At 30.0% G+C, this 65,157-nt stretch overlaps 7 protein-coding genes across 8 annotated transcripts in view; 2 read left to right on the top strand and 5 right to left on the bottom strand.

Moving 5' to 3' along the window:
* Window positions 1–744, bottom strand: part of LOC109805709 (MLO-like protein 9) — a 7,466-nt gene extending 6,722 nt beyond the window's left edge. For both annotated transcript variants that reach the window (XM_029272823.2, XM_020367885.3), the window contains exons 1-2: window positions 411–744; window positions 162–219 (exon numbers count right to left, since the gene is read on the bottom strand). In XM_029272823.2, the coding sequence (XP_029128656.1) occupies window positions 162–219; window positions 411–530 (178 nt within the window). In that variant the 5' untranslated portion in view covers window positions 531–744. The remainder of the gene's footprint in view (window positions 1–161; window positions 220–410) is intronic.
* Window positions 745–15,313: 14,569 nt separating this feature from the next.
* LOC109805874 (putative O-methyltransferase 3) lies at window positions 15,314–17,227 on the bottom strand. Its single transcript, XM_020368136.3, has 2 exons — window positions 16,360–17,227; window positions 15,314–15,756 (listed from the first exon to the last, which is right to left on the bottom strand). Exons 1-2 carry the CDS (start codon window positions 17,128–17,130, stop codon window positions 15,469–15,471), a joined length of 1,059 nt encoding a protein of 352 aa, XP_020223725.1. The 5' UTR covers window positions 17,131–17,227; the 3' UTR covers window positions 15,314–15,468.
* An 11,239-nt stretch (window positions 17,228–28,466) lies between these two features.
* Window positions 28,467–30,378, bottom strand: LOC109805860 (putative O-methyltransferase 3). Its single transcript, XM_020368114.3, has 2 exons — window positions 29,513–30,378; window positions 28,467–28,909 (listed from the first exon to the last, which is right to left on the bottom strand). The coding sequence occupies exons 1-2, from the start codon at window positions 30,281–30,283 to the stop codon at window positions 28,622–28,624; spliced, it is 1,059 nt and encodes a 352-aa protein (XP_020223703.1). The 5' UTR covers window positions 30,284–30,378; the 3' UTR covers window positions 28,467–28,621.
* Window positions 30,379–46,513: 16,135 nt separating this feature from the next.
* Window positions 46,514–48,275, bottom strand: LOC109806004 (putative O-methyltransferase 3). The gene is made up of 2 exons (XM_020368331.3): window positions 47,436–48,275; window positions 46,514–46,980 (listed from the first exon to the last, which is right to left on the bottom strand). The coding sequence occupies exons 1-2, from the start codon at window positions 48,204–48,206 to the stop codon at window positions 46,675–46,677; spliced, it is 1,077 nt and encodes a 358-aa protein (XP_020223920.1). The 5' UTR covers window positions 48,207–48,275; the 3' UTR covers window positions 46,514–46,674.
* Window positions 48,276–49,548: 1,273 nt separating this feature from the next.
* Window positions 49,549–55,074, bottom strand: LOC109806006 (MAK16 protein-like protein). The gene is made up of 9 exons (XM_020368332.3): window positions 54,784–55,074; window positions 54,585–54,694; window positions 53,894–54,012; window positions 53,693–53,790; window positions 52,343–52,430; window positions 52,116–52,256; window positions 51,871–51,988; window positions 50,963–51,096; window positions 49,549–49,913 (listed from the first exon to the last, which is right to left on the bottom strand). The coding sequence occupies exons 1-9, from the start codon at window positions 54,846–54,848 to the stop codon at window positions 49,869–49,871; spliced, it is 918 nt and encodes a 305-aa protein (XP_020223921.2). The 5' UTR covers window positions 54,849–55,074; the 3' UTR covers window positions 49,549–49,868.
* An 818-nt stretch (window positions 55,075–55,892) lies between these two features.
* LOC109806085 (uncharacterized) lies at window positions 55,893–60,629 on the top strand. The gene is made up of 4 exons (XM_020368440.3): window positions 55,893–56,174; window positions 56,259–56,393; window positions 59,868–59,954; window positions 60,189–60,629. The coding sequence occupies exons 1-4, from the start codon at window positions 56,043–56,045 to the stop codon at window positions 60,339–60,341; spliced, it is 507 nt and encodes a 168-aa protein (XP_020224029.1). The 5' UTR covers window positions 55,893–56,042; the 3' UTR covers window positions 60,342–60,629.
* A 3,887-nt stretch (window positions 60,630–64,516) lies between these two features.
* LOC109806578 (transcription factor VOZ1) overlaps window positions 64,517–65,157 on the top strand; it is a 4,205-nt gene continuing 3,564 nt past the window's right edge. Inside the window, exons 1-2 of the mRNA XM_020369027.3 lie at window positions 64,517–64,672; window positions 64,979–65,157. The exon at window positions 64,979–65,157 is cut by the window's right edge and continues 55 nt beyond it. Of these exons, the coding sequence (XP_020224616.1) occupies window positions 64,991–65,157 (167 nt within the window). The 5' untranslated portion in view covers window positions 64,517–64,672; window positions 64,979–64,990. The remainder of the gene's footprint in view (window positions 64,673–64,978) is intronic.

The raw sequence follows: 65,157 nt of genomic DNA on the forward strand, positions 1-65,157 counted from the left end.
GCAAATGGCAAATTCATTAAGCTTTTCATCAACACAAGTGTTTGTTTCACAAAAAATCTAAAAGGTAGATCCTCATGATCATTGAAGAAAGGAAAATGCAAGTTGCATATAAAAGATATTCAAATACATCAATTCCAGAGGGTCACAAATTAAAAACAAACCTGTTTTGGTTTTGGTCAAAGCCTTCCCCAAGGATTTTCCTTTCCTCTTCCTTAAAATCTAGAACGTGAATGACCAAAATTATAGGTCAGAATGAAATCTTGTAAGAATTTTAATTATTTACCCTTGATTAAAAACCAAGAAACCAAAATAAATGCTACACGCCACACATCAGTTTTGAATCGGAGAACAAAGATTTGTGATTAATTTCCTTTGTTTCTCACATGTATTGGTCTAAGTATATTTATTACCTCAGTCAATTTGTGAAGACCACCCTCAATGATCAAAGATATTGTAAGAAAGAAGAAGCAAAATACTGAGACAGCCCATGTTGGCGTTTCTTCAAGAGTTCTTTCTTTTCCTATGTCCATATGAACTTGCCTTTGATCTTCGCTAATTTCCCTAGTTTCTGCCAAATATATATGTATATATATTATCTTGAAACAAGGGAAGAGATCACACCTCTTGTTATGATGATAGTGTATATACTATGGTTAAGTAAAGGCAAAGTTAAGGAGAAGAATTTGCTAAAGAAAAAAGCTGTGCCAAGCTCAAGGTGAGGTTGGCTAGGTAACACCAACATGGGTGTTGTGATGTTTTTATAGAGATGATGTGTGGTAGTGATGTAAACGAAGCTAGTGGTTCGCCATTAAACTTTTTTTAATTATTATCAAAATTAAATATAAAATTAATTTCTTTTAAAGATTTGATAGATACTAAACAAGTAAATGTTCTTTTTAGTTTAAATTTTTTGTATTTTTAAAAATAAAGATTTAAATGACAAGAAAATATCTCGTCAGTTGAGAAAACTCAAGTTAAGATTTGGTGATAAATTAATAATAGAAGAAAGAGAATTAATAATAAACTAGTTCCACAAGCAACATATAGTTGTCTGTTTGTTGAATCCTAAAACTCCGTACACCGTACATAATGCTTGATTTGGCTTGTTTCTTGCCGTCAGAAGAACTGTCATTGATGAATTGATGCGTTCACTTGCGCAACGTGTCGGCTGTGGACTCCCATATTAAAGGCCCCAAAAACATTGACTAATCATCTATGATTGCTCACTAATCAATTAAATTTTTAAACAGATAATATTTAATATTTTAAAAACAAAAATAACTAAAATATGCAAATTGTTGAGATATAAATAAATTTTACATAAATGAAATAAGAAAAAAAATAACAACTTATAAAACACACACGTACTCTAATATCAAAAAAGTCTTTTAAGTAAAAATTATATAAAAATAATTTTTATAAAATTTTCCTTCAAACAAATACCATGAAATAATTTCAAAATAAATATATATTTTTATTCATGAATATGCGGATATTATTTGTGGATATAGAATGCAGAAGTTGGTGAGGCTAATTATCGGTTGAGGTTTTTTTGTCTTTTAGCTAGCCTAACTAGTTTTTACTAGTAAATTTGGATAAAAAAATTATTTAAGATTGAATAAAAATATTTACAGTGGATTTATATCTTTATTTTTTAAAAAATTGTTCATTACCAAGAAATATCTCAGTCAAACACGGAAACTAATTTTTATTGAGAGTTTTAGGATTTAATTAAGTAATTTGTATGAAAATTTAGTCAAGAAGAAAGAAAAAGTAAAAGAAACCAGAAGGAAATTAAATACATAATCAGACATATTCATAAAAGTGTACTGATGAACATTTTCATGAAGAAACAAGAGAATTTGTAATTCTTTTATTCATTATAATCAAATTTAATGTTGGAATGTTTATAATAGGCCATGCTATTTAACCAACTAAAATAAAACCTATTAGTACAACAGAATTTACGATAGAATCACAATATGTAAAAAAATGTATAAATTCTAATTAAATTCAAACAAATACTCACTAATTACTACATTTTAATATGCTTGACACATAAAGTTTATATCTGCCCATCCAAGAGTTTGTCATATGTTCCAAGTCTTTTACATACAAATAACTTTTAATAATCATAAGGAAATGTAATCTTAAACAAAAATTCAAGATAGTTTTTTGGGTAAGTCTCGAAATTCTTAGATTGATCGCATGAAATGCTTCCAACAAACCTTCAACAAATAGTTATTTGAAAAGTTAATTTAATCATCAAATTACTTTAAATTCAAATTTGAATATTTTAAAGTCTTACTAATATTGATTTTAACGAGATATATTAATCTAATTATTATAATTTTAATTAATTTTAAATGATCAAATATTTTAAAATTAATTATTTTAATTTTTGCGATTAATTATAAATACAACGAATAGTATATTGAGCATCACACTCTTCACTCAATTTTCTCTCTTTTCCATTTTCTTTTATTAAATTAAGAACTTGTTAATTTTATTGGATTCTAAGATTCTGTTTTATATTAATTAGCCTTGTATGAATTTGCAAATAAATCTTTTAATACAATGTATTACATGTTTCAAAAATTCAAATCAGATCGGGTTATAAACATTTGAAGGCAACAATTACAACACTTTGAAGTTCAAACTATTGAATTAACCATTCTTTAGCAATGATGCTTCTATAGATCGAATTGAAACCAAGCTTCTGCCTCCTTGTGACACCTAATTAACACACACTTCACTAGTGTAAAAATTGAATTTAAAATCGGAGTTTTAAGATCAGTTATAAAGTAACCGATCTTAAAAGTAACGAAGTGACAATTTTGTAAATAATATGAACATTTTTAAGATCGGTTAAAATTTAACCGATCTTAAAAGTACTTTTAAAATCGTTTATTTTATGACCGATCTTAAAAGTGCTACTTTTAAAATTGGTTCTTTAAGAACTGATTTTAAAAGTGCTACTTTTAAAATCGGTTATTTCGGAACCGATTTTGTATGTAGTATACAAAATCGATTCTTAAACAACCGATTTAAAAGTATCGTCAGAAATCTTTTATATTCCCCTCCATTATCATTCTCTTTAATCTTTCCCTCCATTTCTTTCTTTACTATCTGATACTTTCATTTTCTAAAGTCTTCAATAAGATAAATTTCGTTGTCATTTTTGTCTTTTCATGTTCTTCTTGTGTCTCTTTTCATTTTTCTCATGCTCTTCTCGTCTCTATTTTTGTTGTAGATTCAGTTTGGGTAAATTTCGAACTTGGAACGGCCCGTTCTGCAAGGAGAACGGCTCGTTCTCCATGGAGAACGGGCCGTTCTGAATGAAGAACGGGCCGTTATGGAGAACGGGCCTTTCTCTAGGCCCCTACTGAAAGTAAGCTTTTTGGCCTTTTGAACAGCCTGAAACGACCTGTTCTAGTTTTGGAACGGCCCGTTCCAGTTTAATTTTTTTCACCGCCTAGACTTTTAAGATCGGTTATAAAACAACCGATCTTAAAAGTTAACTTTTAAAATTGGTTGTTTAACCGATTTGAAAAGTCTAACTTTTAAAATCGTCTCTTTCAAAATTGGTTACCGAACCAATTTTAAAAGTTAAAAATAATCGATTTTAAAAGTCTTTTTTTCACTGGTGTTTAGAACATGCATGGTGATAATCAAACTACACTTATAAAGAGAAAGGCATTTAAACATCTTTATCCATCAATTAGCAAGTTATAATCGGACAACAGACACATAAGAGATATATATTCCATATATATTTGTCTTCCATGACGTACGTGTTGTTGTCCTTTTTGGTGCATCATTGACCTGCATAAGTTTTTTCTGTTAAGAAAACCCAAAAAATTCTATGATTAATTGATAAAATTTACTTTAGATAAAAAAAAAGTTATTCAAGTATGTCAAATATGAAGATTTTAAAGTCATCAAAATAAAAGATGTCAAAGAATATATTGTCATAACCTTCAAACAAACATGAAAATAAATACTTTTTTTATTTTTATTTCTTATGCATTTATTCTGCATAGAACATATATTAAAAAAAAAATTCATTTACAAACATTTAATACGGTCTAATATGTTTTGTCTATAAGAGACGATATCTACGTACTTTTTCACGGTTTCTAAGTGTACAAGTGTACATACAAATTATGCATAAAAAGTATGTGTTTGTTATAATATATAACTATTACAAATAGATTTAAATTATTTTAATGAATTATTTTTTTATAAAATGTATAATTTAATCATTTATAATTTTTTATATCTTGTTTTTTTTTTTCATTTAGATCTAAAATTATTGTTAATATACATTGTTAAATATTAAGATTTAAATACAAATACAATAGTATATTTAATTTATAGTTTTTTTTAATATATTTTGACAATATTAAGATCTATAAAATGATATTTTATTTTTACTTTTAATTTTATAAAGTTATAAGTTTATATATATATTTTTATTATTATTAGTATTAGTATTACTGTTTCCATTCAATCGTAGTTTAACTATTGAATCTTTAATTAATAAATTAGTTTTAATGACTAGTTTAAATTTTAAAATGTTTAAAAGAAACTCGATCAAACTCATAATAAAATAAAAGCAACGTATGAGAAAAAGAAAATGAGTATGTAGGATTGTGTTTTTCATTTTACACATCCACTATGTTTTTTTAAGTCAAGTAACTAAGTTTTTAATATTCACCTTAACTACCATTATGGTAAATTTGGGACTTATATTTGCAATATGACTTATTCAAATTCAAATTATGATGAAAAAAATCCGATACATAGATACTTGATTCGACCAAACCATAGCTGTAGTGGCATGAACCTAATTTAATTTAATTTCCGTAATCACAGCAGATCATGTTTGGTGTTGGTGCCAAAAGTCAATAGGATGGATGGCTATACCACGTTTGAGTTGCATTTGTGCTTATCATTTTTCGTTGTTGATTATGATATGTACGTAGTTACTACAATTATTTTTTTGTATGCAATGAATCGGCGTACGGATGCATGGTACATGTTCTTTTCAAGTTAATTAAATAGAATTATTAAAAGGTATAATTTTGCTGGAATATTTTGAGAATATTGTTTATATTAAAATGTGCACCTAACTATATACTGTATACGATTCACGTTAACAATATGAAATAAAGTATATTTTGAAATCCAGATATGCAGTAGGTAGATTAATTTCTTTTATTTTTTGATCTGAAGATATTCAAACTTCAGCAAATTTCTCTAATAGATTTCTACAGGTTGCTGATGTGTACAAGGGAAAGTCAAATTATGTGATGCACAAAATTCCACCAACAAAACTAATAATAATTTGCAAGTTGCTATATACAAGTTATGAGAAGCATATTTTTTTACTTTTTAAGGAACAACATTAGTTATTTTACTCTTTTATTTCAATTAAAAATTATAATATATTAAAATATTTTAATTTTTAATTTTTTAGTATTGCTATTTTTTCATGCGATTAACTATCTATAGGTAATATATCACTTACGGACACTCACCAATATCGTTGTTTAACTATGAATTACAAGTTAACAATGAATTAACATTGTACTTAATTAATTTGTAATTAAAGATCAAAAAGACCAATCTTATAATATTTTTTTTTTTTAAATTATACATTCACAAAATTATTATGAAGATTGAAAGTAGATTTAAGTCTAAAATTTAACGGAGAAAAATTTATTTTCATAATAATTGTAACAACTGATTAAATTAAAATATTTGTTTCCAATTCATCTAAACATTCGGCACTCAACTATATTATACCTTCTACACTTAAAATTTCTCAAGGGAGGGTTCAATGATAATTGATATATACTCCATTTGTTCTTGTTAAGCGTCGTAATTTTGGAAAAAAGTTATTTTTATTTATATATCATTTTAAATGCAAGATAATATTAATTATTTTTTTTCTTCAATATAATACCTTTATTTTTATATCTGATTTTTTTGTATTAATTTACACAATTATCATGAAAGTGAAATTGAGAAAAACTAATATGCATTTATTAGAGAGTAAAAATAAAAAAGAATAGAATTGGAAAGTTCATAACCATTTTATTGAGATCAAGAAAATTTATTGGTTTCATGTAAAAATTTTGTGGGTGTGTTTGACACATATTAAGATATATAAAATAAGGAGAATAATTGTAACTTTGTTAATTTTGAGGTATTTGATTTAACTATATGTTGATTATTATATGTTTAGTTGTGAGTTTTTATTAATGTTGTTTTAAAACTTTGGAGTCAAGATACTTTGAGGATTAAATTATTTTTAAAGTAGTTAAGTCAAAAGTTAAATTAGTTCATTAGTTTCAAAATGATATATAAAATTTTTCTTAATACATGAATCTTATATGTTCATAACCTATTTGCTAATCAAACTTGAAACAACTATATTTATTATGTCTAGTACCATATTGGAATTGAGGATGAAAATATATTCAAGACAGCTTTACACCAAGTTATTTAAGTATGAATTTCTATTGTATGAAGTGAATTTTCTAGGTTGTGTAATTTCTAGTGAAGATATAATGTAAATCTATCTGTGGTAGAAGGGATGCTTAAGTGGGAGATACCAAAGTCAATTAGTGTGGAGATGAGTTTTCTTGAATTAACTTATTATTATAGGAGATTTATTGAGAAAATTTTCTAAGATAACATTACCTTTGACTGGATTGACCAGGAATAGATAGTTGCCTTTTTGGAATAGTGTGAGAGTATTTTCCAAACTCTTAAGAAAAAAAATTGACTAGTGTTAACATTACCGGACTCTAGTAAGTCTTATGTGGTATACAGTGATGCTTTGAAGACAGGTTTGGGTGGATTATTCCCATGACCTTGAATTAAAGGTTGTGATAGTTACGCTTGAGATTTTGGAGACATTATACTGGTATGATTCTAAGTTTGAGATATTTAGTGATCATAAGGATCTTATATATCTGTTTGATCCAAAGGAGTTGAATATGAGACAGAAGAAATAGTTGGAAACTGTTAAGGATTAAAATTTTAATCTTAGTTGTTATCTGGGTAAATCTAAAGTAGTGGTCGAAGCTTTGAGTATGAAATATCTATATTTATCTTTCTTTATGGTTAAAGAGATGTATCTTTTGGCTTAAATTAAAAATTTAAGTTTGACTAGTGAGATTACTCCTAGTAGTGTGAAACTAGGTATGACTTGAGTAACAATTGAATTCTTAAAAGAAATTGGAAAATCACAATTAGTTGATTCATTTTTGGTGATAAGATATGAGACTATAGGATAAGGTGATGGATAAGAGTTTGACTTGGGTGTAGATGGAATGGTGAAATTAGAGATCTGGTATGTGTACCTAGTGAACTTATGCTTAAGTGTTTGATCTTTGGAAAGGTTGTGGAAAGGCTCACAAAAGTTAAACCAATATTGTGACAGATGCCTTGATTATGATGATCACTGATATATTATTTTTGATTATTTAAGGATTGGATTTGATTGAAGAATTTCGAGACTTATGCTTGATGTGTAAGATTACCCTTAGGAGCATTGAATTGATTATGATTGAAAGTATATAGTGAATTAGTGATGAGATTAAAGAAGCTCAGGGGTTAGAGCCTTTCCTAGTAAATCAAGTGGAAAAGATTAGTAGGAGTATGAGTAACCTTTTCTAAATAAAAATTGATGTTGTTTTGAGAATAAATTTGGATGCTTAGTAATCTTGAATTAAGAAAGATGATTTTAGAGAAAGGACATAAGAATACTCTTTTATTTAGGAGCTACTAAGAAGTATCAGAGTAGCGCAGCGGAAGTGTAGTGACCTAAGGTGAAGAGAAAAGAAATCATATACTCTGTTTAGTATGCAAGAAGTGTTTAGAAATTTTGTAGCAATTAGACTTCTCATTTTGGAAGTGAGATGGTGAATGGATAGACTTTAATTATAGGACGTTTAAGAAATTGATTCGAATTGTGTTTTAGTAGATAGGCTTGCCAAATTTGCTTGTCTTATCGTTAGAAATCCTTGGATGAAATTGATAGAGTTGTATATCGATAAGATAGTGAAGTTGCATAAGAATTAGAAGTTAAGAAGCGAAGAGTCTTCCATTACAAAAATTTCAGGGACGAAATTTCTAAAAGGAGGGGAGAATTGTAACACCCAATTTTTTTTTATTTGATGGCATTTTCGTAATTATTGATGGCATTTTCGTAATTTTATTAAAGTTATAGGGGTAATTTGGTAACTTGGAACGGACTATTCCAAAAATGGAACGGGTCGTTCCAAGCATTAAAAATGTGTTGTTTTTGTTGTTTCGGAACGACCTTGGAACGGGCCGTTCTGGTATGGAGAACGGGCCGTTCTGGAAGCAATACGGGTCGTTCTACTGAGTCTGGAAGAAGAACGGGCCGTTCTGCTAAGATTGAGAACGGGCCATTCTGGTTTCAAAACGGGCCGTTCTGCTTTTTGGGAACGGGCCGTTCCAGTTGAGAAATTTGCCCACATTTGAAGGCTCCGGAACGGGCCGTTCCGAAATCAGTACGGGCCGTTCCGGGGACCCCAGGATGCCTATAAATAGAGACTGTGGGGGGTGAAAATTTATAACTGAGTGAAAAGTGAAAATTTTAGAGAGAGAGAGGGAGAGAGAGAGAGAGAGAAAGAAAGAAAGAAAGAGAGGGAAAGAAAAAGGGAATCTAGAGGAGGAGGTTCTGCTCAAGTTTTAGTTCCTGCTTATTCAGGTAAGGGGGAGGAGAACCTTATCTCTTTAAAATTTTATCTACTACTATTTTTATTTATTTATGTTATTTTTTATGTATATTTATTTAGTGGGGTGTCCCTAACCTCATTTATTTGCTTAACTTTTGATTATTTTTGTCTATAATAATTATTAAGGTGTTCATATTTTATATTGTTTCATTATTTTATAATGATTGTCATTTTTATTTATATCATTGGTATTCTTAATATATTCTTTTTACATAGATATATTTATTGTAAATATATTTATAATCAACTATGTTATAGTTGTGATATCTTAGACTCGTTTTGTTGTTATTTCTTCACGTATTTATGAAGATAAATATTGTTCTATGGCCATAGAAGATAAAATTTGAATTATTTGTAGTTGGAGGTTTGACCTTGGGGATTTAAATGAGTAAGAAATGAAGGTGAAATATCCTATTGTTGATTAAGGTGAAATATCCTTTTACTGGTTGATGTTATGATGATGCTCATTTATCCTGACTAGTCACTACAAGTATAATTCAAATTTTATTGTATCATGAAAATCTAATATATGATCTGTATATATATATATATATATATATATATATATATATATGTTTAATATTGATTATAAATAATTCTTTATATTCTTTGGAATTATTGTATTTATTGGATATTGTTCTTACTCCTCTCTTTTCTTTGTTTTTAAAATTAAATATATTATAAAATAGATGGATCTACTTGGGATTCCAGAGCATTTTGCAGTGATTATAGCTGTTGTCTTTCTTGGAAGAAATTGGAATGTGGAAGCTATTTGATGAATCTATTATAATTGTTATTGTAAATTTATTTCTATTATCAATGTAAAGTTTGTAATAGAAGTGAAAGAAAGAAATATTGTGTAAAATAATACATTATTATAAATACTTATGTTCTGTATTAAATTCACAAAATATTTTGTTTCTTTATCTTTATCTAAAAAAAAATATTGTTAACGATATATTTGCGAAAATATTATATAAGAAATATATAATTATTATTATATAAATTGGGCGTTAGAATCGGGCGTTACATTAAGTGGTATCAGAGCAGGTCGATTCAATCGGTCGTGAGTTATGAGTTTACTATGCTGGTTTGGTAGACGATGTCTATAATTTTTAGCGATTGAATCTAATGAGGTTTTGAATGTTTTGATGAAAGACTAAAGTGTGCATCTCTGTTATTTTTTTTAATTTTTTTTTACATGATTTAGAAGTTATAAATTATTCCTAACTAGGAGGCTCTGCCACCTTTACTGGAATAAATTTATAATTTTCTTTATTACTTTTAAATTTGTTTTAATATGATTTTTGAGTTTTGATACTTACATGTTAATTATTATTAAGTTACATGAGGATTCTATTTCAACTTTTAAATCATTTGTGTTAAATATGTGAGTTGTATTGGTTTAGAATTGTAGGAAGAAGCTTAAATAATGGTTCTGAAATATTTTAAGGTATTTTTGTGGCCTTAGAATTTGGTGCGCTCTTTTAGTGATTTGTGCAGGGAATGTTTTAGCTGCAATTTTGCTGTGCCAGTACAAGTATTATATTGATAGAGTTGGATTTTATGATCTTCATAAGAGTTGTAGTCTTGGAATTTTATTTTTTAAGGGCACCAAAATCAGGTTCAATGGAGATCTAGAACTTCCGATATGATTATTTTATAAAGGTCTAGCTGTTAGCGCTGATTATATCTATTACAATTTTTGGAATTTTTAGCTAAGTATATGATCATTTTAGAATTTTAAGTCTTCCTAAGAGTGATAGCTTATCTTGATAGCTTTCTTTTGGTAATAGGTTTGAGATCATTTGGTGATAGCCTGTATAATTTTCTATGTATCATTTTCTTTGATAGTTGTTAAAGGGATATATATGTTATCATGATATTTGTGAGTTATTAAGAAATCGATTTTATTATGATATTCAGAGATGTTGTCTTGTGGATCAAAAGTTTCTTTAAGGTTGTATGATGTTATGTGGTAAAGGTTATTCATGTACAGGTTATACGTAGTAAACGGTATTTGATTCATACATGCTTAAGGATGGTATATATGAAGGTTTAAAGTAGGCATTCTAACTGATATGCATGTATGTTGATATGTGGATAGATGACCTTAGGGATCCATTAATGAATATTTGTGTGTTTAGTGAGATTGACCTTAGGATGTGATATCAACATATTGGAATTGTGGATGAAAATATATTCAAGACAGCTTTACACCAAGTTATTTAAGTATGAATTTCTATTGTATGAAGTGAATTTTCTAGGTTGTGTAATTTCTAGTGAAGATATAATGTAAATCTATCTGTGGTAGAAGGGATGCTTAAGTGGGAGATACCAAAGTCAATTAGTGTGGAGATGAGTTTTCTTGAATTAACTTATTATTATAGGAGATTTATTGAGAAAATTTTCTAAGATAACATTACCTTTGACTGGATTGACCAGGAATAGATAGTTTCCTTTTTCGAATTGTGTGAGAGTATTTTCCAAACTCTTAAGAAAAAAAATTGACTAGTGTTAACATTACCGGACTCTAGTAAGTCTTATGTGGTATACAGTGATGCTTTGAAGACAGGTTTGGGTGGATTATTCCCATGACCTTGAATTAGAGGTTGTGATAGTTATGCTTGAGATTTTGGAGACATTACTGGTATGATTCTAAGTTTGAGATATTTAGTGATCATAAGGATCTTATATATCTGTTTGATCCAAAGGAGTTGAATATGAGACAGAAGAAATAGTTGGAAACTGTTAAGGATTAAAATTTTAATCTTAGTTGTTATCTGGGTAAATCTAAAGTAGTGGTCGAAGCTTTGAGTATGAAATATCTATATTTATCTTTCTTTATGGTTAAAGAGATGTATCTTTTGGCTCAAATTAAGAATTTAAGTTTGACTAGTGAGATTACTCCTAGTAGTGTGAAACTAGGTATGACTTGAGTAACAATTGAATTCTTAAAAGAAATTGGAAAATCACAATTAGTTGATTCATTTTTGGTGATAAGATATGAGACTATAGGATAAGGTAATGGATAAGAGTTTGACTTGGGTGTAGATGGAATGGTGAAATTAGAGATCTGGTATGTGTACCTAGTGAACTTATGCTTAAGTGTTTGATCTTTGGAAAGGTTATGGAAAGGCTGACAAAAGTTAAACCAATATTGTGACAGATGCCTTGATTATGATGATCACTGATATATTATTTTTGATTATTTAAGGATTGGATTTGATTGAAGAATTTCGAGACTTATGCTTGATGTGTAAGATTACCCTTAGAAGCATTGAATTGATTATGATTGAAAGTAACTAGTGAATTAGTGATGAGATTAAAGAAGCTCAGGGGTTAGAGCCTTTCCTAGTAAATCAAGTGGAAAAGATTAGTAGGAGTATGAGTAACCTTTTCTAAATAGAAATTGATGTTGTTTTGAGAATAAATTTGGATGCTTAGTAATCTTGAATTAAGAAGGATGATTTTAGAGAAAGGACATAAGAATACTCTTTTATTTAGGAGCTACTAAGACGTATCAGAGTAGCGCAGCGGAAGTGTAGTGACCTAAGGTGAAGAGAAAAGAAATCATATACTCGTGTTTAGTATGCAAGAAGTCTTTAGAAATTTTGTAGGAATTAGACTTCTCATTTTGGAAGTGAGATGGTGAATGGATAGACTTTAATTATAGGTTTGTCTGAGACGTTTAAGAGATTGATTCTAATTGTGTTTTAGTAGATAGGCTTGCCAAATTTGCTTGTCTTATCGTTAGAAATCCTTGGATGAAATTGATAGAGTTGTATATCGATAAGATAGTGAAATTGCATAAGAATTAGAAGGTAAGAAGCGAAGAGTCTTCCATTACAAAAATTTCAGGGACGAAATTTCTAAAAGGAGGGGAGAATTGTAACACCCAGTTTTTTTTTATTTGACGGCATTTTCGTAATTTTATTAAAGTTATAGGGGTAATTTGGTAACTTGGAACGGGCTGTTCCAAAATGGAACAGGCCGTTCCAAGCATTAAAAATGTGTTGTTTTTGCTGTTTCGGAATGACCTTGGAATGGGCCATTCTGGTATGGAGAACGGGCCTTTCTAGAAGCAATACGGGCCGTTTTGCTGAGTCTGGAAGAAGAACGGGCGTTTCGGATGGAGAACGAGCCGTTCTGCTAAGATTGAGAACGGGCCGTTTTGGTTTCAGAACGGGCCGTTCTGCTTTTTGGGAACGGGCCGTTCCGATTTTGGAACGGGCCGTTCCAGTTGAGAAATTTGCCCACGTTTGAAGGCTCCGGAACGGGCCGTTCCGAAATCAGTACGGGCCGTTCCGGGGACCCCAGGATGCCTATAAATAGAGACTGTGGGGGGTGAAAATTTATAACTGAGTGAAAAGTGAAAATTTTAGAGAGAGAGAGGGGGAGAGAGAGAGAGAGAGAGAGAAAGTAAGAAAGAAAGAGAGGGAAAGAAAGAGGGAATCTAGAGGAGGAGGTTCTGCTCAAGTTTTAGTTCCTGCTTATTCAGGTAAGGGGGAGGAGAACCTTATCTCTTTAAAATTTTATCTACTACTATTTTTATTTATTTATGTTATTTTTTATGTATATTTATTTAGTGGGGTGTCCCTAACCTCATTTATTTGCTTAACTTTTGATTATTTTTGTCTATAATAATTATTAAGGTGTTCATATTTTATATTGTTTCATTATTTTATAATGATTGTCATTTTTATTTATATCATTGGTATTCTTAATATATTCTTTTTACATAGATATATTTATTGTAAATATATTTATAATCAACTATGTTATAGTTATGATATCTTGGACTCGTTTTGTTGTTATTTCTTCACGTATTTATGAAGATAAATATTGTTCTATGGTCATAGAAGATAAAGTTTGAATTATTTGTAGCTGGAGGTTTGACCTTGGGGATTTAAATGAGTAAGAAATGAAGGTGAAATATCCTATTGTTGATTAAGGTGAAATATCCTTTTACTGGTTAATTGTTATTGTAAATTTATTTCTATTATCAATGTAAAGTTTGTAATAGAAGTGAAAGAAATAAATATTGTGTAAAATAATACATTATTATAAATATTTATGTTCTGTATTAAATTCACAAAATATTTTGTTTCTTTATCTTTATCTAAAAAGAAAAAATAGTTAACGATATATTTGCGAAAATATTATATAAGAAATATATAATTATTATTATATAAATTGGGTGTTAGAATCGGGCGTTACACGCACACACGCACGCACCCACACACACGCACGCACCCACACATATTAATATTATTCACAATTAATATGTAATTATTAAAATTGTAAAATAAATAACATTTATGTTAGAAAGTTAACACACACACATTAATATTATTCACAATTAATATGTAATTATTAAAATTGTAAAATAAATAACGTTTATGTTAGAAAGTTAATATTTTATTACATGCAATTAAATAAATAACATTTATGTTAGAAAGTTAATATTTTATTACATGCAATTACTTCGATTTGTATTTAATTGTATCCAATAAATAGTTGACGTAATGTTGAAGTTTTGATCCATGACAAATTTCAAATAATTACATATTTTTATAAACTAGATTAAAAAATTAAATTACAATAGTATATATATACATAATACTAATAGTTTATTTATTAATTATCTTATACTAATAGTCTAGTTACACTTCCCCTAAACTACAAATTACACCTTCAAATAAAATTAATACAAGGATAAAATTACCTACATTACTTGACCTAAAATATAAGGTCAAATGAAGTAAAAATCTCTAAGCAACATATCCCAAAATCTTAAGGATATAACTTACGAAGAAAGATAAAAATGTCTTACAAATACTAACGCAAAAATAAGTCTATACAAGTATCTACTATATATAAGATACAAGAACTCAAACTAAAGGCATGTAGAATAAAGACTATGAAACTAAAAAGATGAATCCTACTCAATGCTCATATACAGCATAGGTCTAAGAATCACTTCCCCTGTAAAAGTTTCCTCTAGTTTCCTAACTATGTACCTTGTTAAAGGTCCAATGGCCTTCCGGTGTGTGTTTTCCATGGAACAACTTTCACCCTTCTTGATCTTATCTCTTCCAAAGGAAACTTTAGAAAGTAGGTTTCCATCAATAAGGCTCACTTGACTGCAATCTCAAGTTATAATAGCCATTTTTCCAAGGTATACAACAGCGATAACATAAAGGCAAAGGAGGAAGCCACAGTTGCAGTAAGCATATGCAGCAAAAGGATTAATGAAGCTGACTTTTATGCCTTGGAATGATTGTGTAATACTCATCCTTCCTAAACCTGTCAATTGGTTTTGCTAATGTCAAATTAATTGTGTTGATGAGTATTTTAAATACCATGACCGGTTTGTCGAAAAGTTAGAAACTTGAATGAGTTAGTGCATTGCCTTGTTGTTTACTCACTCTGGAACTTTGGTTAGTCAAGTTGAAAACAGGTTTCATAACATATAAATTAGATATGTTTTCAATAATTTGATCCAATGCAGTCTTCCCTGAGGGTACAAATTAATGGGATAAAGAGAGACATTTTTATTGCAACTATATATAAATTTTATAGATTCCACTCCATGACATGATAAAATACATAATAATTGAAGGATCCTTTATTGATGATAGAGTGCTGGCCCTTTTCATATATGACACATTTCATAAGTTAATGGTTACGGATAAATCTCAATTAGAGACCTTAAACCCAACACTCGAGTTATTTTGTAGTCATTGAAACCAGCAGAGAAAATGAGTTTAGCCCATTCTTTCTCAGTTCTTTCTATTCCAGGATACAACACCATCACAACCATATCAATGAAGAGCTGTGTTTCAATTGATTTATCATCCCCCTTTTCACTGTCCACCACCATGTCTATGACAATCACCTTGCTCTTAATTGCCTTCTTGCAGTTCTTCAGTATTTTTACACACTGCTCATCATTCCAGTCATGCATTATCCACTGCATTTATAGGAACAAGAAATGGCCTTAATCACTGAAAGATTTGCATTTTTTTTCTTCAGGGGATGGTAGAAAAAGGAGTTCAAATATTCATTTGATATTGATGTGTGATGTTAATCTTTGTGAAATTAGCAAACCTGAGTATGTTCTAAAAATGGTTAACAAAAACAAATGAGTGGAACTAGTTTTAAAGGAAGCATGATTAACCTGAGCTGAAGGTTTACATAAAGATATATCTATGTTGTTGAGTAAACCAGATTTTTGACTTGAAAAATTAGTCAATTCTAATTTGGTCTTTATAAAACAATAGTTTCATTTGGTCCCTAATTACATGGAAATCTATGTTTAGTCTTTGTTGTTAGTTTTGCTCTGTTAACTGATGATCACATACAATAATCTGATTCTGTCACATATGATAATTTATTGTTATGTCACCACTTAATGGAAAAACTTGCTAATTACAAGGATTGAAATCATATTTTCATAAAACCATGGAACAATTGGAAGAAAAAAAAAACATTTTTTAAGTAGTAAAACTAGAATTAACTTATTTTCAAGCAAATAGAACACATTTAAACTTATATTAGAGGGGCAGTATTTTACCTTCAAGAGAATGGCATCAGCAGGAGGAATTGACTCGAACATGTCTCCACCAACAAATTTTAAGTTCTCAGTCCCTTGTAAATTGGCAACAACATGTGGCAGATCAAACACAGTGCACTCTAGCTGTGGGAATGTTTGTGCAATTGCCTTTGCCATAGTACCTGTGCCTCCCCCAACATCTACAAGTGACTCCAGTCCTTTGAACACTCCCTTGCATTTCTCAGTCACCACCTTGGCAACCAATTCAGTGTCACTTGCCATAGCATCATTAAAAAGGTGATTAAGTTTTGGCTCACGGCCAGCATAGTCCCAAATTTTCATCCCATGTTCTGTGTGAAATGGTGAAGGGTCATCATTTTTGAACCATGTAGGCAACTGATGCCATGGCTTTGTCAAAGTTGGATCAAGCATGGCATGCAAGAAAGGTGCCATACTTAAGGGGTTGTCTTTAAGTAGTAGAATAGATGCATCAGTCAGAACATAACCCACTTCTAGTTCATTCTCATCGAGCTTTAGTATAGAGAAGAAGCCAGAATGGGTCAAAATTCGCATCAAACGGTAGACGAAGGTAGTTTTTGATGGGTGGATTGGGAGTGAAGCAATGAGTTTTGAGAGTGGCATGGGTTGACCATAGTTGTGTATGATTTCTAGTATGTCCAACTCAATTGCACATTTGAGGGACATGGAATTTATGAAGCTGAATATGTGATTCCAAACATGGGTTTGAGCTCCAAGTAGTTTTGTGCTACGCTCTTCTCTTTGGGCTTCCATATTTTTTCTGCCTTAACTCCTATAGCAGATATCTGTGCTTTCACTTCTATGGAACCTCAAATTTCGTTGGGTCTATTTATAAGGCAAGCTGGTGTGCTATGAACATTTATAAACCCAGGATAGGAACACTAGTTTATCACGTAAAACCTTTGGATTAATATATGTTATTTATATATTTCATATTAACTAAAGATAAAAACATAATAGTGTATATAAGTAGAAAATGTTCATTATCTTAAAATCTAGTTTTATAGAATTGAATTACTTACTCTAATCAACTTTCTTAAAAAACTATCTTAATGATTAAATTAAAATATATTATATATTTCATGTTTTTCATGCGTGTAGTTTAATTAAATGATAAATATGCATATTGAAGTTACTGTGCTCCTCAGTTATTAATTCAATATTACGTAGTGCTCCTCAATTATAAATTAATCCTAATCATGTTTGAGACATGTTACACACTTTCTTCATTGCAAAATCTCCGTCAAAGGTAAAAGATATTTTATTTTATCAACGTTGCCTTTTTGTTTTTTATAATAATGATTCTAATAGATAGTATATTTTTCTTTTAATATAGTCTATTATATATAAAAATTTAATTCAAAATAATTTAATTAAAAGATATAAATTATACTATTTGTGATATCTAATATTATTGTTAGAGAATGTAAGGTTATAGTAAATTTGAATATATATTTTGTAAATTTACGATTTGGCAGGTGAATTGTATTACTAGTATAATCTGTGAAACTTTCTATTTATATAAATTTGTTTAGGAGTGAATGAACTTGTTAAAAAGTTTAGAACTTTAGTAAGATTGACATATGGCCAAACAATACCGATCCGCCATATGTATATTTAGACTTAATTAAGGTGATTCTTACTTACACTAGAGTTTTAATTTGTTATTATATATTATTTAAATTATTAATTTATTTATTTAAAATTAGTGAGTCGAATCATTTTATATTTTTATATTTTATTTAATAAAAATATTTAAAATTTATCAATATTTATTAAATCAATTGATATTATATTTAGTTTTTAAATTTTAAAGTATTAAGTTTGAATATTATATTTATTCTAATATTATTTTTTATTATTTAAAAATTTTAAGATAAAATGATTTAAGAATGTGTAAATTATATAGATTTATCTTGATAAAAATACATTTTTTGTCTCTTATATTATTAATTAATGTTAATTTAGTCTCACTTTAATTAATTGAATCAATTTAGTCTTATATCTTTAAAATGTATCTTAATATTTGATTTTTCGTTTTCTCTATTTAAATACTTAACGGATTTGATATGTATCATATTGACATGATACATGTTATACTGTCATATTACGTGTCATGTTGTCATGTCACGTGTCATGTCACGTGTGCATAATGTCTAGTCATGTGACATGACAGCATAACACGTATCATATCCATTAAGTATTTAAATGGAGGAGATAGAAAATCAAATATTAAAATATATTTTAAAAATGTGAGATTAAATTGATTAATGAGACTAAATTAAATCTAATAAATAATATAAGGAACAATTTTTGTCATTTGTCTTTAAACTTTTTGAGGTATAAAGCTACCTATAAAATTATAATAATACAATTGTTTTTACCTGGAAGTAAGGATTTTCACGTTTTTCATCAGTTATACAATGTTCATAGCCGACGTATTTAATTTAATCTGATATAGATGAGAACGGATCAATCAGTAATTTGAGGCATCCAATTCAAATCTAACACGTTGCAATCATTGTAAAACTTGGGCTATACAATATGAATTTATTTTGATGACATCACAAATAATTTAATTATAAAATTAAAGGTGGTACGTTATTGTTTTTTTTTCCCACTTGAATGGTAATCTCCGGTGAACAATTGAACTAATCTCTTGTTTGAAATATAAAAATTATTGTAACAATATATTTTTTGTTGGCGTAAAAAAAAACTATATTTTTCATATGAATAATAATGAATATTGTTCTAATCTCAAAAGTTCACTATAGCATCGCTTTAACTCTGGATGTCCAATCATCACAATATTTTCCTTATATACTATTTTTAGTGACTGATCTAGAAATCTAAATCAGTGGGGGCAAATTATTTTTAAAAATAATAACTAATAAAAATTATTGTACGTCATGAAAATGAATGAAATAATGTGAGTAAAATGAAAAATCTAACTTTATAAAATACCTAGAAAGCTGAAAATGAAATGAGAGTAAAAAGTTTAGGCGATGAAAGACAAAGTTTGACAGCGGAACAATAAATTGGAGTTAGTGAGTTCAAATATAAATAATAGGTGGAGAATTTTTTTTTAAAAAAAATGTATATTCATATTTATAATTTTCTAAAATTAAAGTAGTATATTTGACACCTCTTACTATAACTTAGGTTTACGAATGTTTCTGGCCTTAATTTTTGACATATCAAAAGAAACTTTATATTATATCGTTTTGAAGTTGAAAGTAAAGATAAGGTATGTTATAATTTATATAATATAAATTTGGGGCTATTAGAGTGGTGGTTGGAACTCTTAGGTAAATTTTGTGTTTGGGGGTGTTTTTCATGGATGAAGTGCTTAAGGGATTTTTCTTTGGATGGAGTGTTAGGCAAATTCATTGATTAGAGATGAGGTTTAGGAAAATATGGGGAGACATTATGCATTTTAATGTTATATCTTATGTGATGGTTAGACTATTGATTTAACACATTGCAAATTTATTAGCATCTAAATCCTTTATTATTGGCAACTTTTGACACTAATGGCGAAATTTGGTCATTGTTTTTCAATATCATAGATCATGCTCTAGATATAAGGTTTTCTCATTATAGCAGGTTGTTTAAAAGAATTGTCTGTTCTTCCATCAAATATGAATACTATGATTTACATTTTGAACAGGCATGAATACAACATTTATAGGATAACATCCATCTTGAAAGTTTTTTATTGTTTTTATACGATACCCACGATTCCTCTCGATTTCTAATCCAATACAAAAATGAATAGGTTTCATTACGTTAGCTATATGTTGTGTATTATCAATGATTTCCACAGAGGGTGGTAAAATGATGTCTTAAGCGGATACATATCCAGGGCCTTTGAAACAAATAGACGCATCCCGAGTTCCATACAAATTACTTCTCAATACAATATCATCAACTTCTGTCAGATTATTAGTCTACCAACTTCTATTGATCCACTACCATATGAGTCGAGCACAAATTAGACGACAAATTTGTGAATCATCCCTTATATAGTATAGATTGGGATTGTTTTGGTATGTCAAAAAGTTTTGCACAGTTTAAAAATTAAGGTTAAGAATAGTTTATAAATATCTTATTCAAACTCAATACATTATTTAAGCACAAAATTATCATGACTTATCAAACACCAAAGCAGACGATACATTATATATATGAGTGAGCAAAATAAACAGAACTGATTTAAACTTATAAAAATTACACTAAATTGGAAAAAAAAATATTTCTCTAAAAATTGAATTGAATTGGACATTAGTTTAAGTGAATTGAATTATTTTTTTATTTCATTGAACTAAATTGAAATGCAAGTTTAAACTGAACTTCAATTTAAATTGTATTGAACTGCTTTAATACTTTAAATTAAATAGTTTTGACTCATTGGTCCAATAAGACAGGTTAAATTCGCCCAATTTTTTTATTTTCTTTTTTTATTTATATTACTAAAGGAAATATTAAAAAAAACATTTGGCCAAATAGGTTTGATAGACTTCAAGCAAAAAAATTAGTGATCTCACATAGTTTGATTGACTTGTTAGCCCCAACTAAACTAATGCAATTTTTTTTTTTCAACCCATCAAGACAAATCATTTTAATACTTTTATTTTTTATCCTTTTATATAAATAGATTAGGCTTTATACTTCAGTTTAGTTTTCAAATAATCTAATTCAGTTCAATTTTCAAATAATTTAATTTAAAAAAAAAGAGTTTAGTTTTTATAATTCAATTTAGTTCAGCATTAGTTTAATTTTTTTTCTCACTTCTAACACTATAAAAATATTGTTGTTTAGATTTGGTCAAAAACCGACTCTAAATCGTAAAAACCGACGTAATATTGTCAATTTTTCGTTGATTTTTGACTGACGTTAAATAAGTCAACACAATTTTTTTTGTGTTGGTTAAGCCGTCGATAACAAATTTATTTATCTTAATTTTTTATTGTCGGTTAAGCCGACACTATGTCGACACAAAAATTTATTTTATTTTTTTCTTTATCTTCTTTTTCCAGTTTATCATTTATTCGTTTGTATTTTTAACATTCCGGGACTCGATTTGTGAACCTTGAGGTCTTAAGTGAACTCGATAACCAAGTGCACCAGAACATATTATGCGTATATAACATTGAAAAAATTATCTTTATCTCTTTCAAAGTACGTATACTATCGAAAAAGCTGACGATATTTTAAGATGTAACGTCAGTTTTTTCAACACTAAATTTAAATTAAGATTAGTAACAGAAAAGTTGACGCAGCTTTTTCGATATTAATTTAATTTAATTTTAAATTAAATTAGTGTTGGAAAAACCGACACTATATCTAAAAAAATAACATCGACTTTTTCGATACTAAACTTAAAATATTTATTTTAAGTTTAGCGTCGGAAAAGCCAACACTATATTTAAAGAATAGCGTCAACTTTTCCGACATTACTCTTAATTTAAATTCAGTATCAAAAAAGTCGACACTACATCTTAAAATAACATCAGTTTTTCCACTAATATTTGCATTAGCTATTAATCAACACTTATTTTTCACATCTATTTTTATCATTTTCTTGTAGTATAATTTGGTAGGATGACCTTAACATATATGCAAACCCAAAGGTCACAACCTTTCTTTCTTGAAAGGGATATAAGCAACCAACAAAGAACACAGTTGTCCAAGGACTACCAAAATGCACCTGGTATAGCACCCTAGCTAGTTCTAGTCAAGCATCTTTTATAGAACTAAAGACATATATAGTGTCCATTGTCCAACCTAAAAAAGAAAGTCTTTTGATGATAACAAAATTTATCAAAATATTGAAATGCTTTTAGAAAATATCTATGGGGCCCCACATTAAATTATTCGGTCCATGTGCCCATTGATTTATTATTTCCATGTCTGCTGCATTAATAATGTCTTGAGACATCATGCCAATTGCTTACATAAATTAGGTTTCATGATCTGTCGCAAAATCTACGGTTTACCCATTACTCAAAGAGCATTGCTACATTAAAAATTATTATTTTTAATAAATTTATTATAAAATAATTATTTTATAATAAATTTATTAAAAAATAATAATTTTTAATTATTCGGAGGAATTTTAAGTTTCTTTTTTCGGAAGATATAATATTTTCCTTACTCAAATGGTCCACTGGAGAACAATGATGTCAAAATTTTTAATTGAAAGGTCTAGATTAATCTATTAATATCTTAATAAAAATATAAAAATTAAACGGTCTGGATTAATTTATTAATATTTTAATAAAAATATAAAAAGTAAATATCATAATAAAAAGTTTCCATTGTTACCATAATCAATGTAACATCTCCATTCAAGTTACGTCACTGAACTGAACCACACGCAGCCCCTGCTGCACTTTTCGTTTTCGTTTTAACACGTTTAATAAGAAAGAGTTTTGTATCAATTAATCTGGACCATAAACGGCATACCTAACTTTAGGTTTCACAATTTTTTTTAACATTTATACTCTATTATTATATATTAATTTTTTACCATTAGATGAAATTAATATATATATATATATATATATACTAACTTAAATATATTTTCAGTGTCTTAAATTTAAATATAAATCTTTTAGTTTTATAATTTTCAAAGATTTTATTTTAATTATTATACTTAAATTTTATTAAAAAATTTATTAAATAATATCACATAAAATTTATCTACAAGTATAAAATACCACATTAAATATAATTGTCTCAAAACAATCAACAAATAGCTTGAAGTAACCAACAGATAACTTAAAACTATCAATAACTCGCTCAAAGCGACCAACAATTCTCTTGAAATGACCAAAATTCATATTAGGTGACCCAAGTTAGCGAATATTTCTGCACGTTATCACTTACTCACTTTGTGTGACTCTCCATGAACACTCTAAGCGATCAAGCTCAGGAAACATGCATGACCTCCAAGAATAATTCATCAACTCATGGAAAACACTCGGCAATTCAAAATCCTCCCATCCAAAACTCAAACTTTGCATACAACTTATCATATACCGTCTACTAACAACCTACAACTCATAATTGAAAAATTTTGCAATATGCAACAAGAGTTTTAAGCAAGATCATCAATTCTTACACCTTCACCAAGATAATCTCAAGAAATGAAGAACACCAAATTCTATTTTCTAATTCTACATGAATGTTTGTCAAAGCATGAATCAATAGATTAAAAACAATTACAACTTAGAAAATCAAATAACAAGTTTTCTTTACCTCGAATCTTCCAGAGAAGAAGAAGAAAGGAAGGAAATTCGAAGAAGAAAGGAATCAAATAACATACATAGTTACACATCATCATCATGCATAGCTCTTCCACAACATAATAAATATCAATTATAATTATAATGCATATGCAATAGACATGAACTACATGTTATCATGCATGTGGCATTAGTAAAAACATCACACTTGTTTATTGTCGCTAGCAACACACTAGAGTAGTCTAGGAATACTTGTCGCGTCACACCCTCTACGCACTCTCATTAGAAAAATATACTACCAAGGTCTGGTCGAGATAGCTAAGTTGCACAAGATACATCCTATGATCACAAGGGTATGATTGAGACTTTCTAATCGAATTATCCCCAAGGTTGTTTCCCAAGCTTTTACACTTGGGACCTTTCCCCGATGGTGTATTCCATATCCTATCCTTACCAAAATATTTTTTATATCCAAATTGGCTCAATATAACATTGGGTGCTACAACAAAGGAGTGATCCACTTATTCTAAGAGTAAGTCTAATTAGACTCACTCCACTCAATAACTCATTCAACATCAAATTTTAAGGATCCAACCGTTATATTAAAAGTTCTTAATGGATAGATAAAGTTTACAATTTTTTTTAAATTGAAAACTATTTAAAATTTCTTTTTATTAATTCAAATTGATGGATAATCATAAAAATTATTTCATACATTAATTTGAGTTAATGAAATAAAATATCAAAAAATTTTAAAAATTTGCAAACTTGATCTATGAATTAAGAATTTTTTATTCAACAATTGGATCGTTAAAATTTGATATAGATAAGTTATTGAGTGAGGTAAATCTAGATAGACTTATTATTGGAGTACGTGGATCCCTTCTCATATATATATATATATATATATATATATATATATATATATATATATATATATATTTACGAACTTTTCTTAATTAATAAAAACAGTCATAATTATTTTTAAAAATCTCAAAATTATTTTATGAAACTCCTTTAATTAATTAAAGTATTCATTTAATAATTTCATGAAAACTTGGGGTGTTAAAGATATACTTTGATGGTATAGCTTGTAGCTATTATTTATATACCTTAGTATGTCAATGTTGTGTTTGTATCATATGTTGAGATAAAATTAGAGTTTTTATTATAAATATGTGTTTGTATTATTGTTTTATGGGATGAGTAATTATGTGTAATACAAGTGATAATAAAGTTGTTTCTCTATTCAATTTTCAATCTCTATTATATATTCTTATATACGAATGTGTGCATTTTTATACGTGTTATTCCCAATGACATACTTAAAAGAATATTATTTTTCGTGATTTATAACACAAGGGAAAACAAATAACATATTTAAAAATGAACCTTTTTATAGGAAAAAGTGTTGGTATACCAAGGTTTCTAATATATGTGATTATGTGAATGCCCGCGTGCCACTATGATTAGAGTTAGTAAAATAAGTTATCTCATCCATTATAGGCTAACTCAATATAGGCTTCAATTAAAAGTTATAATGAGTTAAGTTAAAAAAGTCAAAATTGAAGTTAGTCTTTTAAATTGATTCCAAAGTTTGATCGTATTCGAGTTACAAATTTTTTGAGTTGACCTATTTTTTCTCTTTTAATTAATTTTTTGTTTTTCTCCTAAATTTATTGTTGGCAATTATTTTTCTCCAAAAATGTTATAGCATCTTCATGGTAATTGGTTAAATAAGTCAAACCAAAAACCTCAAATATAAACAAAAGAAAAAAATTAATATAATAATAAACACTAATCTGCCAACAAAAAGAAACAAGTGTAAAATAAAGAAAAATTTAAAAAGCATTACAATAATTTTTTTTTCTTCTAGGTAATTTATAACTGACAATTCAATGCAAAAAAAAAAAAATGTAGTATTCTTATGATATATTTCAAATCATCATTACTTGTCTTCAACAATGGTTTTTAAACTTTCTTTAAGAATTTTTATAATTTCTAAATTAATGGTCTCTCATTCATTTTCATTATCTTTATTCATAATCTAAAAATATAAAAAGAACTATGTTATAAATAAAATTTCATACAAAGTAATTATTGAATTTCAATTCTTAAAATATGATAAAGCTTAAAAACAAATTACCTACAAAATTATGTAACCAACTACATGTGCACAACTTAAATGACATATGCATGTTTCCTTTCTCCAAATGAACATAAATTTTGTGTTTATTTTAACTAGTGACTTACATTTGAATTAACAGAGTTCTTAACTTATTTTTTATTCTTAGAATTCATTTAAACAAATTTTTTTAAAATTTTATTTAATAAATTCTTGTATAATACGAACTTGGGATATAAATATTTAAACTTTAATAAATTATTGTATTTAAATATACATATTAACAACATTTCTACGATTTTTTCTTGGTTTTAGATAACTTTTTTAACGGCCTAAAGCATTTGTTTATAAATAATAACTCTTTAACTATCGATGACCCTATCATTATATGATTCGTGTCACACTTTTAGTTTTCTCACCCATTGTTACTTTATTCAATACAAATAAACATGTTGATCAGCAGTAATTATTTTAACAAGGTTATAAAAACTTTTTCAAATAAATGAGAATTATGCTATACTAATGACTAGTCTCGCATCAGTTCATGCTTGATCGGGCACCTAAAGTCATGTATTTGAAACCCCCAAATTAATCCAACAATTCTAAACTACCGCACATAGTTGAATATTGATAGAAAGAATACACTAAAACAGTGTGATTGGATTGTAAAAGGAGGGAAAGAAAGCACAAGAGTGCTATGGTACTAGAAATCAATAATAGAAAAATACCTGCAAACACACTCTTTTGAACACATCTTTTAATTGGTTAAAATTTATTAAAAATATATATAAATTGGTGAATCTCAAATTTTATTTAATGATCTTGTCTCTTGATTTTATGACTTTCAATAAATTTTAACTAATAAAAGTTATAATTAAGATAAATGTGTTAGAAAAATGTGTTACTACTTGCTAACATTTCCTCATAAGAAATATTAAGAAAAATAACAAGACTAAATCGGAATGCTCTGCAAATTTTCTTGAACTGTATCCTTGCTATCTCTTTGTCATTTCCCCCACACATGTGGTGGCATGTAAACCTAGTTCAAGTCCGCCTATATTTAGGATAAATCTTCACTTTAGAATTTATTTGTTTGTAGAGCCTTTAAGTTCAAGCAAAATACGACTCTAAAGGTGATGGAAAAACTCTTGGAGAATCCGAATGGTTTGGCTTCTCCTCAAGCTCTTTCCTAGATCTTTTGCTTCTTGTCTTTCCTTAGACTTTTCCAAAGTCTCCAATGAAAGTAGAGACCTTTAGTTTCACCATAAAAGGTGAGGAACTATTTTCAAGTAGTATCACTCTTAGAAGGAAGATAAACTACTTCAACTCTCACCACACTCTTTAAGAAGAGGATAAGAGAATTGGAACCAAATCAAAGATATTTCAAGACTTTAGAGAGAGAGAATTCAGAGATACAACTTAACAATTCCCATATATGACATCCAAGAGTGTTTACAAAATGGAAACATTACAATATATAGAGTGTAGTTGGCTTATGGTGCAAGATAGACTAACCATAGTCAAGTGGAACCATGGTTCGCTATCTTGAACTTAAGTTAATCAACTCTAGTTACCTTCCTAGAAGCTTATGGAGAAAGTTAAGCTAATCCTAATTTAGAAATAACTTAGGTTAGCTTAAATTAACTCCATCTAACTAACCTAATGATTACTTTTAACTAGTCTATTGAGATGTCACTTTCAAGGTCATGTGACTTATTTTAATAAAGTTAGATGACTTTCTCACCAAGTTTAGATGTCCAAACCACTTGCTTAGGAAAGTGGACGTCCAACCTTGGTGGATTTAAAATTTGTTTGGGCTATCCAAGTCCAAATAAGTTCATGGTCTAGTCTAGTTACACTTTTCCTAGACTACAAATTACACCCTCAAGTAAAATCAATACAAGGACAAAATTACCTATATTACTTGACCCAAAATATAAGGTCAAATGAAGTAAAAATCTCTAAGCAACATATCCCAAAATCTTAAGGATATGACCTACAAAGAAAGATAAAAATGTCTTACAAATATTAACGCAAAAATAAGTCTATACAAGTATCTACTATATATAAGATACAAGAACTCAAATTAAAGGCATGTACAATAAAAACTATGAAACTAAAAAGATGAATCCTACTCAATGCTCATATAGAGCATAGGTCTAAGAAGCACCTCCTCTGTAGAAGCTTCCTCTAGTCTCCTAATTATGTATTTTGTTAAAGGTCTAATGGCCTTTTAGTGTGAGTTTTCCAAGGATCAACCTTCACCTTTCTTACTCTTATCTCTTCCAAAGGAAACTTTAGAAAGTAGATTTCCATCAATAAGGCTCACTTGACTGCAATCTCAATTTATAATAGCCATTTTTCCAAGGTATACAACAGCGATAACATAAAGGCAAAGGAGGAAGCCAATTGCATGTAAGCATATGCAGCAAAAGGATTAATGAAGCTGACTTTTATGCCTTGGAATGATTGTGTAACACTCATCCTTAATAAACCTGTCAATTGGTCTTGCGTATGTCAAATTGTGTTGATGAGTATTTTAAATACCATAACCAGTTTGTTGAAAACTTAGAAACTTGAATGAGTTAGTGCACTGCCTTGTTGTTTATTCACTTTCGAACTTTGGTTAGTCAAGTTGAAAACAGGTTTCATAACATATAAATTAGATATTTTTCAATAATTGGATCAAATGCAATCTTCCCTGAGGGTACAAATTAATGAAATAAAGAGAGACATTTTTATTACAACTATATATAAATTTAATAGATTCCACTCCATGACATGATAAAATACATAATAATTGAAGGATTCTTTATTGATGATAGAGTGCTGGCCCTTATCATATATAACATATTTCATAAGTTAATGGTTACGGATAAATCTCAATTAGTGACCTTAAACCCAACACTCGAGTTATCTTGTAGTCACTGAAACCAGCAGAGAAAATGAGTTTAGCCCATTCTTTCTCAGTTCTTTCTATTCCAGGATACAACACCATCACAACCATATCAATGAAGAGCTGTGTTTCAATTGATTTATCATCCCCCTTTTCACTGTCCACCACCATGTCTATGACAATCACCTTGCTCTTAATTGCCTTCTTGCAGTTCTTCAGTATTTTTACACACTGCTCATCATTCCAGTCATGCATTATCCACTGCATTTATAGGAACAAGAAATGGCCTTAATCACTGAAAGATTTGCATTTTTTTTCTTCAGGGGATGGTAGAAAAAGGAGTTCAAATATTCATTTGATATTGATGTGTGATGTTAATCTTTGTGAAATTAGCAAACCTGAGTATGTTCTAAAACTGGTTAACAAAATCAAATGAGTGGAACTAGTTTTAAAGGAAGCATGATTAACCTGAGCTGAAGGTTTACATAAAGATATATCTATATTGTTGAGTAAACCAGATTTTTGACTTGAAAAGTTAGTCAATTCTAATTTGGTCTTTATAAAACAATAGTTTCATTTGGTCCCTAATTACATGGAAATCTATGTTTAGTCTTTGTTGTTAGTTTTGTTCTGTTAACTGATGATCACATACAATAATCTGATTCTGTCACATGATAATTTATTGTTATGTCACCACTTAATTCAAAAACTTGCTAATTACAAGGATTGAAATCATATTTTCATAAAATCATGGAACAATTGGAAGGGAAAAAAAAAACATTTTTTAAGTAGTAAAACTAGAATTAACTTATTTTCAAGTAAATAGAACACATTTAAACTTATATTAGAGGGGCAGTATTTTACCTTCAAGAGAATGGCATCAGCAGGAGGAATTGACTCGAACATGTCTCCACCAACAAATTTTAAGTTCTCAGTCCCTTGTAAATTGGCAACAACATGTGGCAGATCAAACACAGTGCACTCTAGCTGTGGGAATGTTTGTGCAATTGCCTTTGCCATAGTACCTGTGCCTCCCCCAACATCTACAAGTGACTCCAGTCCTTTGAACACTCCCTTGCATTTCTCAGTCACCACCTTGGCAACCAATTCAGTGTCACTTGCCATAGCATCATTAAAAAGGTGATTAAGTTTTGGCTCACGGCCAGCATAGTCCCAAATTTTCATCCCATGTTCTGTGTGAAATGGTGAAGGGTCATCATTTTTGAACCATGTAGGCAACTGATGCCATGGCTTTGTCAAAGTTGGATCAAGCATGGCATGCAAGAAAGGTGCCATACTTAAGGGGTTGTCTTTAAGTAGTAGAATAGATGCATCAGTCAGAACATAACCCACTTCTAGTTCATTCTCATCGAGCTTTAGTATAGAGAAGAAGCCAGAATGGGTCAAAATTCGCATCAAACGGTAGACGAAGGTAGTTTTTGATGGGTGGATTGGGAGTGAAGCAATGAGTTTTGAGAGTGGCATGGGTTGACCATAGTTGTGTATGATTTCTAGTATGTCCAACTCAATTGCACATTTGAGGGACATGGAATTTATGAAGCTGAATATGTGATTCCAAACATGGGTTTGAGCTCCAAGTAGTTTTGTGCTACGCTCTTCTCTTTGGGCTTCCATATTTTTTCTGCCTTAACTCCTATAGCAGATATCTGTGCTTTCACTTCTATGGAACCTCAAATTTCGTTGGGTCTATTTATAAGGCAAGCTGGTGTGCTATGAACATTTATAAACCCAGGATAGGAACACTAGTTTATCACGTAAAACCTTTGGATTAATATATGTTATTTATATATTTCATATTAACTAAAGATAAAAACATAATAGTGTATATAAGTAGAAAATGTTCATTATCTTAAAATCTAGTTTTATAGAATTGAATTACTTACTCTAATCAACTTTCTTAAAAAACTATCTTAATGATTAAATTAAAATATATTATATATTTCATGTTTTTCATGCGTGTAGTTTAATTAAATGATAAATATGCATATTGAAGTTACTGTGCTCCTCAGTTATTAATTCAATATTACGTAGTGCTCCTCAATTATAAATTAATCCTAATCATGTTTGAGACATGTTACACACTTTCTTCATTGCAAAATCTCCGTCAAAGGTAAAAGATTTTATTTTATCACCGTTGCCTTTTTGTTTTCTATAATAATGATTCTAATAGATAGTATATTTTTCTTCTAATATAGTCTATTATATATCAAAAATTTATTTGAAAATAATGTAATTAAAAAATATAAATTCTACTATTTGTGATATCTAATATTATTGTTGGAGAATGTAAGGTTATAGTAAATTTGAATAATATTGGGTAAATTTACGATTTGGCAGGTGAATTGTATTAGAGTTTTTTACTGAAATAATATTATTTAAAAATAAATTTACTCAAATAGCAACGGCATAAATTTATTTCTCCAACTAGCACCATTTACTGTTTCTGTTTAGAACGGGGCATTCTAAAATCAGAATGAGTTGTTCCAGATTAAAATAACACATGGAAAATAGATCAAAACGAGCCGTTCCAAAATCAAAATTTGCACATAAAAAGTGGAACCAAAACGGGTCGTTCTGGTCTTAAATAAAAAAAATTTATTTTGATTTTCACTTATTAAATACCAAAACTCAGAGACTACCATCAAGTGATTAAATTTATTGAATATTATTATAAATGTAATTAAATAAATTTATTAAAATTCATTACAACAATAAAGATCAATGGTGACGGAAACTGAATTCATGACCAATATTTGGATATATCTTCCTAGTGTGATTGGGAGTGTGACATTAGGAACAATTTTTTTACACGATTATGTTGATCTCTAATGTCCATCTCTGTTCTAATCCTACTAGACTTTGACTGACCCTTGAAAGTTCTGTTGAGTTCTGAATTTGGTTACAAAGTTGAAAGAAACGCAACATCTGAGAAAAGTTTGACTCGCTAGGAGATTTATAATAAGACTAAATGAAATGTGATATGATTGTGGCATGTTCTAGAAAGGTATCCGAAGGATAGTTTGGAGAACTCCGACATGAAGATTATTGGCCTACTAACACTAGTCTAGCTTTGTGGCCAAATCTAGAACTCAAGCGAACTTTCAAAGGTTGGCCAGCAGGATTAAAACAAAGATGAACATTAGAAAACAACATAATCAGTTTCTACTACCATTGATCTTTATTATTGTATTGAATTTTAATAAATTTATTTAGATATATTTATAATGTTAATATTCAATAAATTTAATTATTTGATGTTAGTTTCTGAGTTTTGGTATTTGATAAGTGAAAATCGAAAAATAAAATTTATTTGTAGGTCAGAACGGTCCGTTCTGCTTGCAAAACAGTCCGTTCTGGTTCCACTTTTTATGTGCTAATTTTGATTTTGGAACGATCCGTTCTGATCTATTTTTCATGTATTATTTTTTAATCCGGAACGGCCCGTTTTAATTTCAGAATGACCCATTCCAAATATAAACAGTAAATAGTGTTAGTTGGGAAATAAATTTGCACAGTTATTATTTGAGTAATTTTTTCAAATAATATTATTTGAGTAAAAACCCCAATTGTATTACTAGTATAATCTGTGAAACTTTCTATTTATATAAATTTGTTTAGGAGTGAATGAACTTGTTAAAAAGTTTAGAACTTTAGTAAGATTGACACATGGCCAAACAATACCGATCCGCGATATGTATATTTAGACTTAATTAAGGTGATTCTTATTTACACTAGAGTTTTAATTTGTTATTATATATTATTTAAACTATTAATTAATTTATATAAAATTAGTGAGGCAAATCATTTTATATTTTTATATTTTATTTAATAAAAATATTTAAAATTTATCAGTATTTATTAGATCAATTGATATTATATTTAGTTTTAAATTTTAAAGTATTAAGTTTGAATATTATATTTATTCTAATATTATTTTTTATTATTTAAAAATTTTAAGAAAATGATTTAAGAATGTGTAAATTATATAGATTTATCTTGATAAAAATACATTTTTTGTCCCTTATATTATTAATTAGTGTTAATTTATAGTCTCACTTTAATTAATTGAATCAATTTTTAGTCTTATATCTTTAAAATGTATCTCAATGTTTGATTTTTCGTTTTCTCTATTTAAATACTTAACGGATTTGATATGTATCATATTGACATGATACATGTTATACTGTCATATTACGTGTCATGTTGTCATGTCACGTGTCATGTCACGTGTGCATAATGTCTAGTCATGTGACATGACAGCATAACACGTATCATATCCATTAAGTATTTAAATGGAGGAGATAGAAAATCAAATATTAAAATATATTTTAAAAATGTGAGATTAAATTGATTAATGAGACTAAATTAAATCTAATAAATAATATAAGGAACAATTTTTGTCATTTGTCTTTAAACTTTTTGAGGTATAAAGCTACCTATAAAATTATAATAATACAATTGTTTTTACCTGGAAGTAAGGTTTTTCACGTTTTTCATCAGTTATACAATGCTCATAGCCGACGTATTTAATTTAATCTGATATAGATGAGAACGGATCAATCAGTAACTTGAGGCATCCAATTCAAATCTAACACGTTGCAATCATTGTAAAACTTGGGCTATACAATATGAATTTATTTTGATGACATCACAAATAATTTAATTATAAAATTAAAGGTGGTACGTTATTGTTTTTTTTCCCACATGAATTAATGGTAATCTCCGGTGAACAATTGAACTAATCTCTGGTTTGAAATATAAAAATTATTATCTATATTTTTTGTTGGCGTAAAAAAAACTATATTTTTCATATGAATAAATGAATATTGTTCTAATCTCAAAAGTTCACTATAGCATCGCTTTAACTCTGGATGTCCAATCATCACAATTTTTTCCTTATATACTATTTTTAGTGGCTGATCTAGAAATCTAGAAATTATTGTTAAAAATAATAACTAATAAAAATTATTGTATGTCATGAAAATGAATGAAATAATGTGAGTAAAATCAAAATTCTAACTTCATAAAATACCTAGAAAGCTGAAAATGAAATGAAAGTAAAAAGTGTTAGGCGATGAAAGACAAAGTTTGACAGCAGAACAACAAATTGGAGTTAGTGAGTTGAAATATAAATAATAGGTGGAGAAATTTTTTTAAAAAAAATGCATATTCATATTTACAATTTTCTAAAATTAAAGTAGTATATCTGACACCTCTTACTATAACTTAGGTTTACGAATGTTTCTGACCTTAATTTTTGACATATTAAAAGAAACTTTATATTATATCGTTTTGAAGTTGAAAGTAAAAGATAAGATATGTTATAATTTATATAATATAAATTTGGAGCTATTAGAGTGGTGGTTGGAACTCTTAGGTAAATTTTGTGTTTGGGGGTGTTTTTCATGGATGAAGTGCTTAAGGGATTTTTCTTTGGATGGAGTGTTAGGCAAATTCATTGATTAGAGATGAGGTTTAGGAAAATATGGAGAGACATTATGCATTTTAATGTTATATCTTATGCGATGGTTAGACTATTGATTTAACACATTGCAAATCTATTAGCATCTAAATCTTTTATTATTGGCAACTTTTGACACTAGTGGTAAAATTTGGTCATTGTTTTTCAATACCATAGATCATGCTCTAGATTGATTATTAGTCTACCAACTTCTGTCGATCCACTACCATATGAGTCGAGCACAAATTAGACGACAAATTTCTGAATCATCCCTTATATAGTATAGATTGGGATTGTTTTGGTATGTCAAAAAGTTTTGCATAATTTAAAAATTAAGGTTAAGAATAGTTTATAAATATCTTATTCAAACTCAATAAGATATTATTTAACCACAAAATTATCATGACTTATCAAACATTAAAGCAGACGATACATTATATACATGAGTGAGTAAAATAAACTGAACTGATTTAAACATAAAAATTACACTAAATTGAAAAAAATATTTCTCTAAATTGAATTGAATTGAACATTAGTTTAAGTGAATTGAATTATTTTTTTTATTTCATTGAACTAAATTGAAATGCAAGTTTAAACTGAACTTCAATTTAAATTGTATTGATTTGCTTTAATACTTTAAATTAAATAGTTTTGACTCATTGGTCCAATAAGACACGTAAAATTTTCCCAATTTTTTTATTTTCTATTTGTATTTATATTACTAAAGGAAATATTAAAAAAAACATTTGGGCAAATAGGTTTGATAGACTTCAAGCAAAAAAATTAGTGGTCTCACATGGCTAAACTAATGCAATTTTTCTTTTGTTCAACCCATCAAGACAAATCATTTTAACACTTCTAATTGTTATCCTTTTATATAAATAGATTAGGCTTTATACTTCAGTTTAGTTTTCAAATAATCCAATTCAGTTCAATTTTCAAATAATTTAATTTAAAAAAAAGTTTATTTTTTATAATTCAATTTAGCTCAGCATCAGTTTAATTTTTTTTTCTCACTTCTAATTTGGTATGATGACCTTAACATATATGCAGACCCAAAGGTCACAACCTTTCTTTCTTGAAAAGGATATAAGGGCATCTCCAATGGAAGCAACTCATTTGAGTTGCTTCATGCATTAAAAAATGAAAAAAGTGGTCCTTAGTGTGTCATGTCAGCATTGAACAACTCAAATAGAAATTTACTCCAATGGTAAGAAACTTTAAGAAATTCAACTTTTAGAATTTTTTTTCTAATCATTTATGAACCAAATTTAATTTTCTTATTAAAAAGGACAATTGCACTACAATAAAAGAAAATAAATTATAAGAAAAAATATATAAGTAGATATTAAAAATAAAATAAAGCAATAGTAAATACATAAACATTATACAAAATTAATTTTCATCATTATTATTTTCGAAACGTTCTCAAATATGTTCAATAAGATCTGCTTGAAGTTGGCGGTGTATTTGTTTGTCATGAACGTCTACTCTGCTTTGAAGGTATGTTATTCTAAAATTGGGATGAACACCTATAGATATTTCATATCTTGACATGTCATCATCTACACCATCATAATCAATATAATTTTGATAGGTGTCTCGCTCGTCCTTGACAATCATGTTATGCAATATGATACATGCATAAATTATATTTTTCATTATTGTGGCATCCCAAAAATGTGTCGAACCTCGTATGATTGCGAATCGAGATTGAAGCACTCCAAATGCACGTTCTACATCCTTTCTTGTTGATTCTTGTCATTTGACAAATAATTTACTTTTTCTCCCTGTGGCAAGGAGATGGCCTTGACAAATGTAGCAAAGTCTGGATATATGCCATCTACTAGATACTAACCCATATTATATTGGGTTTGTATTGCACTGTTGGAGCAGTTCCTGAAAGAACTTCGTTAAATACATTAGATGCATTTAACACAGTAATATCATTATTCAAACCTGCAGTTCCAAAAAGTGCATGCCAAATCCACAAGTCTTGTAATGCAACAACTTCAAGAATGATTGTTGGGTTGGCATGATCACCTCGACAAAATTGACCTTTCCACGCAACTGGACAATTCTTCCATTCCCAATGCAATTGAACCTAGCATTCCAGGAAATCCACGTGCCTCTCCCATTCGTAGTAGTTGTTGAATGTCTTCGCTATTAGGGCGTCTCAAATACTCACCCCTAAATATTTCACAAATTCCTTTCACGAATCTTTGTAAGCATTCCACTGTAGTGGTTTCACCAATTCTAATATACTCGTCCAAAAAGTTAGCAGGTGTCCCATAAGCCAGCATACGAAGAGCATTTGTGCACTTTTGCAATGGTGATAGCTAGGCCCCTTCTATGTGTTGCATCGAGCCTCATTCAAAAGTAATCATCATGATTACTTACAGGATCTACAACTCGGAGAAACACATGTCATCGCATGCGAAACCGTCTTCGAAACTGAGTTTTTATGTATACTGGATTTTCAAAGAAATAGTCATTGAACAATCGTTCATGACCTTCCTCACGATTTCGATGAACTACCCTCCTTGTTTGGTTTGATCTTGTGGTGTTGGAAGTTGTTGTTGATAGCTTTGTATCATCAACCGGATCAATTCTTCGTCGGTGTTGTCGTGTAGTTCCTCACCTATGAATTGATCCAAAAGATCATCTAAATTGATGTTTGGATCATCTAAATTGTTGTTTCGATCCATCACGTATCAATCTAAAAATTGAAGAAGAATAGATGGGGATTTTGTGCGAGAAGATGTGAGAATGAGTAGGATTGGATGACAAAGTCTACATATAAATAGTTTTACAACGGCTAGCTTTACAACAGCTAGTTTTATAACGGCTAGTTTTACAACGGCTAATTTTACAACAACAGAATTCGAATTACAATAATAAAAGAAATTAAAACTCAAATACTTCCCTAAACCCTAAGAGAAATTAAAACCCATATTGTTGCTTAAGATAGTTTCAATACTTCTCATGAGCTTCACGTTGAGTCTCATTCATGTTGGAAGTATCCTTCATTATGGTTTCATATGCCAAACGTCTTTCTTGTGCCTCCTTCAACTCAATTAGTCTTGATGCATAGGCATTTTTCTCCTTTATTGCATTTTCTATGCCAGAAAAATCAACAACATTAGTATTGGAAGTTTCTATTCCTTTGGCCTTCCTTTTGGCTGCCTTCTGTCCTATCGGATAGGATGTTGGCGTTGGTATCTCATATTCATCAAGTTCAATGGGTGTCTCTTTGTTAGAAGATGAAGAGTAACCACCTACAGACGTTACCTTCCCTCTTTTTGAATTGTGTTGCATGAAATTAGATTGTCATTTAGGTTCATCTCTCAAAATGACCCATGCATGCTCCATATCAAATTTTTTACCAGTATCTTGGGTGTAAATCTTATATGCGAATGCCATGACATCTTTCTCCGAACTCCCGCTTTTCTTTTGACTAATTGCTTGTTTGTAGCAACCAATAAATTTTTGAACTGCAGAATGAATTCGATTCCAACGTGCTTTTAGTTGAGTCGATTCCTTCTCTGTGAACTTGCCACGGTCTTCATTGTTGTTGTATGCTTATGTGATTCTCGACCAATATTGTCGTAACGTTTGATCAACTCCTATGATTGGATCCTTCAACGTATTGACCCATGACCTCACGAGAATAATATCTTCTTGAACTGAGAACTTAACACGAATTTTTTTTGTTGACGAATTTTCTGCACTTCCATCTAGTTGAATTCCATCGAGACCAATTGGTGATTCGGGTTCACTATTAGGAGTGTCAATATTGTGTAGAGGAGAAGGCCTATAACATGCATTTGGGTTGGTGAGAGGTGGTGGTTGACTAAAAAATTGTGGTCCTTGAGAATTATCACCACTAGGTGGATGTGCTGGAAACATATAATATTGTGGTGCTGACCAATAAGGTGGTGGATTTTGAGAGTTTTCAGTAAAATAAGATGGTGGATACATAACATATTGCAGAGGAATTTGAGAATTTGCACTCGTCGGTGGTGGTTGGTTTTGGAAAGAATTTTAAAAAAATTATGATTGTATTGGTTAGGATCAATTTTTGAGAGCAAAACAAGTAAGATAAAATCAAGAAAGAGAATAAAAGAAGTAGAAGAGAGTTAAAGAGGTCCAAATTTTTTAATTGAATTGATGAATATTTATAGTGATATTTTTCTTTTTCTTTTTTTTAAAAAAAAATTCCCAACGACTACATTTGAATTGAATTGGGTTGGTAGTTATTTTTATTTATTAATTATTTATTATTATTTTTTTATTTTTTATTTGTTTAACCCCAACGTCTTCTTCTTCCAACGGTGCCTTTTCATTTTTCTTCAAACCGTTCTTTTTCTTCAAGTCCTCCTTCGACGCGCCGCCTCCGTTCCTCCACTTCAATGCCACTTGCCTAAACCCTTCTGCCACCGCTGCCGCCGCCGCGTGCGCCAGGTCCAGGTCGAGGCTCGCAAAGCTTAGGAAGCAATTCGCATCGCAGCAAGCCAACAACGGCAGAACGTCCACCACCGTCAACGACAGCGTTGTCGGCTCCGGCTTTAATCCGTTTCGCTCCGATCAGGTCTCGCGGCAGAACGTCCAACCACGCACCTCCGTCATCCAACCGCGTGCCTCCGCCATCCAACCACCGTCTCACCACCGCGTCTCCTTCTGTTCACAAAGATAAGGAACGGTTGCTTCATTAAGCAACCCTCTCTCTTCTGCAAGAAACTCCTGCTACCACGTCACACCCCTTCAATAATAAAAAAATTGAGGTTGGGATTGCTTGATAGGCCAAACAACTTGTATTGAAGTTGCTCAACTAACAAAGAACACAGTTGTCCAATGACTACCAAAATGCATGTGGTATAGCACCTAGCTAGTGCTAGTCAAACATCTTTTTTATAGAACTAAAGACATGTATAGTGTCCATTGTCCAACCTAGAAAAGAAAGTCTTTCGATGATAACAAAATTTATCAAAATATTGAAATGCTTTTAGAAAATATCTTTGGGATCCACATTAAATTATTCGGTCCATGTGCCCATTGTTTTATTATTTCCATGTCTGCTGCATTAAAATATCTTTGAGACATCATGCCAATTGCTTTCATAAATTAGTTTCCATGATGTGTCGGCAAAATCTACAGTTTACCCATTACTCAAATGGTCCACCGGGGAACAATGATGTCAAAATTTTTAATTGAACGGTCTAGATTAATCTATTAATATCTTAATAAAAATATAAAAATTAAATGGTCTGGATTAATTTATTAATATTTTAATAAAAATATAAAAAGTAAATATTGTAATAAAATGTTTCCATTTTTACCATAATCAATGTAACATCTCCATTCAAGTTACGAACTTAACCACACCAGCCCTTGCTGCACTTTTCGTTTTAACACGTTTAATAAGAAAGAGTTTTGTATCAATTAATCTGGACCATAAACGGCATACCTAACTTTAGGTTTCACAGTTTTTTTTTAACATTTATACTCTATTATTATATATTATTTTTTACCATTAGATGAAATTAATATATATATATATATACTTAAATATATTTTCAGTCTCTCAAATTTAAAATAAATTTATTTTTAATGTCTCAAATTTAAATATAAATTTTTTAGTTTTATAATTTTCAAAGATTTTATTTTAATTCTTATACTTAAATTTTATTAGAAAATTTATCAAATAATATCACATAAAATTTATCTACAAGTATAAAACACCACATTAAATCTAATTGATACTGTATAATTGTCTCAAAACAACTAACAAATAGCTCGAAGTAACAACAGATAACTTGAAGCTATCAACAACTCGCTCAAAGTGACCAACAACTCTTTTGGAACGACCAAAATTCACATTAAGTGACCCAAGTTAGCGAACATTTCTGCACGTTCTCACTTCCTCACTTACTCACTTTGTGTGACCCTCCATGGACACTCTAAACGATCAAGCTCAGAAAACATGCATGACCTCCAAGAATAATTCATCAACTCATGGAAAGCACTCAACAATTCAAAATCCTCCCATCCAAAACTCAAACCTTGCATACATCTCATCATATACCGTCCACTAACAACCTACAACTCATAATTGAAAAAAATTGCAACATGCAAGAGTTTTAAGCAAGATCATCAATTCTTACGCCTTCACCAAGATAATCTCAAGAAATGAAGAACACCAAATTCTATTTTCTAATTCTATATGAATGTTTTTCAAAGCATGAATCAATAGATTAAAAACAATTACAACTTAGAAAATCAAATAACAAATTTTCTTTACCTCGAATCTTCCAGAGAAGAAGAAGAAAGGAAGGAAACTCGAAAAATCTCAAACTCTTGTGCGGTAACTTTTCTCTAAGATTTTGAGCTCTTCAGCTTGAATCTCAACTTCTACCACGTCAACTAGTGATCAAGGGAAGAAAAGGAATCTTTCAGTGGAATTTGATCATCAATCGAACTCTGTTAGCTCTTAGAGAACATCTCTCTAACTTCTCTTTAAAATTCTAGAATTTTGAACTTATGAAGTTCATTATTCAGAATTCATCTTCTATATTGTTGCCCTCATTAAGCCAACTCTCAGGCACTTAAACTATATCTTCTATAATTTAAGTTTAGAGTTATCACAACTCTAACCTCTACCTCAAAGTTACAAACTATAAAACAACACAAAATATATTATTAATTACATTTATCATAATAAACATAATTAAAAATGCATGGTGCTATATTAATGCCTTGTGAATTATTTTCAGTTTAAAATTTTCTAATATTATATGTTTTTCTTGAAGAACTAAAATGTTAGAATATTTTTTTATTATACAGGATATAGAATAATTGTTTGTATTTAAAAGTTTAGATGTAAAAATAATGTGAAATTTTAATTTTATTTATTTTCTTATAATATTTATTTAAAATTATTTTTTTTTCATTTTCAAACAAATATTCCATTTTTATAGTTTCGTTAGAAAGGTAATTACGTTTATACTTTTTGGACAAAATATTTAAGTATTATTCATTTTCTTTTTAAATAATATCTTTAATTTATTATTAATATTGTTATTACTATTATGTGAGAGGTTATAAATGATTTTATTTGTGATAGATGACTTTATTAGTTTTTTCTTTATGTAAGATTTAATTATAATTATTTGGGAATTAACTAAGAATATTTATTATTAATTTGTAAATGGGTTACAAATATTATATAAGGATTAATTGACAATTCAAAATTTGAGACACATCAAATATTGTTTTTCCATTGTTATCTTTGTATATTAAATTTTTCTCTATTTTTTTTATTCACGCTATTATTTGTTAAATTTGAAGCTTTGAGTGAGTGAATCCAAATACATTATTATGTAAATATTTTGGAAAAAAAATTATTTTTCTCTTATATAAACTTATATTCTTCAAAAATGTTTGAAAATATATTTATATTAACATTATATAAAATTAAATTTTGATAAATTTATTAGATTAACTTTAATTTTTATTTGACCTCGTCTCAACTATTTCTGCCTCTATCCTGTGGGATGTAGTTAGTAATGGACAAAATAAAGGATAACGTCTACCAATCACTCTGTTTTATGTTCCAAATTAACCAAAGGACTACATGAATTTAAAATGGTGGGGTTGACGAATTTTATGAACCTTTCCCTCTTAATTCTCCTCTAAATAAATAAAGGAAATAGTAACAATTTTTCCTAAATCTTTCTTTCTTAAATTCCTCCCTCGCACGTCAAACAAAGAAATAGTGTGATTGATAATATCAATGTAAGATTAATCAAAATGGTTGTACTATTTATAAATTTAAAATTGAAATATATATATATATATATATATATATATATTTTATAAATTTAATATGAATCAAACTTGTAAGTTTCTCCATGTTGATGATCATGAACTTTCGGGTTCATGAATGATCTTAAGCTTTTTTTTTAGTTCTCGTGCCTCAATAATCATGAACTTTTGAATTCGTGGGCAATTTTGAGCTTTTGAGCTCTTGCACATTCATAATCACAAACTTTTGAATTCATGAATGATTTTGAGCTTGCAAAATTTAACCTTTTCATGTTCATGAACTTTTGGGTTCGTGCATGATTTTCAGCTTTGAAACTCTTGCACCTCAATGACCACAAACTTTTAAGTTTGTGTGCAATTTTGATCTTTTGAGCTTTTGTGCCTTCTCCATCATGAACTTTTGTGTTTGTGCACATTTTGAGTTTACAAGCTCTCACATCTCAACGACCACAAACTTTCAAGTTCGTGTGCGATTTTGAGCTTTCGAACTCTTATGCCTTCACAATCACGAACTTTTGAGCTATCACTCAAGATCGCAACTACAAATTTTGGAATAACATTAGGTGCCAACCCCTCATGATTGCAAGTTTCCAAACACCACAACTACATCACAAAATTAATAAAACTATATATGCAAACAAACATAGACAATATGTCTTAAGAACCAATTCAAACACACTATTTAACAACACACTACACCAAAAATCACACAAAAAAAGAGGAGTTTATACATAAGGCACATCAGCAAGAAAATTTTCAATCATTTCATCATCCATGTTCTTTGCAGTGGTTTCAAAATTGAAACCATTTTCACTTAGCGTTGGATTAGACAAGACATCGGTTACCAAAACTCCATCAACAACAAGGACTTCAACCACAATCTACTCGGTAGCGGGCTGGACACAACCACCCTCAACAACAAACCTTAATGGTTTCCCTCACTACGACAACTTGGACACTCACCCCAGGCACAAAAGTCTCTTCTTTCAATTTAACAACCTTATTGGCCACCTCAGCCTTGACCACTACCACTAGCCCCTTAAGAGTGGTCTTTGTCTCCTCATCGTCATCCTCATCAAGGATGTTAGCTTCTTTCAAAAACTCCCCTCTAAAAATATCAAAATCAACATTCAACTTACCATAGAGGAAGTTTGGCACAAAAAATACCACCTGACAAATAGCTTTCTAAAATCCTTTTACGTGCTCCTCATAGTAGACTCCTCCATTGCTAATCTTCTCACCCAAAACTTGTCTCTTTTCAAGGGTGAGAGCACTTACCTTATCAACAAGCCTACCACGGTCCACAAGCAAGCCATCCCACTCAGCAACAAGTTTAGCTACTTCAACAAAATGAACTCCCTTCTCCTCTAATAGCCTTTTCTTCTCACCTTTAAGGTAGGCACACATCATCACTGACATGGATTTATCAACATAGAAAGCCTTTAGCTTGACCTTCAACATCTTGATCTCTTCACTCTTGATGGCGAGTTGCTCTAACTCCTCTTTCTCCTGAAGTTTCCCTTCCAATGCATTAAAAGTACCTAGAGCTTAGGACCTCTCCCCAACAACTTTAGCTGCATTATCCTTTCAACGATTGCACATCCCTTCTCCATCCCACAACATAGTAACAAAAGAAACCATGGCCTTTTAATGCGCCACGTATGTTGCAAACACCTAGGAGTTAGCTCAGCGTGCCTAAGCCTAACACCTACCAACCAGTGAACGAGTCAACATCACTTTAGTCGCATCCAACCCTTCAACCGACCATGAACTTTCCACCAAGCGACGATTGAATTCGCTTAGCCAGTTGAGTTGGTAAAAGTTGAAACTCATCTTGCCTATGCTACATAGGGAATTTGCCCTAGAGTCAGTCAACAAATGATCCAATCTTTGCTCTTCCCCTTATGGTTAGGAGCAGAAAAGAAATGGCATGCTCACATCCCACTGAGGTGGTCTCTACAAAGCCTTCACTTGCTTTCGTCACAGCATGATCTAAATCCCTACCAAGGTTGGCTTGTTGAACCCACCAACCTTGAGGAGCCATAGGCCCTTTTCCCTTGTCTATAGCACCAACAAGCCCTATCGCAACATGTTTATCAATTTTCCAAGTTATGCCAATATCCTTTAACACTTGCACTTGAGACGAACTTTCCTCCTAGGACTTTTTTTGCAACAACAGACCATAAATTCTACTCGAATGATCCAGTAAACCTATTTTCCCTTGTTGAGCTGGTCCCCTTTGACAATTGAGATAGGAAATGGACGATCAATTTAGCATCAACCTTAAACTTAGTTTTCAATTGCTTCCACATACTTTTCCCCATCAAATTTGTGAAGAAACCAACACCATTTAAGAAAAATGGTACAACAACTAGCACAAACAAAAGAAAAAAGGAAGACCACCAAAGACAATCGCACTCACCACCTAAAACTTGATCCAGATTAGTAGCGCTTGACAGCATAAGAATAGCCTTCACATCCAAGGGATGAAGCAACTTCACCAGCTCGTAACACTCGCCAACCTCAACCTTTGTAATCTTCATTTTCCCTTAGCTCACGCGCTCGCAATGTAACAAATAAACAAACTAAATGACGTCGCCAAAATATCGTACAATAGAGGATGATAACCTAGAAATCCATCATGCAACGAAACCACAATCAACACATACAACAATTACAAAAACACAAGAAAATACAAGATGAAAAAGAGCTCACATCTACCCCTAAGCTATCTTAGTGCCTTTAGTGGCAATGCCACCATGATCTGTCGCTTGCTCGGAAGACGGATCAACAACAGCCATATCTCCCCCAACAATAGTTGAAACTTCAAATCCCTCAATCTCCACAAGAAAATGAGCCTTCCCAACTAGCCCTTCAAAGACTTTAGCCTCCTTAGTAGCCACAAACAAATCATTCCACATATTAGACATATCTTTCGTATCGCCCTCATTAGAAAGGTTAGCTTCATTCATTAGTTTCCCCTCAACAATGTCAAAATTGAATTCAACTTCCTACAAAGGATGTTTGGAAAGAAAAATGCCACTTTCTGAGCGATCTTTTGAAAATCACATGCATACTCCTCAGACACAGCCTTTTCCAACACCTCCAAACTTACCTAGTAGTCCCTCCTCTATGCAAGGAGCAAAAGCTGCTTGAAGGATAGATTACCCTCCTTGTCAGCAAACTTGTCACACCCTTACAACAACGCATCTTTCTCAGTTGTAGCCTATAAATAGAACTCCTTTCAAGAATGTCACACTTGTGTGATCCATTAGGCAACATAATTGCTAGAAGAACATTTGATTATATATACTGGCCAACACTTTCCCATAACACATAAGTCTTGCTAGGCCATTTATCAAGCTATTTCCTTGAGAAATTATCATTTATACTCAAAAGGAGGATGGTGGTGTTGTTCTTGTAATTCATGTTACTTGTAATTACTTCGAATCTAGATATTAGAACTAGATTTGCAACTCAACAACTTGAACATTTGAGCCACATAGGCACTACTTGGTATTGAAAGTAGGAAAAAATCAACAACAAAAAAAATTGGATTCAACTTTCAAGGTTACGAAGCTTTCGAACCTACCATCAGGTCACAAGATTCCAAGTTGATCGAGATTTTGAGCTCTTCAACGATTACAAGTTAATCTCTCACCATTATGATCACAAGTTAATCACTTTGCCGAAATGACACTAAATTGATTATTTCAAACTTTCGAGATCTTTAACAATCACAAATTGATCTCTTAATCATTATGATCACAAACCAATCACTTTTTCAAAATGATCACAATCATAAATTGATCTATTTTCCATTACAATCACAAGTTGATTACATTGTCAAAACAATCACAAGTTAATATTTTTACCATTACAATCACAAATTGATCACTTCAAACTTTTGAACTCTTCAACGATGATAAGCTAAAACTTAAAAAATTGTTGACTCACCTTATACATGACGCATATTTATAGCAAATTATAAAAAATAAACAGAAGATTAATTGGCATTCAAGGATAAAGTTTTGTTTTCAGTGGACTTGTCAAAATGTCAAAGTTTGAAAATTGCTCTGTACGTGCAGGACCGATTTTCATATAAGTCATGAACTTTTTTTGTCCTTTCTAGCTTGACAATTAAGCCAAATTGACCCCTTTTTTTAATTTTGTATAAATTTTAAATTTTTATAAAAAAAATATATATATCAAACTAAATAGGTTGAATAACTAATAGTTTAACAATTCGTCGTGAATTGTTTGATACATCAAATAAGGTAAAATTAGTCATGTACATTTGAGTTGTCTAACCTTATTTAGTTTAATTAATACACCAAACTATCCAACGGAGTCAATTTTGATATCTAGTTTTAAGAATAAGTTGTTATAACTTTTCTATTTGTTTATATTTTTACTTATATTTGTTTTAAAAATAAAAGAACTTTTTAATACACACAATTTTCATGCCAAATGATTTTTGAGTTTTTTTCTTAACTAAGTCCGTATTTTTTTTTTAATTTTGTTATCAAGTCTCTGGACATAAGTTACAAACCATCAAATCCAGAAACATGATTACAAATATTTAAATAAAAATCAAGAACGTAATTACAAACATTAAAAGATTAAAGACTTGTGGTGAATGTGAAGACACTTAATATCAATAGAGAAATTATTTGAGTGATCACATAGCATGCACCCATCTTTTCACACTTTGTTGATACTATGGATAAACCTCTATGAGAGACCTCAAACCTAGAACTGGAGTTATCTTGTAGTTACTGAAACCTGCAGAGAAAAACAACTTTGCCCATTCTTTTTCATCTCTCTCTTTTCCAGTAACCAATACCATCATCTCCATATCATAGAAGAGCTTCGTTTGATCTAATAACTTGCTATCTCCCTTCTCATCATTTCCTATCACCACGTCTACGATAATCACCTTTCCTTTTTCTTTGCCACCAATTGCCTCTTTGCATCTCTTTAGTATTTTCAAGCATTCCTCGTCGCTCCAGTTATGCATTATGCACTACGTGTCATTCAAATTGATTACATCAATCACGATAAATATTAATTAATTTGCGATTTAGTCAGAATAATATTTTGTTTATGTGCAAACATGCATGCACACGCGTGTGTGAAAATTTCTAATAATAGTCCTCGGATCACAGTAAAAAAAAATTGCATTGAGAGTAAAAAGCATCTTCAAACCAAACATGCATTGTTGATAATATTCGGATTCATCGAATACCCATTATCCAACTTACTAATAATTGATTAACGAAAAAATTATTTAACCTAACTTGATGTAGTGGCAGCAACAATATTGATTTCACAGAAGATTTTTGTAATTGGATTTTAACTTTTAACATTTACATTTTTTTTTAATTGTGATTTAAAGGCTATATAGTTGTCATTTTTTGTTTCTCATTTGTAGCAAAGCAAGAGAATCAAGAAGATAGTTAATATTTAGATAATATATACCTTCAACATAACGGAATCGGTGGAAGGAATTGCTTCAAACATGTCTCCTTCAACATACTTGATGTTCTCTGTTCCTTGCAAGCCATCAACAACATGTGGTAGATCAAGTACAATGCACTTTAGTTGTGGAAATGACTTGGCAATAGCCTTGGCCATAGTCCCTGTTCCTCCCCCAACATCAACCAATGACTCTAGTCCTTCGAACACTCCCTTGCACTTCTCAATCACCACACTAGAAATCAATTGAGTGTCATAAGTCATGCCATCATTAAAAAGGTGATTAAGTTTGGGCTCACGGCTAGCACAATCCCAAAATGTCATCCCATTTTGTGTGTGAAATGGTGTAGGGTCTTTATTTGTGAACCAAGTAGAAAATTGAAGCCATGGGTTGATCAAAATTGGATCAAGTATGACTTGGGACAAAGGTGCCATACTAAAGGGATGGTCCTTAAGGAGTAATCTAGATGTATCAGTTAGGGCATAACTCACTTCTAATTCATTTTCAATGACATTGTGTTGAGAGAAGAAACCATTATGAGTCAAGATTCGCATCAAACGGTAGATGAAGCTAGTTTTTGATGGGTGGATAGGTAGTGAAGCAATGAGTTGTGAGAGTGGCATGGGTTGACCATACTTGTTTATGATATCTGGAATGCACAAATCCATTGCACATTTAAGGGACATAGAATTTATGAAGCCGAAAGTTTGATTAAAAATGTGGATTTGAGCTCTAAGTAGTTTGGCAGAATGGTTTTCATTATCAAATTCCATATTTGACTACCTGAACTAGAAGCTAGATTTGTCATAGCAATATCTCACTCTCCATGGGTGCATTTATAATGCGATCATCTAGTGTATTATTAAATAAGAATATCATAGCAACCTCAGGCTCCATGGTTGCACTTTTATTTAATTTATTAGGTAAAAATATAAAAACCATTATTACCTTCAATTATTGACGATATATGGAGACATCTTGAAGTGGCAATAATTTTGTTTTAAGTTACCGAAAACTATATATTATTCTTCACACTTTTTCTGTTTGTAATGATATACACGTTTATTCTAGTTGGAAAAAAGCAATATTCTCTTGTAGAAACTCCCGCCAATATCTACTTAAATCAACTCACGACAATAAACTGATAGATACTAATAGGACAAAATTCATTAAAAAAATTGTGAAATCTTGAATTTTCCCTCTACATCTATATATAAAAATGATTCCTTATTTTCATGCACATAATTTATGAAATGTTTTACATCTAAACTTTAAATAATAAAAAATATATTAAAAATTAATTATTCTTATAAATTCAAAATCTTAATATTTGAAGATCTAATATCAATTAATTCAATAAATATTAATAAATTTTAAATATCTTTACAAAAATAGAAACACAAAATATATCAACTCTATTAACTTTATACAATAAACACATCTCATAATTTTACAATTTTTAATCAATTTTAACAATTAATAATAAGGGCATTAGAAATCGTATTGCTGGCTATCCTCATTTAAAACGATGTGCACGTGAAGGTTTGAACTTGACATAAATTACTAAGCCAACTTGACATAAATTAATCTTCACTTGTACGAAAATTTGATTAATTTTACCATATTTACTTAAATTTGTTTTCTTTGACAAATGTTCATTGAGAAATTTATCAAATAGTACTCTAAATCATAATCTAAATTTTAAACATTAATAACATATTCCAATTAAGATAATAGCACAAACTAGGTAGTTGGTAATATGGCCCCGTTCACTCATTACTTTATTCAACCAAATCCAAAGAAGATCTTGATGGCCCATTCCCACCATGATTAGTCTCCACATTTACCTGCTCTGCCATTTTGAGATATGCCTTATCCATGCTATCTGTTCTACCATCTTGCACATTGATTAAGCCAAATTATTTCGTCTTGGTGCAAAAATAATAATTTGTGCAAGAGTTTAGTCAAAACCAGTTTTGTGCATTTGATGAATAATATCTACGTACATTCAGTTTTCCCACAGCCTTATTCACCATTCAAATGTCTACGTACATAAAACGAGCATGCCTATTTTATGCGGACGCCAGATGTCAACAAAATATATGCAAGTGAAAATCAGTTGAATTAAAAATACATTGGAGTGCTTAATTTTTTCAAAATCTTACAATGGACTCCATAAACTGGCAGAGCCGCGTGACACAAGAAAATTATCAGTCGCAGTTTAATGCTAAATCAATGCAGGATTGAGATGCCTCCGGCTCTATCGTAATCACCCTAGACCACATTTTTATGGCATTTGCCAGAACTACCTTCTTCAGAACAAGAAATAAATTGAAAAGGAAAAAAGAGAAGTATATATAATTGTAAAAGCTGGACAAAAATTAGAAGACTCAACAATCAAAATTTTTCTCTCCTACCCGTAACAGCAAATGCAACTACTGTACCACCCTCTGTCTTTCACCAGCATCCTCCCGCTCAACCTGAAAACAATGAAAATCGAGGTTGCAATATCAGGTCTTGAACCTAAAAGATATTATAGGTATTTCAAACATCTCTACTCTATCAATGTCAACAATGAAGAAAATTACTCTTAATATGGAATGTATTTTAATTCAACACTGTATAGCACTCATGCAATAACTTTGGCATTGCTTTTGCTTTTCAAAAGCTACTTTTAAAAGTTAAAGATGGAATGAAACTACCAGGTGCATCTTATTCTTCCAACAAAAGAATATTAATCATAAGATTACAACATGTGTTTGGCATAGTGATTTGATATATCTCTCGGAATGTAGCTTTGGTAAACCCAAAACAACAAAATCTAAATAAATTTCAAGCAAGAAGGAAAATTATCGACATGGATTTGATTTACAACATCAGTACATGGATAGCACGTGCACAAATAACATATTGTTTAAGTAAACAGAGGATTGGCTTTTGTAAAAAGTTTGAGGGATAATTTCAGTATATATTTCACTATAGTATACAATCAAGTTACATTATACGGCAGATGGTTGCTGTCAAGCAAAACAGAGAGATAAAGGAAATAAAAAACCTAAACATTAGCTACTAATCAGATCCTATAAAAAGGGGAAAAAATATCCTCATAATAACAAATATACAGCTAATCACTCCTTAATTTTTGGAATTAACATAATCCCTTGAACTCAGAATCCTTTAAACAAAATCCAACAGCTTAGTTAATAACTATCTTCAAAAAAATAGGGGCATTGCTGTATTTTCAATCTTGGAAAAAAAACAAAAATGTTTCCACTTTCTAGCATAGTCTATCTTGACAGTTCAGAGCACTGAAAAATTGCAATCTATGGCATCATTTATTTGAAAACAACAATGGGTATGGCTTTCAAATTATAACTGAATGTCCACAATTATAAATATTGGAAATATGATATGCAAAAGTTCCCCAAAGTTAAGATTGTTCGCAGAAAGTAATTCATAGAAATACAATACCCAATAGCATTTAAAAGCACCGACTGTGTTTTCATTGAAGGAAATGTTGTATAATTACCTCAACAATGACCCTTGGCTTCTTTGATTTAGAATCAAGGCCCTTCTTCTCAACTCTCTTTGAAGCTAAAGCCATTTTCCTTTTAGCTCTACTCTGATCAACTGGTTCTGCCTCCTCATCATCAGCACTCCCATCTGCATTCATAAGATTTATAATGCTTTTTTCTTTTTGAACATGTAACATTGAAACTTTGTCCAAACTCATGAACAAAGATTCCTTCTCAATATGGAAGGCATTCACATACAATACAACAAACAACAAGTAACAAATAATCAACACATAACAAAGTCATTGCATGCAACTGAGCATTTCAATTACTAGCCAGGCAGCATTCAGCATTGTATGTGACTGATAATGTGTTTATTTTGTTTAGGAAAGAAATTAGAAGATGTATGATTGTACATTGTAGAACAGTAAACATTGTTTTTCATATTTTTCCTTTTATCCTCACAATTACCATAAATTTATGATTAACGATTAAAAGACTTGGAAGATCTGATTACAGCGTCAAATCTAGAAGAAATTAGGAATATGAGAAATGACTAACCAAGAAATTATGCAGACAACAAAATTCTCATATAAAATTTTCGGCACTCAGAAGTTGAAACTAAAGTAAGATAATACTACCATATCTATCTATTATTTTGTACCCAGCTCAATGAAGAACATGCATAACATGATGCACACTAAACTACATCATATCATGCATCTTAGTTAGAATCCTCGAATCAGAACTTCAATCAGGCAAAAGCATAATCCTTCTTGTTGAGGGAACAAATATTTAAAACAAAAAATAATGGGAACCACATCCCAATCCACTGTTTCATAATAAATAAAAAATGCCATCCATATTTTAACAAGTGAAAAATGTTCAATGCATGTTGCAAAACTTCCAAACTAAATTTTACCATTTTCATCATCATCATAATCACCCTGAGACTTAAAAGTTGCAAAACCACCAAAATCCTCCATGTCTTCTTCCTCTTCTAGTTCATCATAACCTTCTACATACTCTATCTCTGGTTCCTGTTCCATCCAAAAACAAAATATTAACAAATTGAATAGACTAGGCACATTAAAAATTTTAATTCCAAAAAGTTTTTTGGTAAACATAATTGACAACAAACAAAAATATGGATAAGTGAACACATACCTCTTCATCCTCCTCTTCATCAGCAGCTTTAAGTTTCTCCATATCAAGAACTTTATTGTACTCTTCAAGAGGATAATTGTATATATCACTTTGTTGATAAACACCTTTTTGAAGGCGTTCCAATAGCTCTTTTTCGATAGACTAAAATATTGAAAGGCACCAATGAGTAAAGTGATAACAATATACTACTTGATTTGTATGAATAACATTAGGATTAACTATGTAACCTTCTCTAATAAAGCTGCTTTTTCAGCCTTCTCTTCTCTTCGAGCCTCTCTCTTCTTCTCTTTCCTTGGAGTTGTCATTATTTTCTCCCTGTACAACAGCAACCACAATAACCAATATGATAGACTGTAACGGAGAAACTTCTATGAACTTTTAAGAAGAAAACAAACAAAAATATAGATAAATAATATGAAGAATTGTCATATGAATGCAACATAATGTAAGATCTCACCTCAAATATAAAACCATATTATAATTCAAAATAATATATAGATGTGTAAATATAACAGAAAGGAAAATTACCTAAAAATGTCACAGCAACCAAAATAAATTCTAATTAAAGTTCTGGAAAAGGGAGCTTATCCTCAAAGAAAACCGGAACAAACTGATTAACACTAATAATAATTAATGGTGTTGAAAAATGAGTGGTCTAGCCTTCTAGGTATGTGGGACAGAGGGAATAATATATTACTAAACACTCAGAATGGTTCAATACATAAACAGATCCTACAGGACCTATATTTCTATTTATATTAATTATTGTAACTACAACATATACATGCTTAATTCTTTGCTTTTGGTGCATTACAATATGCGAGCAATTGACTTCTAACAAGTGTTTCCTAATTAAACAAATATGTTACAGGAAGTAGATCAAAAGCAGGAAAAACCTGGACAAATAAAGTCAATCAGAATATAGGGTAGCACAGCCTATCTGCCCCTCACTTGTAAATGTGCCCCTCTTTAGAATACTTGTCACAGAATGCATTTTGAAGAATAAGTTTTGGAATGTAATTAGATGTCAAAATTACCAAAAATAAAGTATGCAAACCATTTTAAAATATTGGGTAAAATTTAAAAGTGAAGAGAAAGATGTAAAATTACAACTACAAGTGGGAGATTCAATTTCTCCCTGAGCTTAAGTAATATAATGTTACTTCCCCTAAAATGGATGTTTAAGCACCAGAATTAAGCATGATGATAGTAGCTGAACATTTACTTGGCTTGTCTGGCTTCCATTATCTCAAAGGAACAGACCAAATTTAGCCCAATGTCTATGCCATCAGCAACTCATTTATTGAAAGAAAATCAGATATAATATGGCAGGGCTTAGAGGTTTTACTCCATGCGGTAAAATTCAGTGACAATCTTATTCATTCACAGAAAATTATATTTCCTTCACACACATGCATAAATGCATTCATCAGATTGGTTATTCAAACGTTCAGAATCAACATACAGGAATCAAACAACATGAAATTCAGAGCACCTAGAGAACAAGTTTCTTACAGATAAATTAGACACTGCTTGACATGATAAAACAAAATGTAAAGGAGAATTTGATTTCAAACCTTGTCTTCAAAGCAAGTTTCCTCATACGTATCCGCATCTGGGTCATTTTGGTCAAGCGTTGCTTTATCTTGTGTATCAAAAGTTTGGGCCAATACATCTGCCAAAGTAGAAAGGTCAAATGCACATCCAATCTCGACAATCACTAACCAGTAAAACAGCAAATATTTAAATATGGAAAAGACTACATAGATCCACAGTACCAGATGTTTGTCTATGACTTCAAGTGCCTTCTCGTAATTCCTAGGCAACTTTACTCTTTCCCACATATCTTTTGGTATATGAGCCCTTTCTATGGTTTTCATGTAAAGGTAAAACACTCCTGCAGCACCCAATGCAATCACATGATTATTTCCATACTCTGCCATGAATACCCCACTTATTGCAATTGCCATTCATCAGGATAACCATTAGGTGTTTGTTTGGGAGATTCCATTTGAATTTATCTTACTATTTAAGCAGAAAATTAAAGTTAATTTAGGAAAATGACTTTAGGGTGAAGCTTATTAAACTAAGCTCGTTGAATTAAGCACCCATGACGTAAAATTTGCACATAATAACCTCTGGTTAAATAGGCACTCATTTAAGATGTTTACCCCATCCCTTAATCACGTATACATTACACACAACAGAACCCGACCAAATTATTCCATATGAACACATGAAGAATCAAAAAGCACAAACAAAGTGAGACATCAAAGACAATTTACTACAGGGCCTCAATAACCCGTCTTCTAGCGGGTTCACCAAAGAACCAAACATTAACCTCAACTCAACCAAGGCGTGAAGTTTCATTCACACCCACAAGCATTTCAACACTGAGCATCAATTTCAAGCCAAAACCTAACCCAGAAAAACCAAAAAAAAAAAAAAAGTGCTTGTAAGCAAAAGTACCATTGTCCTCTCGAATGGTGGCATAGCGATTATTAGCCAAAGGGCAAGAACTTCGGTTACAAACCCCAGTCACGTTGTAAGGGTTTCTACAAAAATTCCCCGTCGTAATTCTACAAAAGATAAAAAGTGAATGATTGGTTTGAGCTCGTGACAGTAACATCAAAATTACAAAACCATGAATCAGAAGAAAGGCACTTACTTGGCCATAAAACTGCAATGACCGTGCCTGATAAGTTGCCATACGAGCTCGCCACCGTGCTCCATCGTTGGACCAAAATTTTAGGGTTCTGTTCCGGTGGTGTCGTTTCGAGGTGCAGGGGTTCAACGGTGGAGGCTGCGACGACACGAAGAAGGACGTCGTTTGGTTTGCAAAGTGAAAGAAGTAGGGGCGGCGCAGTGAACGATGGAAGAGAAGGGTTCCTTTAAGACACGACGGTGCCCTCGGTGATACCCTGTCGTTTTTTAGGTTTCACTTCAGGGTTTTGTTTGAGGTTTTTGGTCATCATATGATTTAATTTAATCTTTAATTCACTCCGAAAAAAATTATTAAATGGGATTCGTGGATTTAATTTGTTAATGTAATGTATCAATTTTAATTTTTTTTATGAAGAGCTAAATTTTAGAATTATAAATTCAATTTTATATATTTTATATCTTTATCTTTTATTTTTAACTTTATATAAAACATATTTTTATTATGTATTAAAAAAATATTTATTTATATATAAAATTTATTATATATAATTTTAAATTGCTACTATCACTTAACGAAATTTCTTCAAAAAAATAAATAAATAAATGTCAAATAAGAAAGGAGTATTGAATTTAATTTCAAAAAATTACAATGAGTATGAATGTAATTTTCTTTAATTACTATTATTTTATAATATCACTCAAAAATATAATATTTTTAATTAATTTTATATTAATTTACTTGTAAAAAAAATGAAATATTAAACAAAATTTTACGACTCTTAAAAAAAAGAATTAATCACTTATATACTATCGGTATAAAATTTATTTACATTAATAATTAATTATATTTTTTAGTTGTGTCATGTCATTATAAGTCATTGTTAAATATAAATGTGTTTACAATAATATGACACAACTAAAATATTATATTATTGTTAAAAATAAATGTATTTACAATAACATAGCACAATTAATATATCATGTTATTGTTAAAAATAAATGTATTTACAGTAATATAATATAATTAAAAGATATAATTAAAAACTTTAAATAGGAAGCGATAATTATTACTACTACACTTGTCCAACGTATGTACGTTGTTTATTTATTCCTTACTTTTCTACTGATGTCTCCAAGTTCTTGTGGAGCAAGAAAAAATGAAAGATGCCCTGATGAAAGAAACACGCAGACGCAGAGAGGATTGAAAAGTAGCAGCACACTATTAGCTTGATTCGTAGTTCAGTCTGAGCTGGAGAAACGAGAATGGTGGTGCTTCCCGTGGTGAAGCTGGCAACACTCGCCCTCAAAACCGCCTGCAAACCCATCGCCAACAGGCTCAAGAAGGAGGCCGGTTACCACCCCAAGTTCCGCAATTTCATCATCGCCATCGCCCAGGTCCTTCCCTTCCCTTTCTCTCTCTTCTTTCTTCACCCTCGCGCTCGCACCGCTCACACGTGTGCTTCTGCTTCTGTGTCTCAGGCCAACCACAGGCTGACGACGAGAGTGCAGAGAAGGATTTACGGCCGTGACACTGGCGTTGCCATCCGCCCTCTCAACGAGGAGAGGGCTGTGCAAGCGGCGGCGGATTTGCTTGGAGAGCTCTTTGTGTTCTCGGTACTCATAACTTTATGCTATGCTTCTTACTACTCTTGTCATGAATTGCCTTCTACCTGTTTGTATGTTTTTTTTTTTTTTTGTTCGTTCCTGGAGTATCCACCGTTGATAACAGTGACTAATTTCCTGGCTAGTTTAGAGGCACCTTAAATGATGAGATAGTTAATCCCAAGATTTAACGCAATTGCATATACAAGACACGATTCGAACCCCTGACGTTGCTTAAGCGTGGATCAACCCCTACCGCTGAACCACACGCTTGGAATTCAAGTGTCATTAGTCTATATAGTAAAAATTAGTATATTTCGATATAAGTTAGAACTGATTCTCATGGATTTTTCTATGGAAAAAAAATAATTATTTTTAGTAGAGAAGTTCTCAAAATTTACTCTTAAGTTTGTATCTAAACAAATTGAAATTCATAAAATTTGGGTTTGAACTTAATTAACTTAATTATATAAAACCAATTCTGATTGAGACATGTTTGGATAAACGTTTCCAGAAATACTTTTAGGAGGAAAAAAATGAAATAAATTTTTTCATAAACTAAAATTAGCTTATGCATAAGTTAAAATAAGTTTTTGGAGAAACTAATATGAGAGAACTTTTACAAATTAGTATAAGCATAAGTTAATTTTATCTTATGGAGAAATTTATTTTTTTCTTTTCTATTTTTTTTTTTTTTAAGTGTTTATGAAAAAGTTTTTCCAAAACATGTTCTTGAATCATATTTTTAATCTATGTGGACCAAATGTTAGAATAGTGGATTAAGCCTAACTCAACCCTACAAAACCGGCTTGTAAGGTGAGGGTTGTTTTCCACTTATATACTATTCAATTGCCTAATCTCTAGTCGATGTGGGACTTGGGTTTTTCCCAATACACCCCCTCACGTCCAGCACTATCAGGCTTGGTACGTGGATAAATGGTGGGTGACCCTTTTTAATGATCTAGGATTGGCGGGACTTGGGTTTTTCTCAATACACCCCCTCACACCTGAGGCATGCATCAATGGTGAGTGGCCCATTTTTAAAGTGGATCTAAATGGCTCTGATACCATGGGAAATAGTGCTGGACGTGAGGGGGTGTATTGGGAAAAACCCAAGTCCCACATCGACTAGAGATTAGGCAATTGAATAGTATATAAGTGGAAAGCAACCCTCACCTTAAAAGCCGGTTTTGTAGGGTTGAGTTAGGCTTAATTCACTATTCTAACATGGTATCAGAGCCATTTAGATCCACTTTAAAAATGGGCCACCCACCATTGATGCATGCCTCACAGGCATGAGGGGGTGTATTGGGAAAAATCCAAGTCCCGCCAATCCTAGATCATTAAAAAGGGAGGGGGTGTATTGGGAAAAACCCAAGTCCCACATCGACTAGAGATTAGGCAATTGAATAGTATATAAGTGAAAAGCAACCCTCACCTTAAAAGCCGGTTTTGTAGGGTTGAGTTAGGCTTAATCCACTATTCTAACACCAAACACCACCCTTCAGGCTAGCTCCCAATGAGGTTGCATCTAAGGTAAGGTTGGCTAAGAGTAAAGGTCTGTTTGCGAAAACGTTCAGAGTCTTTTCAATGTCAATCCATAAAATATTTTCAGTCATGTTTGATTCATTGGAAAGTGTGTAACGAATGTGCAAATGCCTATACAAACACACTAAGACGGCTTTCCAGCACAATGTCATCATTGTGCTTGGTGGAATAATTATTTTGCCTTCATCTTGAGAAAATGACACGCATCTTAGTAACTAGGAGAGGTGTCATGATTCATGATCATTTTTTACGCTACTAGTGTGGTTGCAGTCGCAGTTTCGTTGCTTTTATTGATATTGCGAGATATTGTGGATAAATACAACCACGATTGGAGTTGTGTTGAAGTCACAAATGCTCAAAAACGTTGGTGTTGGTGTTGCAGTTGAAATTACGGTCGTGTACCATCTTTTGAAATTCACCTGTTTGGCCCCCATTTATCACCTGGATGTGACCATTTTTTTTCTAATGACTCTTAGTTGTGATTTTCACGAAATGAATGTGTTGTTGGATATAAAACCATTTATGTGCCTTCACTTAATTACTTAAGCTTTAGGGATACTTAGTTTATGACATGGTTTTAGGGTCCTTTTAATCGTGTTGTGTTGCGTACGATCCATGTTGTCATATTCTTCTAAGTGACAGTTAAATTTTTAGCAAAAGGTAACATAGCCCTGCGCATTGTCCAGACTTCAAGTCCAAAGGCTTTTGCATGTGAGGTTATGTTGGATAGAAAGCCAGTTAAGTGCCATCACCCAACAGATTAAACATTTGGAATAGTTGGTTCATGAGAATTGTAACTGCATTACAACTTGTCTTCCAACTAATTAGGTGGAGGCTGAAAAGTGTTTTATATCTCTAACTTGTGAATTCTTATATTTTATTTGAATAAGAATCATCTCGATCAATATTCAAGAACATTGAGAACCATTTGAATATGTGCAAATGGCAATTCTGTTCATGAAACTACCCAACTCTTTCGATCATTATTCTTTTCAGTTGTCCTTAGTTTATATACTACATATACTTATTTAGTTGTTTTTTTACAGGGAATGCAAATTGTGCAATTAATTATGTAACCATATATGGCAGGGAAAAGTTATCCTTCCTTAAATATATGCATATGGTATTGGGAACTGGACTAATAAATCCAGCCAGTGCAGAGACTCCTTAGATCAATTTTTTGTTGGGATCATCAATAATAAAAGGCCATGCTATTCATTGCACAGAAATCCTTTCTTATGAGCTTGCATCTTATTTACCTGTGCTATTAAATTGAGGTTATGCTAGGATGTTTTAAGAGGGAGTGTTTATGGAATTTTAAATAAGCTCCCATCAACTGTATAAGCTAATCTACAAACAGCTGTCTAAGCTCCTCTTGTGCATAGACTTTTCCAATGCCTAAGAGCTTTTCTTATCTTGTATAGGCTAGGTTCTCAGTGGACTTCCCTTGTCTAGCAAAAAAGGAAGAAAAAGATTTAAACCAGACCACAAGATTTAACATATATTATTTGAGGGTGTGGAAAAGTTTTCTACAATGTCTAGGCTTTATAATGTATTAACCAAGAAATATCTGAGTGGATGGTAACATTTAGGTTTAATGCCTACCATACTAACATATGCTTTGAACTTTTGATGACCTGTGTGAACTTGATTGACTATTTATCCCATTTAACTTCTTATTTAAACTGAATATTGTTCATATATGTGAGAACTTCCTATAGTTTGTAGCATTTCCAGTTCTTCTGCTTGTCAAATTATTCATATGATCTTTGGTTCATATGTTCAAATTCATTCTGTTTCCTTCTTGCTCACGATGAATAAATAGCATGCCAAGAGTTTTTCATCTCTACCATCTATCAAATTTCCTTCCATCATCGAATGCTCTTCCTAATAACTATATAAGAGTATTTGCATCTAAATTTATTTCCTTCTATTTAGGTTGCAGGAGCTGCCATCATCTTTGAGGTGCAAAGAAGTTCAAGATCAGAAGCTAGAAAGGAAGAACTACGTAAACAGGAGTTACAGGTTGTCTTTCTGCCTTTCTCTGGTGTGGGGATAAATTATGGAGGGATTTCATTGAAGCAAAGTTGGTCTTCTTGTAGTCCACTTATTTTCTCTAAATACTATGAATGTTGGAGGTTTTAAATTTGTCTTTTTCCCCTCTTCTGGGCTTAAGTTTTACTTACATAATTATTTTGGAGGGACCAAAAATATTCTAAATTTCAAGGATGTACTCACTTTTTTTTTGTTAATTTGCAGTCAATAAGCATGAGGAATGAAGAGTTGGCCAGAGAAATTCAACTTCTTGCACTGAAGATCGAAGAGTTGGAACAACATGCTAGAGGACGAGGACTACTTGGCACTCTTAACATAAGACACACTGAAGCCTCTGTAGATAGAAAATCCAATTGATTGTTGCAATTGTTAAGCATTGCTCACAGATTTTCATGAGCAAACCTTATCTCTTGGTTTGGCATGAAGCCTTGTGGCGGTAAAAGAGCTAAAACCAAATTTTTAGATGTGGTGAGGGGCTTTAAGGATTAGTCTTACATCCAACCTAAGATATAAAACAAAATTGTAAAACACATTCATGGCTGTGTTCTTTTAGAAAATTTCTGTTCCAAGGACAAATTCTGCCTGCTAACTCAGTTTCAAGTGACAAATTCAGCCTGCTAAATACAGTTTCAAGCCTTTGGAAAATCTACATTTGTTTCCTCCAAAGTGTTTTCTTTATTGTCAATCACTTGCTACTGTTCACATGGCTGTCTATTAATAACTCAAATTTATCTGTAGTTTGGAACAAGAGGGATAGCGTTTCCTCTTTAATATAATTCTTCAAACCAACTTCAAAATTTATTAGAAATTATAAAATGAGAAATATAAAATAAAAAAAATATGTTGTTCATGTAATTAAATTTAAACTAGATTACACTTTGAATTTCTTTATTTATTTTTAAGATTCAATTTGATCTTATTATTTTTTAATGATTTAATTTAGTTATTTAATTTTTAAAAAATATTGAATATTATCCTTTCGCACAAATTAACACTAATAATATTAATAAGATCAAATGGACAACATTGAATATCATTTGAAAATTAGAATACCAAATTAAATTATTTGAAAATAGTAAGATCAAATTGAATATTTTATAAATAAAGGAATTAAATTGATTAAATTTGTCTAATATTTTCTTGTCTAGCTAAATTTGAATTTTCTTTTACCTATTTAATAATTTATTTTATTAGATAACTCCTTTATTTTGTGAGGTTTTTTTTTTCAATTCTTAGTACTCAATTTGTTATCATTCATAATCTTGTTAAGGTAAGTAAAAGAAAATTCAAATTTATTTAGACAAAAAATGTTAGATAAATTTTTATTTAATTTGGTTCTATTACTTTTAAAATGTTCAATTTGATCTTATTTATAAAATATTCAATTTGGTTCTCCAATTTAAAAAAAATGGTCAATGTTATTCTTGTTTTTAATTTCATTAATTTTTTTAGTGCTATTTTGAATGAAAGGATGATATTGAATATATTTTAAAGATTAAACGAATAAATTGGGCATTATAAAAATAGGACTAAATTAAATTTTAAAAATAAATAAGAAGATTAAAAATATAATTTAACCCTAAATTTAACTTTTTTTAATTAAATAAATTTTAAAACATAATTTAAATAAAATAATCTAATAAAATATACATGATATTTATAGCATACATTATGTATATATGTTTTTTATTTAACAAGGTGGTATAACTTTTTTTTTTTCAATGGGTGAACTCTTAAAAAGGCAAAACAATATTTTCAATTACAACTCTATATTCAAGGTGAAATATTTAAAGAATACAAGTATATTCAATGTGTTTCATAAGATTATACAATTTACGCTTAATAGTAAGTATTGGATTTTGATACGTTCTCTAATAATGTAAGTGTCGATATATTTGTTGTTGAGCGTCATTTTATATTGTGTATGATGACAACACTTATAAAACACTCTCAAATCTCTAGGGTTGCACTAACTAGTAACTACTTTTGGTTTCCATATATTAATGTAGGTTATATTAATTATTTTATATTTAGTTAAAAATGTATTAAAGAAACCATTATAAAAACTAATTATGTTAAAAAAATTAGTCTTGTATGTTAAACACTAAGATCAAAGAATTTATGGTAAATTAACTTGATCAGTGACATTTCACATTGGTAGGTTAAGACTCCAACCAGATGTTACAAACTCAATTGTGATGAGATGATATAAGCAAATCATACACACTCTTGTGAAAAGTATTGATTGAGATCATCTTAACAAATTTGTTTTTGATTATTCTTGTAAGCTAGAGTTGTTCAAGCTAAATTATGAGTAATTTATTATGGTCTTTCAATAAAAAAAAAATAGAGACTTTATCAATTCTTATATATTAACTATAAATTTTATTTTGTGCAAAAGTGATTTTAAGAGTTTTTCTTTAATGAGAGGATTTGTAAGATCTTTATTTTTATTTTTATTTTATCTAATTCTATTTTTATTTATCATAAATATTTATAAATTCAATATTAATATTTTAAAATAAATTATCAATAAATAAAAATAATTTTTTTTATTATAATATAAATTATTTATCATAAATTTAAAATATAAAAATATTTATATATTAATTTTAAATATAATTTATATATTTAAATATGATATTTATTTATATAATATTTATTATTAATTTTAATTATATATAATAAACATATCTATATATTGCACAAAATAAAATACTATGAAAATTTTAATAGAGTCAAATAAAATTATTAATTGAAGGTTACAATCAGGATTAACTATACTTTTCTATTACTGATTTTGTGGTCCATGTGTGTTTTTTTTTTTTTTTCAATACTAATTTTAAGGTCCATATAGTTAGGAATCATCATAATGTTGATTGTATTCATTGATAGGTTGATTGACAGGTTCACGTGTTTTAAACTTTTAATCCTCATATTGGATTCATTTTCTGTTACCTGCTTATATATTTTTATATATTTTTTTGTTGAACGTTTAGTTCCTTACTTAAAAAAAAAAAATATATATATATATATATATATATATATATATATATATATATATATTGAAAGAATTTTTTTTAATAAAAGCTTTGTTATTCGACACAATGAGTCGAATTTTAATAAAGAGTTTCATAATATAAAGTTAAAAAAAAAGTCATCATGGATAATAACTTTTTATTATTTATTTATTTGCTCACTTATTTTAATTATTCACATATAGTTTCCGTTTTTTTGGAACATTATCGCTTTAATATTAATATATTATAGTATTTATATTTTAATAATTAATATTTATTAAATTTTTCTTTCAAATTTAATTTTATTACTTAATATATTTATTTAATTCTAATTATTTATTCAAAATCTTTAAAAACTTAATATGCAGATTATAAAAATTAAAAAACTAATGTCGTGTATAACACGTCTTTTAATTATCAAGTCATGTTTATACACCATTTTTGTATTTTAAAAAATATTATGTATAAATCGTAAAAGCATAAATCATTCAGAATTTTAAACAATAAATAATAATAATATTGTCTGTTTTTATTTTAGAGAAATTTAATTAAATGATGTAAATATCATTTAAATATATTTTTAATCATTTAAATTTAAGATAATTTTTTAAATTTTTTAAATTTAAAATTAATATTTTTAATTTCAGTAATTTTTAAAATTTTTGTTCTAATTTTTATATTTAAATTTTATTAAAAATTTTATCAAATATTAACACATAAAATAAAAATATCACATTAAACATAACTAATATTATATAATTATCTTAAAATATAACTTCTAAAATAAATTTTTTAATAATTATAGAATTAAAATAATAATCTTAAATTTTAAAAATTAAAAATAAATTTATCTTAAATTTAAGAGATTAAATTTATAAATTTTTATACAATTTTATCTCTTGTATTTTTGGAAAATTTTATAAAGACTTAAATATGTTTTTAGTCTTTTAAATTTAAGGTAAATCTATTTTTGGTCTCTCAAATTTAAAATTATTATTTTTAGTCCTTGTAATTTTAAAAAATCTTATTTTAATCTTTATATTCAAATTTTGTTAAGAAATTTATCAAACATTATTGCATAAAATCTACTTATTAGTATCTCTATTAGTAAAAATATCACATTAAATCCAGTTGATATTGTATTACTGTCTTAATAAGTCACTTTCAAATATATTATTGGTGACCTAAGGGACTAAAATAAAATTTTTAAAAATTACAGAGACTAAAAATAACAATTTTAAATTTGAGAGACCAAAAATAAATTTATCTTAAATTTGAGGGACTAAAAACATCTTTAAAACTTTTATAGACTTACTCGTTTTTTAAATTTTGAGAAAAAAATTGCCTCATTTAGAAAGAAAGAAAAAAAAAAAAAATCTTTGACGTGCCAAAATTCTTGCGTCTGATTTAAGTCTCCAACGTGCACAAAATCTCCACATCATTGATACCAATAATAACTCAAAACAATATATATATATATATATATATAAAATAAAAAATTGCACAATTCAAGTAGAGATACTCACAATTTAAGGGCTTTGGTTTCAACACTTTGCTTCTCTTTCGTCTTGTGCTGATCCCAACGGAGGCGTGAACCCTGATTACACTTCTCTTTTTTACGTGGTGGTTTTGACCCCATTGCTCATTCTCTCCAATTCAAGGCTAAAGGTAAACTATCCATCAAGCTAATTTCGCTTTAAATTCAAGGTAGACGTACAAAGGCCCAAACTTGGTCAACTGGGGTGCTGCTTTTTCATTTGGGTACATCCATCAATGTTGAAATTTTGATGGGTCTCTGTTTTTTTTTTTGTTGGAATGTCAATGCCTGTTTCATGTGGATTGTGGTTGATCACTGCCATGCATCATGTTAATCCCGGTTTTTGTTACAATTTATTTTTTTTAAAAGAATTTTCTGTTATGCTGTTGATTAATTGTGCTCATGAGTGCTGTACATTGGTTATTTTGTGATATTAGGTCAAGAAAGGTATGATGAGAGAAAGTGCTAAGGGCAAGTGTGGATCTTCTTCTCTTCAATCCATGAAGGAGAAGGAAAAACACTTGGTGGATAAAATTCAAGGGATTTTCAACAACATTCAGTGTGCAAGAAAGGAGAGCAGGGGTAATGATATTGTGATCTTTGAGGAGCAGATGCA

Source organism: Cajanus cajan, chromosome 8, assembly GCF_000230855.2.
Source record: "Cajanus cajan strain Asha chromosome 8, NIPB_CcT2T_4, whole genome shotgun sequence".
In the NCBI taxonomy this organism is placed as follows: domain Eukaryota; kingdom Viridiplantae; phylum Streptophyta; class Magnoliopsida; order Fabales; family Fabaceae; genus Cajanus; species Cajanus cajan.

Bases quoted from the DNA above. Each gene is read 5' to 3' on its own strand.
- LOC109805874 (XM_020368136.3), bottom strand. From the start codon at position 17,130: ATGGAAGCCCAAAGAGAAGAGCGTAGCACAAAACTACTTGGAGCTCAA. The intron at 15,757-16,359 runs GTAAAATACTGC...CTATAAATGCAG, and splicing joins CTGATGCCATTCTCTTGAAG to TGGATAATGCATGACTGGAA.
- LOC109805860 (XM_020368114.3), bottom strand. From the start codon at position 30,283: ATGGAAGCCCAAAGAGAAGAGCGTAGCACAAAACTACTTGGAGCTCAA. The intron at 28,910-29,512 runs GTAAAATACTGC...CTATAAATGCAG, and splicing joins CTGATGCCATTCTCTTGAAG to TGGATAATGCATGACTGGAA.
- LOC109806004 (XM_020368331.3), bottom strand. From the start codon at position 48,206: ATGGAATTTGATAATGAAAACCATTCTGCCAAACTACTTAGAGCTCAA. The intron at 46,981-47,435 runs GTATATATTATC...AATGACACGTAG, and splicing joins CCGATTCCGTTATGTTGAAG to TGCATAATGCATAACTGGAG.
- LOC109806006 (XM_020368332.3), bottom strand. From the start codon at position 54,848: ATGGAGCACGGTGGCGAGCTCGTATGGCAACTTATCAGGCACGGTCAT. The intron at 54,013-54,584 runs GTACTTTTGCTT...TGGGTGCTGCAG, and splicing joins CACCATTCGAGAGGACAATG to GAGTGTTTTACCTTTACATG. The intron at 49,914-50,962 runs GTAATTATACAA...CATTGTTTTCAG, and splicing joins AGCCAAGGGTCATTGTTGAG to GTTGAGCGGGAGGATGCTGG.
- LOC109806085 (XM_020368440.3), top strand. From the start codon at position 56,043: ATGGTGGTGCTTCCCGTGGTGAAGCTGGCAACACTCGCCCTCAAAACC. The intron at 56,175-56,258 runs GTCCTTCCCTTC...TCTGTGTCTCAG, and splicing joins TCATCATCGCCATCGCCCAG to GCCAACCACAGGCTGACGAC. The intron at 56,394-59,867 runs GTACTCATAACT...CCTTCTATTTAG, and splicing joins GAGAGCTCTTTGTGTTCTCG to GTTGCAGGAGCTGCCATCAT.